Source organism: Clavelina lepadiformis, chromosome 1 (assembly GCF_947623445.1).
Source record: "Clavelina lepadiformis chromosome 1, kaClaLepa1.1, whole genome shotgun sequence".
In the NCBI taxonomy this organism is placed as follows: domain Eukaryota; kingdom Metazoa; phylum Chordata; class Ascidiacea; order Aplousobranchia; family Clavelinidae; genus Clavelina; species Clavelina lepadiformis.
In genome coordinates, this window is record NC_135240.1 from 27,881,693 (window position 1) to 27,953,781 (window position 72,089).

Here is a 72,089-nt window from a genome sequence, read left to right on the forward strand (position 1 = left end):
ATACTGTACTACCTTATAATATAGTGCGAATCAATGCAAAATCCGAATTTCGTGAATTTTCATATTTTTAAAACCCTGACGTGATAGACCAATTCTGATTTCAGACTTGGAATCAGCATCCCAAAGTTAGTCTAGGAAACATATTTTCATTTAAGAAATAATTTTGATGTTGCCCAGTGTAATGAATGATTCTTTTAATAGAAGACTGCATTCTCATGGCAAGGTAAAGTCTGTGAAGTGTCAGTTGAAAAGCTTTGACTACAACCTAGTTTGAAGTGACTAAATTTAAGAGATGGAATTTAAACGTTTCAAAAGTGATAATCCAGTTTGGGGCTACTTTCTACGATCAAGAAATGGTGAGAGGGCAAAATGTGAAACCTGTGACTCTTTGTTACAAAACTCCGGTCCCGTCTACAGGATTCCACAATTGATGCATTGTGCTTTATAAGGAGGGCGTTGCAGAAGCAGTGAACATTAAATTTGCGTGATTTTTCTCGTATTCGCTCGTACTGCGCGTGTACATAGATCTACAATAAAACTGTGTAATGATTTTACAATCCATTTTTCATGCAAACCTCGTGAAATCGATTTTCTCACTTAGCAGTTATTATCCGGTTAACCAGTTAGATAAATTCTAAATAAACGGATATATCCATTATACGGATAGTAAAAATTATTGATATCCAAACTAACCCTAATACCAATAATGCTACATGTGACGAAGAACTATGGAGAAAAGACATCTGAAAACCAAATATAGATATAGATTTTGCATTACTGTGATCGCAATTTCACATATTTGTTACAGTAAGTTCTGTAGAAAATCTATGCATTACTTCGCTTAGCGAAATGGTAAAGGTAATGGCGGACAAGGAAAACATATTCGGATATAAGGATAAGGAAACTATATACACAAGTATATTAATCAAGCGTAAATTTTCTGATTTAAAACTAACTTTCCCTGTATGTTTTGTTTTCTTGTTTGCAAATTAAGTTTTTCACCTTGAAAGTTTTCTCTCAAACCGACGATAATCTCCAAGGTTTTTGAGCGGAAAACGCAGAGGCATGCGATATATCAACGTCACAATGTCCTGAACAAATGCTGCACGACACCGGTTTTGTAGCTGACATCAAACAACAAATGCAGCCGACCTCAGTTTGTGACGCAATAAATAGACCAACTACTGTAACTTGTATACAGTATTTTCTTTTCGAGTATATATAGGCATTCCATAAAGTTACAGTATCATACTTTTCAGCCATTGAATAACAAACCTTTAAACTTTCATTCCCTAGTTTGTCTTCTGCGTGGCAAAGATAACCGAATGTGAAATACGAATATGCAAGCACCGGCTTTAATATATATATTATAAGAACCGTGTTATTCGATTATTTAAGTACCGGCCATATTTTGTTGTGGATAAGCACCAGGTTTTACGTATAAGTAATCACCGGCCTTAAATTGTGTTGTATAAGTGCCGAGTTTTACGAATACGCCGGTACCGGTCTTTAATTGTATTGTATAAGCACCGAGTTTTACTAAGATCCAAACACCGGGTTTTATGAATAACAAGCATGGCCGTTTTTAATCTCTACTGGAAATGATAATTTTATGTGATGTCTATAAAATGGATAATGTTTTATAGTAGCGAGCAAAGGCGAATTGCAAATTGGAGTAGTTCTGTATAGGCCTAAGCCGCCTAAATCTATGGAAGTTTTTCAAAAGGCCGAGGTGTTTGCACTGCCCTGTCACTGACTGCTTTTGTAAATATTTGTATTTTAGCGGTATCGATGAGTAAGCTTGCCTAGGCTAATTGCCTACCGGTACTGTATAGCATAAGGCAATGGGGTAGCCCTTCATTCGAGTAAGAGTTGCATGATTCAAAACAATTGATTGATGCATATTTTTTACAAAAGAAGGTGTTAGTGTGAAAGACACGAAATGAAATATTTTGAAACCTAATACAAACCATATATATCTAATATATACCATACCTTTCAAACATATTCGGATGTTCTACGAAAGTAATTATTATGAGTAATGACTTAGACATTGCTAAATAAAACAAGTTTGCTTGTTTGATTGCTTTATTAATTGTAAAGAATGATGATCTTCACATCAAATCTCAAAGTCGTCATCAACGTTTCTTAGGAAAGGAAAAGAATCATAATTTTTAACTTTTTCATAAATTAATTCACACAGGTTTTGACTGAGATGATCGTTGAAGCAAATTTTAGGATTTAGTGAATTAAAGCAACAAACAGCAGCTCGAAAGGGGACCGGGTAAAACCTGGACACGACGCAATCCGCGGATCGTCCATGGACGGTAGAAAATGGACGATTTTTGCGTAAGCGTCCATGGACGCTTTTACGCAAAACCGACGTTTTCCCTTAATCGTCCATGGACGGTTGTTGAAATGGACTTAAATCAGTTGTTTTGCGACAAAGCGTCCATGGGTGGTTTTCAGGATAAGTTTAAAGCACTGGTTTCGAGATTGTCCATGGACACTTGAAAACGGTCGATTTTTGCGTAAGCGTCCATAGACGATTTTAGGATGAGCTTAAATAGCGGATATGATGAAAGCGTCCATGGACGATTTGTTCATAAGCTGAGCTGACAGGAGAGAAGTGACTATCATCGTCCATCCAATAAAAACTTGTTTAAAGCAGTGGTTTCGAGATCGACCATGAACGATTTTAGGCTAAGCTTAAATAGCGGATACAAGAAATCGTCCATAGACTGTTTCGGGGTAGGCTTAAATTAGTGGATATGATAAAAGTGTCCATGGACAGTTATGGAATAGGCTTAAATAGTGGAAATGATGAAATTGTCCATGGACGATTTTAGGATAAACTTAAATAGTGCATATGATGAAAGTGTCCATGGACGGTTTTGGGTTAGGCTGAAATAGTGAATATTATGAAACTTTTGGATATTGTAAGTGTAGGCTATTTTAGATAATTGTTATGTGCTAATGGCAATTTTTTTGGTGGCACTTGGGATAAATGGATGTTTCAGCATAGAAAACATGAAAGGCAACAAGACAGTTTGAATTGTGGCCCACTTGCTTTAAAGGTATTTTTAGAAAGGATGTATCCAAATTTGTGAAGATTAAGTATATAATCACTATTATCATGACCACTATTTGGCATCACAATGTATAATTGTGTATATTCCTAAAATCAAATTGGATTTTAATGAATTGTGAAAAATAGCTTTTCTATCTATAAGTGGCATATTGCAGGAAGCTCAAAGAATCCTTAGCGAAAGTTCTTGCGAGGAACAGATTGACTTCGATAGCGAGTCCTGCAAAAAGTATCACATGGACTTTGGTAATTTACTGCTTACATTAACTGTAGCAAATCACTTTCTAGATGTTTTAGTTTTGCAGTCATAGTCCTGCAGAGGTTGCTGCTTGTCTTAACTTATACTATTCGGTCTTAATTTACCTGCCGAATTAATGATCTGACTCCGTGGTTGCGTGCGGTTAGAATTCTCTAACCTTAACGTGTGACTAGCCGAAAGCTCTTACGATTAACAGATACAGTTTATCAGAAACAATCCTTTATTGTAGGAACTGTACAGGTTCCGAATATGATACAATCACAAACTTAGCATTCACCAATTAAACAAGACTGACGAATTACATTTTACACGACTAACGTAATACGTTCGTACGATTCAATATCTCTGTCTCCGCCGCTACTCGCGTATCAGTTCGAGTTTATAAAGTGGAGCGATGTGAACGGAAATATTCAACACAATATACACGAACATTTCAGAATGTGTGAACGATAAAAGCAAAACGTTGGCAATGGGAATTACATTCAGGTAAAACTAGGAAGTTATGAAATCACCTGGTAACGCACTAAACGGCGTTTTCACATAAAGTTATTTAGAGCAAGTTTCCAAATATTACATCACGATTGCAGGTTTATCAAGTTGCAGCTGCAGCCAAATATTAAATGCTAGCTGCAGTTTTATCAATGAACAATGTTTCAATAATTAAATGGCGCATACGTTTCCACAATTGATATAATGGTATTGGATGTGGCTCCCAAGCCACTACAGTCCCAAAACACCTATAAAAGAACTAAGTTCATGACTTCTGTTTTTTTGATAGGTCGGTTTAACTTTATAGAACACCTATACCACGCTTACGCATAGGTGGGCAGTACCGCGGTACTTTAGTACCGAATGACTTTTTTCAAGAAATTTCGGTCAGTCCCAGTACTTGTTACTTTTCGCGTGATTAGTTAAAATTTTAACAAGTATGTGTTCAAAGACACATGTTAATTAGTCCTTAATACCAATTGTAGCATCTGCTGACATTTTTAAATCTAGAAATGTCAAGCAAAATTGCAAAACGAGTAACCTTTACCGCAGCAAATATTGCATTTGCTGCAGCATCTTTAACACGAAAAGTACCGAACTACTTTTTTAAAACAGTACCGAATAACGTTACCAACTTTCCACCTCTGTGCTTAAGAGATCACTTTACAAGATTCAATGTATAAGTGTTTATTATTATAAGTATAATGTTTTTTCAGATTGAATGAAGTCTTTGTTGTCGATGGGTTCATCAGAATTGTGTACCATTAATAGAGCATTTGTCGCAGGAATATATTTGCAGCACCTGCAAAAAAGAATAAAAGAACTAATACAAATTTTTGTGTTTGACGCGAAAGTGAAGATAGTCAATGAAATCGAAATTAATCGTTTCGCTGCTCACAGTAATACAATATGTACAATTTAACACATTAAGCTTGAGTGATGATGAAAACAACTCTGTTGAAGTTTTTAATCAAATAATTCAAAAAGTTTTGGAATTGCACTTTATTCAGACCCAGATTAGAAAGCTTGCTGTTCTTGGGTGAGAAATCCCCTGTGCAACAAGATGAAAGAATAGCAATCATACGCCCAATTAATTTAATTTCTCCCCCGCGTTCACTTTCAAATATTGAGTTGACACAACGCCTTTCAAATACATTAAAATTGGGTATTTGTGGGATGGACAATGATAGTCACTTCTCTCCTGTCAGCTCAGCTTATCACAAAAAGTATTCATGGACGCTCTTATCATATCCACTGTTTAAGCCTATCCGAAAACCGTCCATGGACGATTTCATCATATCCACTATTTAAGCCTATTCCATAACTGTCCATGGACGCTTTTATCATATCCACTATTTAAGCTTATCCTAAAATCGTCCATGGACGTGTAATGAAATAGTTTTTTATCGTTCCTTAGCCTGTAAGGGCGACCACTTCAATTACAATGTTTGTCCGTAGAAATGTTTATTGTCTTCGATGGTTAATGAGCCTCAAGGTCGTCGTTTCGCAGTTCTTAATCTTAGAATTAATTGTTCACCATGACAACTGTATATTCTGATTATATTGAAGCTACTTTAAACGATTACATTTTAAATAAAACACGCAATATAAGCATGCACGACATTTTTGTCACGACTTAATACGATAAGCAGGAAGTAATCGATTACGTAACGCAATGCTTTGCTATGCCGATTTCCGTAAACAAGTATTCTATGCAGCATTCGATTTGCAGGTTATCTCATCATATCATCACAGACGCTTTCATCATATCCATTATTTAAGCTTATCCCAAAACCGTCCATGGACAATTTCATTATATCCACTATTTAAGCCTATCCCATAACAGTCCATGGACAATTTCATTATATCCACTTTTTAAGCCTACCCCGAAAACAGTCTGTGATAATATTATAAATTAATGTAATATAAGATTGTGTAAGACATAAAATTCTCGTCTATCGAATCAGCGAAGCATAACACTGCGTGACGTAATCGATTGCTTCGTGCTTACTGTGTGTGCTTTAAGAGTTATCAGTCTTTTCTGGTTATTACGAACAACGCCGCAACATGGACGTCTTTATGCTGTAGTTGCTGTACCAATATTTTATCTAGATGTATTCGTTTAAAGAAGCTTCAATATAATCAGAATATACAGTTGTCAAAGTGAACAATTAATTCTAAGATTAAGAAAAGCAGAACAACGACCTTGAGGCTCATTTATCATCGAAGACAATAAACATTTCTACTAACAAACTTTGTAGTGAAGTGGTCGCCCTTACAGGTTAAGGAACGATAAACAACCATTTCATTACAAGTCCATGGACGCTTTCCTCATATCCGCTATTTAAGCTTATCCTAAAAGCGTCCATGGACGCTTACGCGAAAATCGTCCATTTTCAACCGTCCATGGATGATCCGCGGATTGCGTCGTGTCCAGCTTTTACCCAGTGCCCTGATTTAAGCCTATTTCAACAACCGTCCATGGACGATTTAACGAAAATCGTCCATTTTCAACCCGTCCATGGACGCTTCGTTGCAAAATAACTGATTTAAGCCCATTTCAACCACCGTCCATGGACGATTTAGCAAAAACGTCGGTTTTGCGTAAAAGCGTCCATGGACGCTTACGCAAAAATCGTCCATTTTCAACCGTCCATGGACGATCCGCGGATTTTGTCGTGTCCAGGTTTTACCCAGTGCCGCTCGAAAGCGTGACGCGACACTTTATCGAACAACACTTAATCGAACGACAGCTGATCGAAACGACACTTTATCGAACCGACAGTTGATCGAACGACACTTTATCGAACCGACAGTTGATCGAACGACACTTTATCGAACCGACAGTTGATCAAAGCGACAGTTGATCGAATCGACTGTTGCTTCTCCCGCACACAGTCATAGCAAAACGTGGCACACAGTTGCATTGTTTGCTGTAGAAAATTGAAATTTGGTGACTTTTCATAAAACATTTTCAGCTATCTGTCCATGTTTGTTTGATAAAGTTGGATTTTGTAATTTTTGAGATATTGTGATATTTATATAATTTTGCTCTCTCTCCGCATTGAAGCGTATTACTCATTTACGCACCAATAACTTGACTAACTATTCTCTTTCGTTCTCTTCTCACAGCGGGGGCGCGGCGTAACAAGAAGAATTTCTAGAAATGTGTCACTTTTAGAAATACCTAAATTCACTTTCTTTAGTTTTACAATTATGATGTATACAGGAAGCCAGATGATGTTTCCACTAACCTGAAAAAATCTCATCAGTCTACGACGAATAGTTTTCTAGTAATTAACGATTGCAAATGTGTGTGCGGGGTCGGCCACACCTAGTGTTTTAGTAAACTGGCGAGCCTGGTTAGGATAGGGTTAAAAGAACCACAATTTAACGAAACAACTGACGATATGCACTGTTAAAAGAACGACAATTTATCGAAACAACTGACGATATGCACTGTTAAAAGCACAACAACTGACGAAGTGCACATTTCAATCGCATTCATTTAATTACAAGTTGTGTGCAATTGCTCGAAGATAACTTTTTATGTCAATATTCGTTGAGTCAAAATTTTCGACTATGCTCTTCAGCCGTTGGTTGACAGCGTCGTAGCGCCTCTTCCGAGGTGGGCCAGCAATTCCAGCACTCAAATGCTCAATAAACATTTCGTTGGAACCTTGTTCCTGATTAATTTTTTTGACGAGTCTGCGAAGCGTCGGATGGGATATTGAGACACGCTTGCTGAACGCATTGTGCCATCCTTCAATGCTATTATTCGTTCGTGGAAGGTCATCTTGAACCCGGTGGAAGACATTCCAACACCGGATAGGAAATAGAGGTTGACGACGATTCCTGCGACGCAATCGTCCAATCCAAGTAGTTTTGAAATATTCAATGTATTCAGACAAGTGCTGCTCATCGTTGTCACTGAACGTGGCCAGGAAGTCCTCGAACCGTTGTACAACAAGAATTGAAAAAGCTGGGATAAAGACCACTTTCAAGAAGCTACTTTGTGTAAAAGTCAGGCAGCGATATGCCCCTTGCTATGAAATTTTGCCTTCAATTCCTTACTCTTTGTATCTATAACGATTAGTCTAGTCTACTCTACAGACAATCTCGTACTTAGTACGAGATACTGGTCTACCGCCTTCGCACCAGTTTTATGGCGTAACAATATACTAGTACGACGTACTTATGGAGTAACAATACCACAATTTTTTCAAACAGAGCTAACACTGCAGTTTGAAACTCAATAAGAAACGGCGGGCCGTATTCTTGTGGTAACTTATTAATATGTTTCGGGCCAGATGATTTCGCACGGCGGGCCAGCCGCCATGCGAAATCGTCAACTTTATGATACAAATATAAAATATAGATATAAAATATAAATCGTCAACTTTATGATATATACATCACAATTCATTAATGCACACCATTACAAAGACCGCACATCACAATGGCTTATTGTCTCAATGTTTGAGAAACACGCAAAAATCTTGCTTGAAGCTATTGTCAAAGTTTGTCGTTCGATCAACTGTCGGTTTGATCAACTGTCGGTTCGATAAAGTGTTGTTCGATCAACTGTCGGTTCGATTAACTGTCGTTCGATAAAGTGTCGTTCGATCATCTGTCGGTTCGATTAACTGTCGTTCGATAAAGTGTCGTTCGATAAAGTGTCTTTCGATAAAGTGTCATAGTACCGCTCGAAAGAGCTTCTCTGTCTGTCTGATCACAGTTACAACAACTGCTGATGGGGTAATTAAGCTGCCTCGGTCTTTGACTTGAATTAATGCCAGATATGGTAGACAAATTTTTTTGTGCTTTAGTTGTGGTCAACTCCAGAACTCTTTTGTTGTATAAGTGCTTCAGCACAATATGAGCAAGTGATTCTATCGGTCAGTTTTCTGACCAAGTAGCCTGAAATGTATCCAAGTATAGCATCTTGGTATTCTGAAAGCTTATATGATTCCAGGTTTAAGCACAAAGCCTTTATCTCAGCATTATCTTTAGCTTTGTCGATCATTGGACGATAATTTATTAAAGGTGCTCCAGTTTTGCTTCGCTTTAATTAAAAAATTGGACTACATGACTCTTCAAATGTTATGCAGTTTGCATATTTAGAACTTGTTATGGCATTTTGAAGAAAAAGTTTTTTGATAGTTGACTTAAACTGTATTACATTTGGATTATTATTAAATCCATTTTTGCCTCTGATACATGCAAATAGAAGCTCTAGACACGGGCGCCGAACTTGGGCAGACAGGGCGGATTTTTCTAACAAATAATAGCGATTTTACGTTCAAAAGGTTATACAGTCAAATCCGGTTAATTGCATTCTGGATAATCACATAATTCGTTTTATCGCATAAAGGGCGCTAGTCCCAAACCATAGCCTACCATTTGTAAAGATAACACTTCGGTTTATCGCATAACCCGCTTAATTGAATAAAAATGAAGGTGATTTATTCGATTGTTCAAAAGTTTTTAAAAGATAAAGTTGAAAACAACGCCTACTGGGAACGCACACGCGATGCGTAAGCTTTGTTTCGTAACAAAGCGCAGTACAAGTCACAATCATACCAACAATGCTCAATTTAAGCATTAACACGTGGCTGTCAATACGCACACATTAACATTTGCACTGTTTTAGTTTCATTTAAGCGTTGCGTTAAGATGATGCCGTAATACGTGAAGAAGTTTTACGAAACAAACAAGTTGAAAAAGACGACAATAATAAAGAAAGCTCTGCTGACACAATCGTTGTGACAACACCAAATAATAAAGAAGTTCTGCATGTACTTCATATAATTCGCCGACAGTTTGAAGGGGCGGGGACATGACCAAATTTGTTCGTTTAAAAACACAAATGCAAGAAAGCATGTTTTCATCTTTTGCGTGCTTGAATGAATAAATGATCGCAATACACAATAAACTTTAGTGTTTTGCGTGTTGGCGTCTTTACACGTGACCAGCTTCGCACATCAAGTAAGAAAATAAGTGGAATTTGCACTTTCGCATAAATTCGTTTAGTCGCATAAAAGGGCTTGGCAATTTGACTATGTAATTAACTGGATTCAACTGTATTTGCTATTGTTGGAAGTGTTTTCCCATCTCTGGTGTTACGTCTGTACAGACAAACATAATGAGTTTAATGACCAAAAATAACCTTGGAACCACGCATGCGAAGAGTTTAATGAGAATAGCGAGTGCAAAACTAGAAGAGGGTGCGGAAAATCACAGACGAGATACTTCACTGCAGGGTTGAAAATTTAAACGTTCTTGATTATGTGTCAAATAGAAGTATATTCAGTAATCGTTGCTGCTAATTTTTTTAGATCGGTTTCGTTTTTTTGATGCGAATAAAATAAAAAACGAACAATAAATAAATAATAGATAATGATTGAATAATATAATGCGTATAAGAATGTCGTTCATTTTTTGGCGTAAACTTCACAGAACTAAAAGTAGGACGTATGGTAGAACAAAGAACATAAAACTTGTAGCATGGCTATTCTCGCAAATAATGTTGATTAGAAGTGTATTTCATCTTACTTTGTGTTTTTACAACAATCCTTGACACGGGGAATTCCCAAATATCTGAACCCATTAACTTTTCGGCCCTACATTTTTTAAACTTCGGCGCCTATGGCTCTAGATATATATAATTGTTGTTATATATAAGATATCTATGTAGAGAACGCACTGGCAAGTACCGGAGTTGTTCTTTGCAACTTGAGCTTCAATCAGCAAAGCTAGAGATGAATTTATTAAACACTTTGTTATGACTTATTTTTCTAAACATTTTTCACTTTCCTATGTTAAGTTATTGTTTTGTGCTGTACTCTTTTGTTTTGTCTGCTGTATAGGTCCGTAACCATGATGGCATAGACATCAACTAAGTTGTTTTTACAGGATTGTGTTACTATAAATATTTAAAAGTCAACAGTTGTTTTACGAGATATAAACTTATCATAAAGCCACCACCATTAAATCTGAAACCACAGACAGTTCAAATGAGGAACATTCGCAACCATCAGATGTAAAGTATGAATCAGTTTATCTTCATATCGGAGTTGTCAAAGAAGAATCGATGCAGAATTCGGAGGCGTCTTGCTTTGAGACTGGTCACCAAATTACTCCAATGTTGAATAGTATTGTTCCTCAGTCGGAGAATGAAGCAATTGAATTCAAAGGCGATGTTGCTGATTCTGAAAACTTAAATCAAAAGATTGTACAAAAATACAACGATTGCAACATGTCAGCTTTGAAGTTTTCTGATAAAGAAAAGACAAACTGTAAAAACTTTAAAAGCAATATTGGAGGTTTGATGGCAACTAAGGAACAAGACAAAGGAAAACTATTTTGCTGCAAAGTTTGTGATAAATCTTTTAAAAAAAAATCAAACCTGAATTCTCATTCAAGGACTCACACTGGTAAGCAGCCATATCAATGCCGGATTTGTTGCAAATCATTTTCAGTAAATAGCAATTTGAAAACTCATATGAAAATCCACACTGGAGAGCGTCCTTACCAATGCGATATTTGCTGCAAATCATTTTCACAAAATGGCAATTTGGAAAGTCATATGAAAATCCACACTGGAGAGCGTCCTTATCAATGTCAGGTTTGCTGCAAATCATTTTCACAAAACAGCAGTTTGCAGAGTCATATGAAAGTCCACACTGGTGAGCGTCCTTATCAATGCGATGTTTGCTGCAAATCATTTTCGCAAAACAATAGTTTGCAGCGTCATATGAAAGTCCATACTGGAGAGCGCCCTTATCAATGCAAGGTTTGCTGCAAATCATTTTCACTAAACAGCAATTTGCAAAGTCATATGAAAGTCCACACTGGAGAGCGCCCTTATCAATGCAATGTTTGCTGCAAATCATTTTTACAAAATGGAAATTTGGAAAGTCATATGAAAATCCATACTGGTGAACGTCCTTATGATTGTGATGTTTGTTGCAAATCATTTTCACAAAACAACGCTTTGCAGCGTCATATGAAAGTCCACACTGGAGAGCGTCCTTATCAATGTCAGGTTTGCTGCAAATCATTTTCACAAAACAGCAGTTTGCAGAATCATATGAAAATTCACACTGGAGAGCGTCTTTACCAATGCGATGTTTGCTGCAAATCATTTTCGCAAAATAACAATTTGAAAACTCATATGAGAGTCCACACTGGAGAGCGTCCTTATCAATGTCAGATTTGTTGCAAATCATTTACACAAAGCAGCACTTTGCTGTCTCATATGAGAGTCCACACTGGAGAGCAGCTGTATCAATGTCAGGTTTGTTGCAAATCATTTTCACAAAACAGCAATTTGCATCGTCATATGAAAACCCACACTGGGCAAGGTCCTTATCATTGTCAAATTTAAGGTTTGTTCTAAATCATTTTTCACAAGACGGGCATCTCCAAAGTCATATGACGGTACACGTGGCCTAGAATGACTATATAAACAACGGTGTTTGCTTTAAATTACTTTCACATGGAGCTATTTGCAAAATCATGTGACAATTCACACCTGAGGGCAATGATAGCAGTGTTCTTGTTGTGGGAAGTCGTTTGAATTGAAGTCGTATTTATCAGGTCACTGGAAAGTTTACAACAAAGGATCACCAGAAAAATGATAACAGTTTAAAAATCTCTTTAGACATGAATCTACTTTAAAATATCATTTACATTTTATTCTTAAAGATTCTATTCTTTATTGATTCATGTTTTGAAATCGTTTTTGCTACAACATTTCAAGATTGTTTTATTTATGCAAAGGCATAGATATTTAAGACCTGAGTTAACATAAATCAGGTAAAAATATTTTTAGTTTTAGATCTGTTTACTTTGTCACTTTTAAGTTGTTGGGTATCATTTAAAAACTTGAGCTTCAATCAGCAAAGCTTGTGATGAATTTGTTAAAAACTTTGTTATAACATATTTTACCATACACTTTTCACTTTTGTCCGTAAAGTTATTGTTTTTTGCTGCTCTCTTTTGTTTTGTATGCTGTATAGGTGCATAACCATGATGGCATAGACATCAGCTTAGTTTTTTTTTACAGGATTGTGTACCGTATTTTACGGACCATAAGGCGCACTTTAAATCCTTTTTTTTCCTCATAGATTGATCGTGCGCCTTATAAGCCGGTGCGCCTAATGTATGGATCATATTGCGTATGCGCATGCGTGCGTTAGTGCGCGCATGCGCACAACGTATTTCAATGAGCTTTATACGGTAACACATGCGCCTTATAGCCCGGTGCGCCTTATGTATGAACAAAAAACTAATCAAAGCAATTTATTGACAGTACGCCTTATGGTCCGTAAAATACGGTAACTATAAATATAAAAAACCGACATTTGTTTTTTGAGTTATAAATTTTTCATAAAACCACCAGCATTAAATCTGAAACCACGGACTGTTGAAATGAGAAACAATCGCAACCATCAGATATAAAGTATGAATCAGTTTATCTTTTTATCGGAGCTGTCAAAGAAGAATCGATGCAGCATTGTAAGGTGTCTGGCTTTGATACCGGTCACTGTGGAAAAAGACAATAGAAAACATTTTTGCTGCAAAGTTTGTGATAAACTTTAAAAAAAAAATTAACTTGAATGTTTATTTGAGAAGTCACACTGGTGAGCGCCCTTATCAATGCGATGTTTGTCACATGAAAGTCAACACTGGGGAGCGCCCTTATCAATGTGATGAATTCCTTGCATCTCGATTGGATAAATGCACATCAAGTGATAAACGCAATACTAACAAGCAGTCTCCAATAAATGTTGAAAATGACCAAAACAAACATCCTGTTGCTCAGTTTGTGGTAAACCTTTCAAGGGAAAATCAAGCTTAAAAGCTCATTTAAGGAGTCACACGCGGGAGCGGCCTTATCAATGCCACGTTTGTTCCAAATCATTTTCACAATACAGCGCTTTGCAGCGTCATATGACAATTCACACTGGAGAGCGCCGTTATCAATGCAAGGTTTGTTGCAAATCTTTTTCACAAAACAGCATTTTACTGAATCATATGACAGTCCACACTGGAGAGCGCCCTTATCAATGCGATGTTTGCTGCAAATCATTTTTACAAAACAGCATTTGCAAACTCACATGAAAGTCCACACTGGAGAGCGTCCTTATCAATGCAATGTTTGCTGCAAATCATTTTCACAACATAACCATTTGCAAAAACACATGAAAGTCCACAATGGCAAGTAGCAGTTTCTCTTCAATTTGAACGTTCATTGCGTGGTTTTCCTAAGGACAAAGCTTGGACTAAATTTCCATAACATGCCGTCAAAAAACATGTTTCAGATTTTGTAATAGTGGCGCAAAATCTACACCAGATTTTTTGACCCAAAAACCCAATTTAAGCTACTTTCACTATAATTTTTAGCCTAAGTTTGCACGCGACCTAGTACGTTTGGACATTCATGCATTCCAACTGGTAGGGTAATTCCCAGACTTGAAAACAAGGACAACCATACAGCTCTCTGATTGGTCTAGCCTGGTATTTAAATGTTTTCGTCAACAAAATCATAAAAATCTTAATTTTACCCTGTTTGACCGGACGCTGCATTCGATACAGCTTCGTATGTGATGGACTCAAAGATGCGAAGCATTTATGAAGCAGAATTAAATAGCACCTCTGAAACTAATTGTAAGACGCTCTTTGAAAACAATGTTAAAGAATTTTAGAATAAGTTTAACCAGCGATTTGCCCAAGATGCTTGCCCCTTGTGTAAGGCATTGAATGTTTTCATCACCGCCACCGGCACAATGTTGGGGAAATAGAGCAGAGCCCAAGAGCAGCTTTCATACCTGTCCAAGTTTTATGATATAGATTTTGTATTAGGCCTACTGTATTTGCAATTTGTAATATTCGTTAAAGTAAGTTCTGTACAAAATCTATGCATTACTTCGCTTAGCGAAATGGTAAAAGTAATGGCGGACAAGGAAATAAGGACAAGGAAAATATATACGCAAGTATATTAATCAAGCGTAAATTTTCTGATTTAAAATTTACTTTCTCTGCATGTTTTGTGTACAAGTTAAGTTTTTTAACTTGTAAATTTTCTTTCAAACCGACGGTAATCTCCAAGGTTTTTGAGCGGAAAACGGGAAGGCATGCTATATAGGCTATCTACGTCACAATGCCGTATACGTAAACACGAAAAATAACCGTTGAGAATTACAATAGTTTTGATCACTATAGTGTCTACGTAGGTGCTCGTTGAATCTTTCCTGGTTTTACCTGTGTGTTTACGCATTTTGTTCGCTGAAAATCATCACTTGACGCAAGTCTCTCTCTTTTTTTGTTTGTAGTGAAGTGCGTTGAAAAAGACCTCAGCCTGCTAGCAATTGTAAGCCTAGTGCGCAATATAGCAACTTATGTAACACAAAAACAATCTTCACTTTATCTTAGGTTTGTCAAAAATACAAAAGCATATAAAAAGCATGCAGTGCCCTTTGCCTGCCGGTGCTTCAGCTCATGCAAAGGATAATCTCGGTACTTGCCGGTGCTTTCAGTTCGCTACCATGAAACATCGTTCACACTGCACATACATAAGTACGTATGCTTGTGCGATAAAAGCAGTTGTCAACGTTATTAACATCTAAAGACATTTCAAAATCTTGCTGCTTAACAAACTCAACATTAAACACCAACCCGATGCTTATACAATACATATTAATACCGATGTAGTGCCAAATATTGACCTCACTTTGTGAGGCAATAAATAGGCCAGGGCTACTCAACTGGCGGTCCGCGGTCCGAATGCGGACCTTTTCAGTGTTGAATCCGGACTTTATCTATCTCAGTATTTACGCAAATGAAATCGTTCATCATTAGTTTTGTTATTCCTGCTTATTCAATTAATCAGCGAGTATGTAAGTGGTAAATTAATACCCATCCAGAGAATTATTTTATTAAATACCGTATTTTAATACATTTGTATGACTGTAAGTTATTTCATGAGAGTTATAACGGACCTAAGCAAATTTTGAACTTTTGTAACTGGACCTTTGCTAAGAATAGTTGATTAACCCTGAAATAGGCCAACATCTGTGACTTGTATACGGTATTTTATTTTCGAGTATATACGCATTCCATAAAGTTACAGTATCATACTGTTTTGCCATTGAATACCAAACCTTTAAACTTTCATTCCCTAGTTTGTCTTCTGCCACGCAAAGATAACCGAATGTGAAATACGAATATGCAAGCACCGGCTTTAATATGAATATTATAAGAACCGTGTTCTTCGAATGTGTAAGTAGCGGCCATAATTTGTATTGGTTAAGCACCGTGTTTTACGTATAAGTAATCACCGGCCTTAAATTGTATTGTATAAGCACCGAATTTATGAATATACAGTACAAGCATGGCCGTTTTCAATCTCTACTGGAAATGGTAATTTTATGTGATGTCTATGAAAAGGATAATGTTTTGTAGTAGCGAGCAAAAGCTTTTAGCTAATTTGAATTGGAGAAGTTCTGTACCATAGATATCTTATATAAAATAACTGAATTGAATAATTGAATTAGGCCTATACAGAATTGCTCCAATTTACAATTGGCTAAAAGCCTTTGCCTTACTCTCTCCCAACGCTTTTGGACGCATGTGTTTTCGTAGGTTTGTTATCTTTCACTTTTCAGCGAGAGTTGGATATCTAGTTATTATATATAAGATATCCATGGCTAGAATGCTTATAAATGCAATGTTTGCTTTAAATTACTTTCACATAGAAGCTATTTGCGAAATAATGTGACAATTCACACCGGAGGGTGACGATAGCAGTGTTCTTGTTGTGGGTAGTCGTTTGGATTGAAGTCGTATTTGTCAGGTAACAGGAAAGTTTACAACAAAGGATGACCAGAGAAATGATGACATTTTAAAATCATTTACATTTTATTCTTAAAGATTCTCTTGTTTAATGATTCATGTTTTGAAATCATTTTTACTACAACATTTCAAGGTTGTTTTCTTAATGCTAAGACATAGATGTTTAATGCCTCAGTCAACATACATTTTGTAACAATATTTTTAGTTTTTGATTTGTTTACTTTGTCATGTTTAAGTGATTGAGTGTCATTTAACAACTTGAGCTTCAATCAGCAAAGCTAGAGATGAATTTGTTAAAAAAATTGTTATAACTTGTTTTTCTAAACATTTTTCACTTTTGTATGTTAAGTTATTGTTTTGTGCTGCTCTCTTTTGTTTTTGTATGTTGTATAGGTGCATAGCCATAGACATCAGCTTAATTATTTTACAGGATTGTGTAACTATAAATATTTAGAAATCAACATTTGTTTTTTGAGATATAAATTTTTCATAAGTTCAATGCCAAATGGGGATACGTCGCAACCATCAGATGTAAAGTCTGAATTAGTTTATTTACATATCGGAGCTGTCAAAGAAGAATCGATGCAGCATTGGGAGGTGTCTGACTTTGAGATTGCTCACTAAATTATTCCAATGTTGAATAGTATTGTTCCTCAGTCGGAGAATGAAGCAAATGAATTCAAAGGCGCCGTTGCTGATTCTGAAAAATTAAATGAAAAGATTGTACAAAAATACAACGATTGCAACATGTCAGTTTTGAAGTTTTCTGATAAAGAAAAGACAAACTGTAAAAACATTAAAAGCAATATTGAATGTTTGATGGCAACTAAGGAAAGAGACAAAGGAAAGCATTTTTGCTGCAAAGTTTGTGATAAATCTTTTAAACAAGAATCAAACTTGAATTCTCATTCAAGGACTCACACTGGTAAGCAGCCATATCAATGTCAGACTTGTTGCAAATCATTTTCACAACACAGCAGTTTTTTGTGTCATATGAAAGTTCATACTGGAGAGCGCCCTTACCAATGTCAGGTTTGTTGCAAATCATTTTCAGAAAACAGCCAAATGCAGCATCACATGAAAACCCACACTGGAGAGCAGCCGTATCAATGTCAGATTTGTTGCAAATCATTTTCACAGAACGGCAATTTGCAGCGCCATATGAAAGTACACACTGGAGAGCGTCCTTATCAATGCAATGTTTGCTGCAAATCATTTTCACAAAACAGTAGTTTGAAAATTCATATGAAAGTCCATACTGGAGAGCGCCCTCATCAATGCAATGTTTGCTGCAAGTCATTTTTAAAAAACAGCCTTTTGCAGCATCATATGAAAGTCCACACTGGAGAGCGTCCTTATCAACGTCAGGTTTGCTGCAAATCATTTTCACAAAACAGCAATTTGCAGCGTCATATGAAAATCCACACTGGAGAGCAGCCGTATCAATGTCAGATTTGTTGCAAATCATTTTCACGAAACAGCGATTTGCAGCGTCATGTGAAAGTCCACACTGGAGAGCGTCCACACCAATGTCAGGTTTGTTGCAAATCATTTTCACAGAACAGCAATTTGCAGCGTCATATGAAAGTCCACATTGGAAAGCGTCCTCATCAAAGTGAAGTTTGTTACAAATCAATTTCACAAGCCGGCCATATGGTGGTACACGTGGGCTAGAATGCTTATAAATGCGGTGTTTGCTTTAAATTACTTTCACATAGGAGCTATTTGCGACACTGGAGAGTGACGATAGCAGTGTTCTTGTTGTGAGAAGTCGTTCGGATTGAAGTCGTATTTGTCAGGGCACAGGAAAGTTTACAACAAAGGATGACCAGAGAAATGATGACATTTTAAAAAGCTATTTCGACATGAATCTAATTTTAAAAATCATTTACATTTTATTCTTTAAGATTCTGTTATTTAATGACTCAAGTTTTGAAATCATTTTTGCTCCAACATTTCAAAATTGTTTTCTTTATACAAAGCCATAGATTTTCAAGGCCCTAGTTGACATACATCTTGTACCAATATTTTTTTGTTTTAGATTGGTTTAGTTTGTCATGTTTAAGTTATTGAGTGTCATTTAAAAACTTGAACTTCAATCAGCAAAGCTAGAGATGAGTTTGTTAAAAACTTTGTTATAACTTGCTTTTCTAAACATTTATCACTTTCCTATGTTAAGCTAATGTTTTGTGCTGCTCTCTTTTGTTTTGTATGTTGTATAGGTGCATAACCATGACGACATAGACATCAGCTAAGTTATTTTTACAGGATTATGTAACTATAAATACTTAAAAATCAACAATTGCTGAGTCTGAAAACTTAAATCAAAAGATTGTACACAAATACAACGATCGCAACATGTCAGCTTTGAAGTTTTCTGATAAAAAAAAGACAAATTGTAAAAACATTAAAAGCAATATTGGATATTTGATGGCAACTAAGGAAAAAGACAAAGGAAAACATTTTTGCTGCACAGTTTGTGATAAATCTTTTAAAAAGAAAACAAGCTTGAATTCTCATTCAAGGACTCACACTGGTGAGCAGCCATATCAATGTCGGATTTGTTGCAAATCATTTTCAGAAAATAGCAATTTGCAGCGTCATATGAAAGTCCACACTGGAGAGCGTCCTTATCAATGTGATGTTTGCTGCAAATCATTTTCACTAAACAGCAGTTTGCAGCGTCATATGAAAATCCACACTGGGGAGCGCCCTTATCAATGCGATGTTTGCTGCAAATCATTTTCACAAAGCGGCCAATTGCAGCGTCATATGAAAGTCCACACTGGAGAGCAGCCATATCAATGTCGGATTTGTTGCAAATCATTTTCACTAAACAGCAGTTTGAAAACTCATATGAAAATCCACACTGGGGAGCGCCCTTATCAATGCGATGTTTGCTGCAAATCATTTTCACAAAGCGGGCAATTGCAGCATCATATGAATGTCCACACTGGAGAGCGCCCTTATCAATGTGATGTTTGCTGTAAATTTTTTTTGCAAAGCGGCCATTTGAATCAACATATGAAAGTCCACACTGGTGAGCAGCCATATCAATTAATGTCGGATTTGTTGCAAATCATTTTCACTAAACAGCAATTTTCAAAGTCATATGAAAGTTCATACTGGAGAGCGCCCTTACCAATGTCAGGTTTGTTGCAAATTGTTTTCAGAAAACAGCAAAATGCAGCGTCACATGAAAACCCACACTGGAGAGCGCCCTTATCAATGTCAGGTTTGTTGCAAATCATTTTCACACCACCGCAGTCTGCAGCATCATATGAAAGTCCACACTGGAGAGCGCCCTTATGAATGTCAGGTTTGCTGCAAATCATTTTCACAAAACAGTAGTTTGAAAGTTCATATGAAAATTCACACTGGAGAGCGCCATCATCAATGCGATGTTTGCTGCAAATCATTTTTACGTAACAGTAGTTTGAGAACTCACATAAAAGTTCACACTGGAGAGCGCCCTTATCAATGCGATGTTTGCTGCAAATCATTTTCATATAACAGCAATTTGCAGCGTCATATGAAAGTCCACACTGGAGAACGTCCTTATCAATGTGATGTTTGTTTCAAATCATTTTCTAACAGCAGCCATTTGCAGCGTCATATGAAAGTCCACACTAGAGAGCGTCCTTATCAATGTCTAGTTTGCCGCAAATCATTTTCAGATAACAGCAATTTGCGTCGTCATATGAGAGTCCACCATGTCATGTAGCAGTATCAATGTCTAATTTGTTGCAAATCATTTTCATATAACAGTAATCTGCAGCATCTAATGAAAATCTACACTGGAGAGCGCCCTTATCAATGCGATGTTTGTTGCAAATTTTTTTCACAAAACAGCAGTTTGAGAACTCACATGAAAGTCCACACTGGAGAGCGTCTTTATCAATGTGATGTTTGCTGCAAATCATTTTCACAGAACAGCAATTTGCATCGTCATATGAATGTCCACAATGGCATGTAGCAGTACCAACGTCAGATTTGTTGCAAATCATTTTCACATAACAGCGATCTGCAGCATCATATGAAAGTCCACATTGGAAAGCGTCTTCATCAAAGTGAAGTTTGTTTCAAATCAATTTCACAAGACGGCCATATGGCGGTACACACTGGCTAGAATGCTTATAAATGCGGTTTTTGCTTTCAATAACTTTCAAATAGGAGCTATTTGCGACATTGGAGAGTGACGATAGCAGTCACATTTGAAATGAAGTCGTATTGATCAGGACACAGGAAAGTTTACAACAAAGGATGACCAGAGAAATGATGACATTTTAAAAAGCTATTTGGACATGAATCTACTTTTAAAAATCATTTACATTTTAATCTTAAAGATTCTGTTGTTTAATGATTCATGTTTTGAAATAATTTTTGCTACAACATTTCAAGATTCTTTTCTTGATACAAAGACATACATGTTTTCAAAACCTTAGTTGACATACATGTTGAAACCATGTTTTTAGTTGTAGATTTGTTTATTTTGTCATGTTTAAGTGATTGAGTGTCATTTAAAAACTAGAGTTTAAATCAGCAAAGCTAGAGATGAATTTATTAAAAACTTTGTTATAACTTATTTTTCCAAATAATTTTCACTTGCGTATGTTAAATTACTGTTTTGTGCTGCTCTCCTTTGTTTTGTATGTTGTATAGGTCGGTAACCATGATGACATAGACATCAACTAAGTTGTTTTTACAGGATTGTGTTACTATAAATATTTAGAAATCAATAGTTGATTTTTGAGATATAACTTTTTCATAAAACCACCACCATTAAATCTGAAACCACAGACAGTTCAATTGAAACTGCTTTCACATCAGCACGGCTGTTTTGCTGCACATAGCAACGCTAGCACATGTTGTTCTCATTTTGTTGAATGCATTATTTCTAAATACTTGTATTTTTTGCAATTTCTTTGTGTCCTCTTCATTTTAAAGTTTTGCATGTTCAGTTTCTTTCCCCAGCAAATAGGTTACAAATATAAACAATGTCATATATAATTGCGGAATGTAATTCAGGTGGTATTCTTCCAACACTACATTATGTTGAGATTGTTTTTGAAACAATGACCAGTGGTGGTCAAAGTAATCACATAAGTTACTTAAGTAGAAGTTCTGTTTTCCCTGAAAAAATGTAAGTCACTATAAGTACAAGTATTGTGGTTTGAAAGCTGCTCTCAAGTATGAAGTAGAACCTTTTGAACTACTGAAATAAAAATTAGTATGAAAACTATTGAGAAGTAATTATTGATATGAAATGAGGTTATGAAAGTACAGATTACCAAGAGCTTGCTGAAACCAATACAGCTGCAGGGAAATACATTAATGTATAAAGCTAGTTAGTTGCAGATAGGCTAAAACTTTGTCCTTAGTCAGAGTATTTCATGAAAATCAAGTTGCAGACGCTTTATAAATATGTGAATACTAAACAAAATTATTTTCCAACTACAACACTAACAATTTTCTACTTATAAAACATAAGCCAAATTTCTCACTATTTTTTCGTTAACAATTTATTGGCAAGACCATTTTCAAAAAGCTATGCTGGGAGCTGATAACGTGACGTCACAACTCACATAGTTGGATCGCCTTCGAACATGGTTCAAGCACATATCGTATCAATGAAAATTTGCTGTCGGAAAACTCATTTCGACGAATGTAGTGAGCGCGTTGGTCAGACAAATATTTTTGCAGTAAAAGATGATTGACTAATTATTATAAGTGGGTTTTTAATTAAATAAGAGTTATCTGTATGTGTACTTTGTGACCTTGCTATCTACAAGAGCACTTTCATGCTCAACTATTTGGTATAATAGTACTGGTATGGTAGTGAGCAAGCAACAATATTTTAGTTCTGTGCATAGCTCGTTGATTTGTAGAATTTTAAGTTCAGTGCATAACAGTTTCATTAACACACAACTTTATAGTCGCTAAGTAACTGATCTCGCTAACGCTACTGATGTAGGGATAGTAGATCAATTCCAACGATATTGAAACATCAGCGTCAACTTTCAATTCCGATCTGGTTGCATCTTATGATAAGATGACTGATAGATCTTAATTCCACTCAGAAACTGTTCTTTCAATAGTTTTATTTATAAGTACAGCTTACAGAATTCTTGATAACTATAGACTTAGCAGAATTAGAACAACCGCATGAGTGAATATTTGAAATCATGAGTATACGGACAAAATGTACAAATATGTATATACGTACTACAACAATAAATTAATTGGCTAGCATTTCTCACGTACATCGAAAACTGGTTATAACAATTCGTTGTTAAATTTGGTACTAATTTCCTGACCATGATTGTAGAAAATACTCCGAAGCCTGAGAAACCTGTTACTGAAACTTGGTCAGATTGTTCAACTACGTCATTTATACCAATAATGCTACATGTGACTTATGATTGTGACAAAGAACTATGGAGAAAAGACATCTGAAAACCCTATATCGCACATAACTACTCCATTTCAACCAACATCAAATTCAATATGTAATTGATTGAATAACTGCAAGCCCCAAAAATAGGCCATACAGGAAACATGAATTGGAGAATTGCAAATGATGTAATAACTACTGTATGCGTGGTTGATTATAGCGTATTTAAAGCGTGTTTGTGACACATATTGTTCACAGCCAAATCTGAGGTAAATATTTTCCAATTAAATGGCTGATAGTGATTAATAAAACCCGCCTTATACAAAGCGATTTAATGAAAGATTATGTGTATTATATTTCTATATTTTCCTTTATAAAGTAGCATACACTCCATTGTTCCATGCTATTACGTTCCAACATATCCCAGTCAATGTTTTGTATTTATGTTGAACATCTACTTTTCTCGAGTATCATATTTTGGGTACTCGAAAGTTGAGGAGAACTAATATTTGTCAACTACAACTTCTAAACCATTCACATTCCCATGAATGATAATCTGAAATCAGGACCTGCGGTTTACTTTGTATATAGCAGGGGTGGGCAAACTGCGGCTCACCGGCATGTTTTTTTGTGGCTCTTCTAGTCAAATCATAAAATTCCAAAAACATTGTAAAGGCTACCAAGAGTACCGTTTATGAACGTTTCTGTCTAATTTTTTATTTATTTAGGCCAGCATTTAGTTTATGATGTAACACTAGACATAGAATCCGACATTATTTCATTATAGATTCTATACTTTATGGGAAAGATGGTCAAAGTGCTCCTTGCCGACATGTTTTTTATGAATCTTCTAGCTGAAAAGTAATATCCCAAAATGAATACTAATCATATAATAACCAAATTAACAATCATTACTGATTTTGCGGCTCGCTGGTGTTTATAGTTTTCTACAAGTGACTCTTTCTTTGAACAAGTTTGCCCACCCCCGGTATATAGCAAACATTTCCTTACTTAAACTGCTTCTTCTCATATACGAGCAATTTTCTGTTCTAGATAAAAATGTGCAACAATGATTGTCATTTCAAAAAGTTAACAACAAACGCGATTCATCAGAATGACGCATCTGAACCATCGCGGATTTCAGCCACAACTGCGGCGGATTCGAGCTACGTGTTTGGCTTAATTTTTTGCAACAAACCGCACTCGTGACGAATCCGGGACAAATACGTGGCCCATGTGAAGGCTCCGGGCACACTTGTGCCACATTAGTGGCTCAATTTTTTGCCCCACTGGCACTAAATCGTGTAAACAAACTCACAGTTTACAACCGCTGTCGATTTAGTGGACAGTGGATTCCAATTGACATACTTCATTTCAGGATTCCCCTAATTTGATACTTAAATATCTTATCATAGAAATCTAGAAAGATATAGTGGCTGAACTGTGTTAACCCAGTGAAAAGTAAAATATAAAAAAAAATAAGTTGGCATTCTATGAGGTTAACTTTTATTTTCAGATTTTTAACTACCCATAAAACTCTGAAAATTTATATTATTCATAGAAATCTAATATGATTGAGTGTATAGTCTACTCTATTGTGTATGCTTAATGGTAAAAAGTACACGGCAAGATCGTAGCAAAGCGGGTAGCCCCAAAATATATAGGTTCGCTTAGACTGGAAAACTGATTTGCAAATTATTTGAAACCGTGCATTTAGTTAGGCCTAAGTGATCGTGATTCTAAACATAGGTTTTAAAACTTGCTACAAGTAGGCCTAAAGCACAAATTTTCAAGATCACTGTTTATTTTTCATTTGCCGACAACTTTATGGTTTACTATAGAATGTCTTTTTACAGAAACAAAGAACATTTACACCGTGCATAGACGAATGTGAATTGAAGAAACAGCTATATAACAACTTATGTAACACAAAAACAACCTTCACTTTATATTAGGATTGTAAAAAAAACAAAAGCATATAAAAAGAATGCAGTGCCCTTTGCTTGCCGGTGATTCAGCTCATGCAAAGGATAACCCCGGTACTTGCCGGTGCTTTCAGCTCGCTACCATGAAACATCGTTCACACTGCACATACATAAGTACGTATGCTTGTGCTATAAAAGAAGTTGTGACGATAATGAGATATTATACTGTTTTGTTTACGGAAATTGCTTTCATGAAACGTGACATAAAAATGCTGACGAGATTCTGGTTTTGCAAACCTGCTCATTGCTTTTGTTTGTGATTGAATTTTGTATCATCTAGTGCAATCATTACTTTGCGGTGTATTGTTTTAAATTGGCGACATAATTTTTGTGCCTGGCTATATTACATAAGTCAGTTGCAGTCATTCAATCAATTCCTGTGTTAAGTTAATAGCTGCAACATGGTTGAATCAACATCTTATGCTGTTGATGTGCCAATGTACTGTTTATATGTAATCGCTTAAAGAAGCTTCAACATAATCAGTATATGTAGTTGTCATTCTTGTTTAACCTTGTTTAATACATATTAATGCCAATGTAGTGCCAAATATTGACTTCACTTTGTGACGCAGTAAATTCATTGTCTGTTCTATCATTCAAGTAGGTCAACATCTGTGACCTGTATACGGTATTTTCTTTGCGAGTATACATGCATTCGAAAAAGTTACATTATCATACTGTTCAGCCATTGAATACCACTCAAAGAACCTTTAAACTTTCATTCCCTAGTGTGTCTTCTGCGGGGCAAAGATATCCGAAGGTGAAATAGGAATATGCAAGCACCGGCTTTAATATGATCATTATAAGAAACCGTGTTCTACGAATATACCAGTACCGGCCTTTAAATGTATGGTATAAGCACCGAGTTTTACGAATATGCCAGTACCGGCCTTTAATTGTATGGTATAAGCACCGAGTTTTACAAAAGTCTAAGCGCTGGGTTTTGCGAATATACAAGCTTGGCCATTTTTAATCTTTACTGGAAATGGTAATTTTATGTGATGTCTATGCAATGGACAATGTTTAATTGTAGCGAGCTGAAGCACCGGCCTAGTACCAGGTTTTAATGAAACCCTTTGATACTTGTGACAAAATTACTGCCATGTTGAATAGAATTGTCTTTAAGTTATAGAATGAAGAAAGTGCCGCATTTGAGAACGAGGTTGTTGATTCTGAAACCTTGAATGAAAGAACTCATTCCCAGAATATAACATGTCAGCGAAAAAGTTTCTTGATGAATGCTTATCATGCGGTAAAAACTTTAAGAACACGTCCGCTTGCTGTATCCTTCTTTTAACTTCAAAATAGTTAAAAATTTTCTCAACCACATGCCACCAAATTTTTTGTTGCCAAACTCTAGACCAGGGGTGGACAAACTTTTTGTACTGAAGGCCGCATTAGAAAAAATGTTGCAGCCGGCGGGCCGCACACTCTCATTAGTCATTACAAAGTAGGAAAATTTACCCGGTGTGTAACTAAACGCATTTTCATATTAAACACAATTTTTGCATTTCACACTCAGTTACGTTTAAAGCTACGCAATCTTCATCACAAAGACCTACGGTAGCCGCTACCGTATTTGTATTTTATGATCAAACAATTGAATCAAACAATGCGTGAGAAGTGTACGGCTAGTTGCTGAAAGCATGTTGCAATACATGCGCGACTGACGTGTGTGTGTTTAGGCACTGAAAGTGAAGAGAAAACACACTCGTAAAGGGAATAATATTTTGTCATGTAACCTGTTTAATTAAAACAATAAGTGATGAGTAGGAGTTTCTGCAAGTGCCGGCGGGCCGCATGAATTGGGACCGCGGGCCGTAGTTTGCCCACCCCTGCTCTAGACATAGGCAGTAAGCATCCAGCACGCGCACGACAAGTACCTTTTGATAAAGCACTTTGATACAATGATGGTATTGGAAATTATGAATTGGATTAAGAAAATTATATGTCAGTCTGTTCATTTATTAACTTGTAAATTTTCAACACTCATTAGAGTCATTACACAACTATTTCGGATATTTACTGCAAATCTTATGAATACAGATCCCATATATGTAGATGTGGAAATGTTTTGGTTTTTGTTTACATTCGGCGCTATAGTAATGTTAGTATTAATTAATACTTCTACCAAGTAAAACTAGTTTGGTGATATGTTATTTATACCAACGATTCTTTTGTTTTTCACCATAAAAGTCTTTCCATTTTTAAACATTTGCAAAAGTCATATTGCGAAATGTAATCCATTTTTGGATGTTTGGTTCATTTTGTCTTGATTTTCGCTGATTGCAATATCTCTGGATTGATGTAATAATTTTCCCAGTTTCTTTATATTTCTGTGTTCACGTCATATGCAGTTTTCTTCTATTCACATTCATTTTCTTTGACAATAGGTCATAAGTATAAATCACACCATATTCAACTATGGAGTTTCAACCAAATTGAAGACTGGTTGACGTTGTATTGAAAGCAATCAGTGATCTGATTTTACAAGAACTTTGCTTTGACCCAAAGAAAAATAAGAATGACAAATTTTTAATGTTGATAAAAGCTACAATACAATATTTTAAGAATTATATTAATTCTTCACCAAAGAGAGCAAAGTTATCGGCGAATAACTGCTTTAATTTCATCAAAACCTAAAAATTGTTTGCACCCAACCCCAGACTCTCACAAATAGGCTACTTCTACTAGCTATTGACCAATTTTCAAACTTTACTTTGGACTTTATTTGAAGTTTTTAGTTAACGTGTTAATACTAGTTAACGTTTATTAAAACAGAATGGCTAGTCCAAAAAAAATATAAATAGTTGCATAGGACGTGACTGTAAACTACATAACACTTATATAGATGAAGTCTTAGCATTAAGCAGCCGACCTGCCCACACTACACTTACTACTGAATAACGGCGTACAGATGAAAACCAACACAAAACGCAAAAATCAATTAAGGCGGCGTGATTATGTACGAGGCAGACAAGGGAAAACAAACAGCAAAAGGAATGTCACTGCAGGTCCATTGTTAAAATTATGCTTTGATGAAATGAGTTAGTACGTTGGATAGATAAAAACCAACACACAACCAATTATGCGCGCGGCAGAAAATGAAGACAAAGGAATGTCATTGCTTATATTTACTTCCCCAGCAAATAAGTTACAAATATAAACAATGTCACATATAATCCTAGCCTAGCCATTCATGTGGTATCCGTCCAACGCTACATTAAAGATCATTTTCTGTTTTTTTTTTTGTTTTAGCTAGCAACTTTATAGCTTAGTATGGAGTGTCATCCAAGTGGTAAGCATGTCAAGATTATTTTGAGAAGAATCAGTGATATGATTTTAGAAGATTTAAAATCTATACAACAAGATGGTGTGAAGTTGGAAATTGCCAAAATACAAGAAAACATGGAAGACATGTATTTAAAGCTTCTTGCACAATCAAAGATAACTGAAACCATGAACAATGCAATGCCAATTGAAGAAACATTGCAACCATCAGCTATTCAGTCTGAGTCTGATACTAGCATTTGTATTCAGGAAGTTCATTCTGAGAAGGCATCAGTTGTAGCTCATCTTGAAGCTATTGAAGAAACATCTTTGTCACTGCAGGAGATTGAAATTTTTCCGATTGAGACAGATGCTACATTTACTCTTATGTCAAATAATGTTTTCCCTCAGTTGGAGAATGAAGGGAATGCAACATTCGATGATGAGGTTGTTGATTCTAAAAACTTGAATAAGGAAAACTCACATGAGGAATACAGCAAATTGGCTACGAAATTTCCTGATAAAAACATAACAAATCGTGAGAGCAATTTTGGAGAAGTTAAATGTTCAACAATTGTTGGAATTGACAAAATAAAGCATTTCTGTTGCACGGTTTGTGATAAGTCTTTTACACAAAAATCTAACATGAAAAGTCATTTAAAGACTCACATGAGTATAAAGTTGTATCAATGTCGAGTTTGTTGCAAATCATTTTCACGAAACAACACTTTAAAGGAACATATGAGAGTCCACACTGGAGAACGTCCTTATCAATGCAAGGTTTGTTGCAAATCATTTTCACGAAACAGCCATTTGCAGCTTCATATGAAATTGCATACTGGAGAGCGCCCTTATCAATGTGTTGTTTGTTGCAAATCATTTTCACGAAACAGCGATTTGAATCAACATATGAAAGTTCACACTGGAGAGCGCTCTTATCAATGCAAAATTTGTTGCAAATTTTTTTCACAAAATAACACTTTGAAGCAACATTTTAAAATCCACACTGGAGAGCGTCCTTATCAATGTGATGTTTGTTTGAAATCATTTTCGCAAAATAGCCATTTGCAGCGTCATATAAAAGTTCACACTGGAGAGCGCTCTTATCAATGTGATGTTTGTTTGAAATCATTTTCGCAAAATAGCCATTTGCAGCGTCATATAAAAGTTCACACTGGAGAGCGCTCTTATCAATGTGATGTTTGTTTGAAAACATTTTCGCTAAACAGCCATTTGCAGCGTCATATAAAAGTTCACACTGGAGAGCGCCCTTATCAATGCAAAATTTGTTGTAAATCTTTTTCACGTTGCAGCAGTTTGCACCGTCATATGAAAATCCACACTGGTGAGCGCTTTTACCAATGCGATGTTTGCTGCAAATCGCTTTCAGAAAACAGCAGTTTGCAGCGTCATATGAAAGTCCACACTGGAGAGCGCCCTTATCAATGCAAGATTTGCTGCAAATCGTTTTCACTAAACAGCAGTTTGCAACGTCATATGAAAGTCCACACTGGAGAACGCCATTATCAATGCAAAATTTGTTGCAAATCATTTTCACGAAACAGCACTTTGAAGCAACATATGAATGTCCATACTGGAGAGCGCCCTTTTCAATGCAAAGTTTGCTGTAAAGCATTTTCACAAAACGGCCATTTGCAATGTCACATGAAAGTCCACACTGAAGAGTGCCCTTAATGAAATTTTTCGTTTAGGTGTTAATCAGATTTATTATAAATGTAGATGTGTCAATGTTTTGGTATTTGTTTGCATTCAAAGCTGCAGCAATGTTAGCATTAATATTTCCTCCACATAAAGCAATTTCTGTGATTTGTTATTTATGCCAATGATTATTATGTTTTGCCCTATCAAAATCTTGCTTCATTTTTTAACATTTGCAAAAGTCATATTAATGTTTGTTTCATTTTGTCTTGATTTTCGCTGATTGCAATGTCTTTGGATTGATGTAATAATTTTCCCAGTTTCTTTATACTTCTGTATTCACGTCATATGCAGTTTCCTGCTATTCACATTCATTTTCTTATTAAACATATCGTAAGTATAAACCGCACTATGTTCAAGTATGATGTACCAAACAAATTGTAGACTGGTGGACATTGTATTAAAAGCAATCAGTGATCTGATTTCAAAAGAACTTTGCTTTTGACTTTTTGTGAAATATTCAGTTAACGACTTCGTTTGATCTGTTACAAACGTAGAGGTTTCAATCATGAATTTTAACTTTAATGAACCTTTTAAACATGTTTTTGGTTTTTGTTATTGTGATGTCACCATTAGCACATGTTGCACATCAGCAATGCTTCTTTGCTTCACATGCAATGCTAGCACATGTTGTTCTCATTCATGTGATATCATATTCATGTGAAATATAAACAATGTCATGTATAATCATGAAATGTCATTCATTTTGTATCCATCGAACGCTTCAGTAAATATCATTTTTGTTTTTTTGGTTTTAGCTAGTCACATCATAGTTTAGAATGGAGTGTCATCCAAGTGATAAGCATGTCAAGATTATTTTAAAAAGAATCAGTGATATAATTTTAAAAGAATTAAATTCTATGTGACAAGATATGAAGTTGGAATTTGACAAATGCAAGAAAACATGAAAGATTCAAGGCTTCAAGGATTATTCTTCTTGAAGAAATAAAGAAATGTAAAACCATGAACAGTTCAATGCCAAATGAGGAAATATTGGAACAATAACATGAAAGTCTGAAATTGACATTTGTATTAAGGAAGTTCATTTGGAAGTTGCATTTGTTTCTCCTCATATTGAAGCTATCAAAGGTAAGTTTTTATAACATACAAAAACTGTGCAAATATAACTTTTGACTTGGTATATGCAACAGTTTAATTTGGTGCAGCAGTTTGGTTTGAATTACTTCTGTTCCGTGTTTTGTTGGAATAATTCAAATATACAGTAATATCATGAAAAGTCTGACATTGACATTTCGATTGAATGAGGAAACAGAGTAAGTTTTTGATGAAGTTTTTGATTTAGGTGTTAATCGCATCTATTATAAATGTACATGGGACAATATTTTGGTATTTTATTACATTCAAAGTTATAGTAATGTTAGCATTAATCCTTATATCACATAAAGCTAGTTTGGTGATTTGTTATTTGTTATATATTTATGATTATTATGTTTTGTGCCATAAAGATCTTGTATCATTATAAAAAATTTGCAAAACTCATGTTTCGAAATATCAAAGATTTTAGGATGTTTGTATCATTTTGTTTTGGTTTTTGCTGATTGCGATGTCTTTGGATTTATGTATTAATTTTTCTAGTTTCTTCATATTTCTGTATACGTATCATATGTTCATAACATAACCCGCTCCATATTCAACTGTAGAGTGTCAACCAGGTCGTAGACTGGTGGACTTTGTATTAAAAGCAGTCAGTGATCTGATTCCACAAGAACTTTGCTTTTGTTTTTTTGTGAAGTTTTCAGTTAACGTGTTAATATGTTCTGTTATAAATGTAGATGATGCAATCAAGAGATTTAACTTTAATAAACCTTTTTAAATGTGTTTTTGTTATTTTATTACGTACAGAGTTATCGTAATGTTATTATTCACATTGCTCGCAAATAAGCAATGCTTCTTTGCTTTACATAGCAATGCTAGCACATGTTTATCTCAATTTTATGTGAGTTTTGTTGATTGCACCGTTTTTGAATGCTTCTAGTTTTTTAACAGATTCTATATATTGCCAAGCATTTCAAAGTTTTGCATGTTCATTTACTTTCCTCAGCAAACAGGTTACAAATATAAAAATGTCAAATATATTTTTGAAATGTCATTCAAATGGTATTGTCAATTGTCCTAATTAGGCGTACTTTTTTTAAATTTTCCAATTACAAGTTTGCTTGTGCATCAACTTGCAATAAGTCACACTTGGGTGATAGGTGGTACTTTAATACACTTACTGTGCTTTCACATGACGTCAAAACATGTTCTAATTGTTCAACTTTTAATTGTTCTTAAAAGTCAGATTGCAATAAACAATATAATTGTGGTATACACTAACCAGAGTGTAAATGTCAGTTTCTCTTCAATTTGAACGTTCATTGCGTGGTTTTCGTAAGGATAAAGCTTGGACTCACTTTCCATAACTTGCCGTAAAAAAACATGTTTCAGATTTTGTAATAGTGGCGCATTATCCACACCAAATGTTTTGACCCAAAAACCCAATTTTGCTACTTTCAAGGCAATTTTTAGCTTAAGTTTGCACGTGACCTAGTACGTTAGGTTATTCAAGCACTCCAACCGGCAGGGTAATTCCCAGGCTTACAAAACAAAAACAACCATACAGCTCTCAGATTGGTCTAGCCTGGTGTTTAAATGTTTTCGTCAACAGAATCATAAAAATCTTAATTTTACCCTGTTTGACGGGATGCCGCATCCAATACAGCTTCGTATGTAATATATATACTCAAAGATACGAAGCACTTGTCACGCAAAATTAAGTAGCGCCTCTGAAACTCATTGTAAGACGCTCTTCGACAATGTTAAAGAATTTTAGAATAAGTTTAACCAAAGATTTGTCCAAGATGTTTGCTCCTTGTGTAAGGCATTGAAAGTTTTCATCACCGCCACCGGCACAATATTGGCGAAATAGCTGAAAGATCGTCTGCGTAGCGTTGCTTTAGTCCAAGAACAGCTTTCATACCTGTCCAAGTTTTATGATATAGATTTTGCATTAATGTAATCGCAATTTCACATAATTGTTAAAGTAAGTTCTGTAGAAAATCTATGCATTACTTCGATTAGCGAAATGGTAAAAGTAATGGCGGACAAGGAAAACATATTCGGATACAGTATAAGGAAACTATAAGGAAACTTAATCAAGCTTAAATTTTCTGATTTAAGATTTACTTTCCCTGCATGTTTTGTTTTCTTGTTTGCAAGTTAAGTTTTTCACCTTGAAAGTTTTCTCTCAAACCGACGGTAATCTCCAAGGTTTTGGAACGGCAAACGCAGAGGCATGCGATATATCTACTTCACAATGTCTTGAACAAATGCTGCACGACACCGGTTTTGTAGCTGACATCAAACAACCGATGCAGCCGACCTCAGTTTGTGACGCAATAAGTAGACCAACATCTGTAACTTGTGTGAATATGCAAATGCCGGCGATAATTTGTTATGGATAAGCACCAGGTTTTACGAATATGCAAACACCGGCCTTAAATTGTGTTGTGTAATTGACGAGTTTTACGAATATGCCAATACCGGTATTTAATTGTATGGTATAAGCACCGAGTTTTACTAAGATCCAAACACCGGGTTTCATGAATTTACAAGCATGGCCGTTTTTAATCTCTACTGGAAATGATAATTTTAGGGGAGACCGGGGTTAGTTGGACAGCGTGGTTAGTTGAAAAATCGCAGTTTTAGTACTCCCCGAACATCTTTATAAATGTTTATTGCCCCTTAGTGATTGATAACGATGTTATCTATTCGCCATGTTAATTCTATTGGTCTCAGAGCAGAAGCATAAGAATTAAAGTTAAGAAGCAAAGTTATACTGCCAGTATATATATTAGTATATTATATCAGTGCCTGTATACTTGCCAGTATATTATAGCCAATAATTATTGGATTGATTATTAAAATAACTGTCTTAATAATAATAAAATAACTTATTAACTGCCAATAATTACTGGAATTTATAACCTTACATTTTTGAGATGTTGTGGAAATTTCTTAAAAAGAGTTGGTACAGCACCATTTTTAAGCCTGTTTCGTTGCCCTGTTCTATCAAAATCTTTCTCAAGAAAATGGTCTGAGTAAATTTTTGAGTGTTTGCTGGGAACCCAACAATCTCTACGCATTGCAACAAGCCATTCTTTCTTTCGGTCTGAGTCTGATGGAAATCTGTTGTACATATACTTGGTAGTATAAATATATGTTTTAATAAAAATATGTCATCGAATGTAGCTGAGACTGTTCGGGTGCACTTTTAGCTGAGGTAAGTTATTGGTTGAACGCCATGCCAATACACAACAGCTGCAATGTTAATGAGATGGTCAGAACTTACAGCTCATTAAACTGAACGACTGGTGCAAAGACACGATTAATTAATAATTCCTATTGCACAAAAACACCTGCCAGTACTACTACACTATTGCTCTTTGCAACTCAGTTTTCAGCAACTAACCTCAGTTTTCAGCAATTTTTAAAGTTTCATATGGGGGCCATTTTGCTGCTTGTGGTCTTGTTTTAGCAAGGTATAACAACATTAGCACCACTCTTTTCAAGGAATTTCCTGTCAATGGGCCACTGAGATATTTAATAAATTGATCACTTATCAACTTCTATGTTAGTAGTAAGAGAGTAGTTACTTTTGGCGTGCATTATTGGTTATCGTAATGTTAGTATTAACTTTGCTTGTACATAAGCAAACTCTTTGTTTCACATAGCAATGCTAGCACATGTTTATCTCAATTTGCTTTGAATTTTGTTGATTGCACCGTTTTTGAATGCTTCTAGTTTTTGAACAGGTTCTATATATTGACTACATTTTTACAGTTTTCCATGTTCATTTACTTTCCTCAGTAAACAAGTTACAAATATAAAAATGTCAAATATAATTTTTGAAATGTCATTCAAATGGTATTGTCAATTGTCCTAATTAGGCGTACTTTTTTTAAATTATCCAATTACAAGTTTGCTTGTGCATCAACTTGCAATAAGTCACACTTGGGTGATAGGTGGTACTTTAATACACTTTTAATTTAACAATTCTTCTTTAACAGTCATATCTGATGAAATGTATCGAACAAATATTGCTAGTTGTGGATTATCTTGAATATCGGTTGATTCATCAAGAGCTAAACTAAATGCAACTAAACTTTTCAAGTCATTTTGAACCGTAACTTTGATATCTGCACTGATCTGCGAAATGCGCCTTTGTGTAGTTCGGCATGAACATGGTATTTTTTCTATTAGCCGCTAAAGATTTTTGTTTTTAGGTTCCAAAACTGCCACAACATCAGCTAAATTCTTTTTCACAAATTCACAATCGTAGTAGGGCTGTTTTGCACGAGCAATATTCCAAGACATAACAAAAGAAGCTTCAGTCATTGCATCAGATTCCATGCTGAATACCTTTATAAACCTCTGCTGACTTTTCAGCGCAGATTTCAACTCAGTTAACTTGCTTTTTCTTATATCTGATTTAGGTGGATAATTTCTTGAAAATTTGTCGTGATTAGACATTGCTAAATAAAACAAGTTTGCTTGTTTGATTGCCGCCGGTAACAAATTTTGTGTTTTTGTATCACAGTTTTGGTATAATGCTGGTCATAGGTCAAAACCTTGATGGTGAAAAATTCTTTAATGATTTTCTTTATTAATTGTAAACAATGAAGATCTTCACGTCAAATCTCAAAATCGTCATCACAGTTTCTTAGGGAAGAAAAAGAATCATAATTTTTAACTTTTTCATAAATTAATTCACACAGGTTTTGACTGAGATAATCTTTGATTGAAATTTTAGGGTTTAGTGACTTACAGCCACAAACAGCAGCTCGAAAGAGCTTCTCTGCCTGTCTGACCACAGTTACAACACCTGCTGATGGGGTAATTAAGCTGCCTCGGTCTTTGACTTGAATTAATGCCAGGTATAGTAGACATTTTTTGTGCTGTGCTATTATTTTTTGACTTGTCAAAAAAAGTCAAAATTTTGTCAAATTTACAGCGTTATCTCAAAATTTTTTTACAAACTGCATTGCCGTGATGTCATAGAGGTTGCACTGTAGGTGAACTTGTCATTTTACACTGTACAGCTTGTAGCCTACTTCATACTGTTGTAAATGGCCCATTGTCTACTTATTATGAATCAGCTCTTGCTTCGGTTTTGCTTTAGATACTTCATGTATCTTTAGTTTAGACAAATGTATTGAACAGTTTTTGGCAGTGATTTGTAATTAGCTCATTTCCCTTTTTCAGAATAGGCTAGGTCTGTGTTCAGATTTTTTCTCTTCTTTACTACAATAAGTTTTAACTTTTTGTAAAATAATACGTAATTTACCTACTAGAGTTGTTAAGGCCATAGTTGACACACATCTTGTAACAATATTTTTGTTTCAGATTTGTTTACTTAGTCATGTAAATGATTGAGTATTATTTAAAAACTTGAACTTCAATCAGCAAAGCTAGGGATGAATTTGTTAAAAACTTTGCTATAACTTGTTTTTCTAAACATTTATCACTTTCCTATGTTAAGCTTATGTTTTGTGCTGCTCTCTTTTGTTTTGTATGCTGTATAGGTGCATAACCATGACGACATAGACATCAGCTAAGTTATTTTTACAGGATTGTGTAACTATAAATACTTAAAAATCAACAATTGGTGAGTCTGAAAACTTAAATCAAAAGATTGTACACAAATACAACGATTACAACATGTCAGCTTTGATGTTTTCTGATAAAGAAAAGACACATTGTAAAAACATTAAAAGCAATATTGGATGTTTGATGTAAACCAAGGAAAAAGACAAGGGAAAACATTTTTGCTGCAAAATTTGTGATAAATCTTTTAAAAACAAATCAAACTTGAATTCTCATTCAAGGACACACACTGGTGAGCAGCCATATCAATGTCGGATTTGTTGCAAATCATTTTCACAAAATAGAACTTTGCAGCGTCATATGAAAATCCACACTGGAGAGCGCCCTTATCAATGCGATGTTTGCTGCAAATCATTTTCACAAAGCGGCCAATTGCAGCGTCATATGAAAGTCCACACTGGAGAGCGCCCTTATCAATGCCAATGTTGCTGCAAATCATTTTCACAAAATAGCAATTTGAAAACTCATATGAAAATCCTCACTGGAGAGCGCCCTTATCAATGTGATGTTTGCTGCAAATCATTTTCACGAAACAGCAATTTGCAGCATCATATGAAAATCCACACTGGAGAGCGCCCTTATCAATGCGATGTTTGCTGCAAATCATTTTCACAAAACAGCAATTTGAAGCGTCATATGAAAGTCCACACTGGAGAGCGTCCTTTTCAATGTCGGATTTGTTGCAAATTGTTTTCAGAAAACTGCAATTTGCAACATCACATGAAAACCCACACTGGAGACCGGCCTTATTAATGTCAGATTTGTTGCAAATCATTTTCACAAAACGGCAATTTGCAAAGTCATATGAATATCCATATTGGAGGACGCCCTTATCAATGCAAAACTTGTTTGAAATCATTTTTACGTAACAGCCATTTGAAGCAACATATGAATGTCCATACTGGAGAACGTTCTTATCAATGCAATTTTTGCTGTAAATCATTTTCTCGAAACAGCAGTTTGCTGCGTCATGTGAAAGTCCACACTGGAGAACGTTTTTATCAATGCAATGTTTGCTACAATTCATTTTCTCGAAACAGCAATTTGCAGCGTCATATGAAAGTCCACACTGATGAGCGGCCTTAATGAAATGTTTGGTTTAGGTGTTAATGAGATCTATTGGAAATTTTTTGGTATTTGTTTACAGTCAGAGCTACAGTAATGTTAGCATTAATATTTCCTCCACATAAAGCAAGTTCTGTGATATGTTATTTATGCCAATGAATATTATGTTTTGCCCTATCAAAATCTTGCTTCATTTTTTAACATTTGCAAAAGTCATATTACGAAATGTGAACCATTTTTGGACGTTTGTTTCATTTTGTCTTGATTTTTGCTGATTGCAATGTCTTTGGATTGATGTAATAATTTTCCCAGTTTCTTTATATTTCTGTATTCACGTCATATGCAGTTTCCTGCTATTCACATTCATTTTTTTATTAAACACATCATAAGTATAAACCGCTACGTTCAAGTATGACATGCCAACCAGGTTGTAGAGTGGTTAACGTTGCATTAAAATCAATCAGTCATCTGATTTCACAAGAAATTTGTTTTTGACTTTTTGTGAAATATTCAGTTAAATGTTAACGAGTTCGTTTGATCCGTTACAAACGTAGAGGTTTTAATCATGAATTTTAACTTTAATGAACCTTTTAAACATTTTTTTGGTTTTTGTTATTGTGATGTTACCATTAGCACAGGTTGCACATAAGCAATGCTTCTTTGGTTCACATGCAATGCTAGCACATGTTGTTCTCATTCATGTGATATCATATTCATGTGAAATATAAACAATGTCATGTATAATCATGAAATGTCATTCATTTTGTATCCATCCAACGCTACATTGAAGATCATTTTTGTTTTTTTGTTTAGCTAGTCACATCATAGTTTAGTATGGAGTGTCATCCAAGTGATAAGCATGTCAAGATTATTTTAAAAAGAATCAGTGATATAATTTTAAAAGAATTAAATGCTATGTGACAAGATGTGAAGTTAGAATTTGACAAATGCAAGAAAACATGAATGATTCAAGGCTTCAAGGATTATTCTTTTTGAAGAAATAAAGAAATGTAAAACCACGAACAGTTCAATTGCAAAAGAGGAAATATTGGAACGATAACATGAAAAGTCTGACATTGACATTTCTATTAAGGAAGTTCATTCGGAGATTGCATTTGTTTATCTTTATATTGAAGCTATCAAAGAAGAGTCAATGGAGGATTGGGACATTTTTTGATTGTGGCGACACTGTCCTTGAATACATCTAATTTTTTAAGAGATTCTATATTGACTACATTTTTAGTTTTGCATGTTCATTTACTTTCCTCAGCAAACAGGTTACAAATGTAAAAATGTCAAATATATTTTTGAAATGTCATTCAAATGGTATTGTCAATTGTCCTAATTAGGCGTACTTTTTTTAAATTATCCAATTACAAGTTTGCTTGTGCATCAACTTGCAATAAGTCACACTTGGGTGATAGGTGGTACTTTAATACACTTACTGTGCTTTCACATGACGTCAAAACATGTTCTAATTGTTCAACTTCTAATCGTTCTTAAAATCAGATTGCAATAAACAATATAATTGTGGTATACACTAACCAGAGTGTAAATGTCAGTTTCTCTTCAATTTGAACGTTCATTGCGTGGTTTTCGTAAGGATAAAGCTTGGACTCACTTTCCATAACTTGCCGTAAAAAACATGTTTCAGATTTTGTAATAGTGGCGCATTATCCACACCAAATGTTTTGACCCAAAAACCGAATTTTGCTACTTTCAAGGCAATTTTTAGCTTAAGTTTGCACGCGACCTAGTACGTTAGGTTATTCAAGCACTCCAACCGGTAGGGTAATTCCCAGGCTTACAAAACAAAAACAACCATACAGCTCTCTGATTGGTCTAGTCTGGTGTTTAAATGTTTTCGTCAACAGAATCATAAAAATCTTATATTTACCCTGTTTGAAGGGATGCCGCATCCAATACAGCTTCGTATGTAATATATATACTCAAAGATACGAAGCACTTGTCACGCAAAATTAAGTAGCGCCTCTGAAACTCATTGTAAGACGCTCTTCGACAATGTTAAAGAATTTTAGAATAAGTTTGTGATAATATTGTGATTATAACCAAAACTAATATACAGATTATGTGAGATTTCAATTCTAGTACTTGTATGTCGTTTTAGCTAAGAGTAACACGAGCCACAATCACTTCCTGTACCATTGTTGTGACGTAATACTTTCGCCTTTTTCGTATGCGTTCAGTTTATCGAAAATAAGTTTGTTAGCGTATAGCAGTACGAATTAACAAGTTTGGGAATAATCAGCAATCAGCAAATTAATGCAGTTGAAAATAGCTAAGTCACAATGCTATTACATTAACTGTTAAATGAAATACTGTTGATGTGCCAATGTTCTGTCAATTTGTAATCGTACAACGAAGAATCAATATAACCAGTTTATACAATCAACAATTTGTGCAAACTATTGAACAGTACAATTTAAGACAAGCTCAGTGTCAGGTCAGACAACTCTGCTTGTCGGCTTTACAAGACAATCAGCTTTTAGCTGAACAAACGAGTCTAGGATTGATTAAGCAAACAACGGCCTTGAGACTCATTATATCGAAGACAATAAACATTCAGACAATCAAAGATTGTATTGGAGTGACTGGTACAGTCAAGTTCAACAACAATAACCAATCATTCCATTACAACGTGGCGCCCCGCGAATCGGTGGAAACTTCGCTTTTCAATCCTGGAATCTCGGAATCTTGGAACGCCTTCTCATCATCGAAGGACATCTACAACTTAGAAGACAATTGGAACGTTCTCAACGTCGCGGGACTTCAACGGACTTAAAGACATCCTCTTTCAAACAATCGGTACATGGATTTTTATTTTAATGTGTTGTGTATTTTCTTTCCTTTATGAATTCTAAGTATAACCTTCTTAATTCTCTTTCTGGTCCCTATCGTAAATTTCTTGGTCGAAGACGTAATTTACCGCCTTCGAATCTAAGCACAATTAGGCGTGATTTGTTTGATTCAGGATATCCTGAACATAGTGGTCTTAATATGGCTGATAGCTCTAACATAAATGCTGGTAATTTGGATTTTGATACTGAAATTGAAATGGATAATTTTTCACGTAGGCGAGCGATGGCTGGTACTAGTGAAGGTTCTGTGCGGTTTGCAAATGATAATACCACTGCTAGTGATGACAATCCTTTTTCTATTAAGTTTAGTAACCCTAATTCTTCCAAACATAAATCTGATAGAATTTTTTTCTCCTCCCAATTTACCCCCGTTCTCAGCGCACAATGCGAAACTGTGGTTTGGCATTGCGGAGAGTATTTTTAGACAACATCATATAACATCAGAAATTGAACGGTTTGATTTATGCATAGCTAATTTGGGACCACGTCACTTAGAGAGTGTTGAATATGTCATTTTCAATCGTCCTGAGGATAGACCTTACACATTTCTTAAAAATTCACTGTTATCTGAACATGAGGTCAGCGAACACGTCCGCTTAGACCAATTATTGCACCATACAACCTTAGGTGACCAAAAACCTTCTGAAATGCTTCGGGACATGAGGAAATTTATGGGCACTCAGAACAGATCTATTCCCCAGATTGAATCACTTTTACGTAATTTGTTTCTTGACAAAATGCCTTCTGATATACGTAAAATCTTGGTTGGCTATTTAGAGGATGACTTGGACAATTTGGCTTTACGAGCGGACGAAATCATGTCCCAGTCGCGTAGACCAGAATTCAATGATCACTCCAACTTTGCTCACAACGATCGACAGGCTGTCGTCAATAGACTTTTGGAAAGTCAAATTTGCTCCCTGACTGATAAATTTAATAAGCTAGCTTCTGATGACACTGCATATGGTAATAGAAACCCGAGGTCTGGATATCAATCTGCAAATTTTTCACGTCCAGAAAGCCGTGAGACTTTTAATCGGCAATTTTCAGGTCCCACAAACCGTTTTAGTCGGTCTGATTTTAGACCAAGGATACCAGAACAACGTCGACCCGCGTTCAACCATGGCTTTGACGACCGCAGACCCCGTCGCTTTGAAAGAGCCATACCAAATCGTACACAGGGCAATTATTCCAGAAGGGAAAATCATTTTGACAGTCGCCCAAGATTTTGCTATTTTCATCAGAAATTTGGTCGTGACGCCTACAAATGTGTTCCACCTTGTGCGTGGACAGGGCCACGTCCAAAAAACGCCTAGAACCAACAGTTCGTTCTAGGTTGCGAACTGTTGGTGGACTTTTATCATCACACCTATTTTTTATTACTGATAAATTGACTGGGATTAAATTCTTGGTAGACACAGGGTCCCCAGTCAGTATGATAAAAGTACATAGTGATTACTTTTTGCATGGTTTTAAGCAGAAATTTTATAATGCTATTAATGGCTCACGTATTGTAATCAAGGGCAATGAGCCTTTGAAGGTTTCATTAAACCTCAATAGGACATTTTTGTGGCATTTTGAAATGAGTAGTGATATAGCTTATTCTATCATTGGTTCTGACTTCTTGATACATTTTGGTCTGAATATTGATCTCACTGCTAAGCGTTTGACACTGCCACGTGCCAAAAATGACGTCACAGATTTTACCACACCCAAACGGCCTTTTTCTGCAAGCTGCTGTCAGGAAACTAAGCCTTCTTCTATTTCGCAGGCTGCAGAAGCTGACATGACGTCAGATGGATTGCTTGCAGATTTGACTAAAACTTATCCCAATGTTTTTGATGTTTCAGCTTATTCCGAGCGACCAATAAACAATGCTGTTCATCACATTATAACCACAGGTGAACCCATACGTTGCAGGCCTTATCGAATGTCTCCTGAGAAAGAAAAGATACTCAAACAAGAGCTCAACAAATTACTTGAACTTGGTGTCATCGAAAGAAGCAACTCGCCGTTTTCGTCGCCGGTAATGTTAATACAGAAAAAAGATGCTGGTCAATATCGGATTGTTAACAACTATAAAATTTTGAACCAACAAACGCAATTTGACACTTACAACTTGCCACTGATCAGTAATTTTCCAAATGCAATGGCAGGTTCTAAATTTTTCTCTGTTTTGGACTTGTTGAAAGGTTTTCACCAAATTAGAATTGCAGATCAAGACATTCCAAAAACAGCTTTTACCACCTCAAGTGGCACTTACCAATATGTCAGACTTCCCATGGGATTGTGCAACAGTTCACAAACTTTTCAACGTTGCATAGATAATGTTTTACGAGGACTGTCAGATTACACTTTTAATTATATTGATGATGTCATTGTATTTAGTTCCACACCTGAAGAACACAAGAAGCATCTTGAAACTGTTTTGCAACGCTTTCAGGAACACAACATCATTGTTAACAAGAGAAAATGTGTGTTTAATGCTACAGAAGTGAAATTTCTTGGCTTTACTGTAAATAAAGATGGGGCCAGTCCAATCAAATCCAAAGTTGATGCTGTTGAAAAATACCCACTACCTGTGACAATCAAGGAGCTTCGTCGCTTTTTAGGTATGGTGAATTTTTATAGACGGTTCTTGCCCAATGCTGCAGGAATCCAAGATCCGCTTAACAAGCTTTTAGGCACTGGTTCGGGCAGAAGACGCGTCATATGGACTCCGATAGCCAGGCAAGCATTTCAGGAAACAAAGCAGGCGCTATGCGAAGCCACACAATTGGCATTTCCGGTGCACGACGCGGAAGTCAGACTTTCTGTTGATGCTTCAGACGTAAGCTGTGCTGGAGTGTTAGAACAAGTAATAGATGGCTGTCCGCAGCCACTTGCATTTTTTTCAAAATCTTTTACCAAAGCACAACGTAAATATAGTGTGTATGATCGCGAATTACTTGGTTTATACCTTAGCATCAAATATTTTCGATATTTTTTGGATGGTCGACAATTCCGTCTGTTCACTGACCATAAAGCATTGGTCACGGGCATTCATTCTAAATTAGACAATGCCACAGCACAGCAGTTCAGATATTTGTCGTATATTGCACAGTTTTGTCCAGTAATTGAACATATTTCAGGTGAATCCAATATAGTTTCTGATGCCCTTTCACGAATAACAGTGGCTGGTATAAATTATGACTTGCCTTCCATAGATTATTTGCAGATGGCCAGTCATCAACATACAGATCGCACGTTGGATGCAATACTCCATGGAGAAAGCTCGCTGCAATTGAAACGGGTGACGTTACCGGATCATGGCGTTAGCATTTTATGCGATATGTCAACCAAGCAAGCACGACCAGTTGTGCCAGCTTCCTTCAGAAAACAAATCTTTGACACGATTCATTCGTTAAGTCACGCAGGAATAAAGGTAACTCAAAAACTCATAGCAGAACGTTTTGTTTGGCCTAAAATGATGGTTGAAATTAGAGACATGTGCAAAACTTGCATTCCTTGTCAACAAACAAAGGTGCGTAGACATACTGTTGCACCATTGAAAACATTTAAGAAACCAGACGAGAGATTTTTGCATGTCCACGTTGACATTGTTGGACCACTTACTGTATCTAATGGTTATTCTTATCTGTTGACAGTGATTGATAGATACACAAGATATCCAGTTGCAATTCCACTAAAAGATATTACTGCAAAGACATGTGCCGACGCCTTTATATTGAATTGGGTAGCAAACTTTGGCGTCCCAAAGATCATAACTTCTGACAGAGGTCGACAGTTTACCTCTCAGCTATGGCACGAAATGGCAAAGTTCATGGGCACTAAGTTGATACACACAACATCGCATCATCCGCAAAGCGATGGAATGCTAGAACGAGCTCACAGGACCCTCAAGACAGCCTTGAAAGCTTACTCATGCAACCACAATTGGTATTCTCATCTAGGTTGGGTCATGCTAGGCATTCGTGCAAGCGTAAAGGAGGATATTGAATGCGCCCCAAGTCAATTAGTTTTTGGTACTTCAATAAGGTTGCCCGGGGAATTTTTTGAAACACCGAGCTTGGACATAATCCCACAGTCAAAATATGTAGAACAGCTGACTCAATTCATGGCCACTTTAAGATATGTTTCACCACATGAACCATACCCAATCAAAACATTTGTTGATCCAGAACTCAAAACTTGTTCACATGTCTTTATAAGGCATGACGGTGTTCGCACAGGTATGCAGCGACCCTATAGTGGACCATATACTGTTATTGACCGTCAAGAAAAATTTTTCACAATTGATTTGAATAGTAGAATCGATAATATCAGCATAAATCGCTTGAAAGCTGGACATATACCTGTACCAAATTCTGCTGAAAGTTTTCTGACAAACACAAGCAGTCAAAATAATTCATGTAACGATGATGAAAACTTAATTTTGCAATCTGACTTACCATTTTCTGTTGCAGAAGAGGAAATTGACTCACATCCTGTGTCACAAAACATAAACACTGACGAAGAACCTGTTCCTCAGTATACCACGAGAACTGGACGTGTCATCACAAAGCCTGCACGTTTCCGATAGGATGCGTTCTCCAAACATCTCATTGTGTATTGTAAGCATTTTCGTTTTTTCTTGCATAAGCGGAACACGGCTGCATTTAAGGCTGTGTCATGATAATATTCATACTGGAGAATATCTGATTCCCAAACCTCATAAGTGTGTGAGACAGAATGCAACACTAATTCAGAAATGTGGAGTGTCGATCTATGATCCTGTTCCAAAGAGGAAAACCATACCCATATTCAAATGTTCAGTTATTTCTACGACTCTTAAGACTACTTATTTCTTTTTTGGGGCCAAAACGTGTGATGAGAAATCACTCATTAATCCTGCACCAAGCGTGGAAGCTTGTGCAGATTGGGTCAGAACTAAACATGCCTCGGGCTATGGTCCGTTACTAAGCTCTAATGATTTTACATGGAGTACTCATAATTCTAATTCCGTCAAGTATGTCTGGCCCCACGGTTATACACATACAGCTTATAACGCCATTCTGATTAAATCTACTGCACTTTATGATCATGCCACAGACCAGTTATCAAGTGCAATTGGAGCCATGACGAACTGCAAGCTTATCCAGGGAAGCTGCACACTGTCGACGAATACCTTTGTGTGGCAGGTTTCGAAGATAAAAGCCAAGTGTCCTTACAAACGTATAGGTCAAAAGCACGAAGAACTTTTAATGCATTATAACAAGAACCACAAGCTCATTCGTCTGGAGATAAAATCTCTAGGCATCAGCATTCATCAACGAAGTCGCTGTCCAGGTCCCGTACAAAAATGTTATGGGTCAGACGCCATTTGTACACCAGGGGGTTTGATTTTAAGACCCTACAGCTGCAATGGTTTTGATGGCATAAAATTGGGCAAAATAGCAGATGAAAATGATATACCTTTTCCTTCCTTTTCTTTTCATACAGCTGAAACATATTTTTTGAATGAAGTCAATGACATAACAAGCGATTCATTTCATTTTTTGACGTCTGATATACACTTTCTTGAATGTCAAATACAAGAGTATCTGACAAATATGTATTTTTTAGTGGGACGATTGTTTCCAAGTGAAGTCCTAACACAACTTTTGGGTCGTCCTGCCACTGGCGTGGCATTGGGCGATTTACTGATTGAAGTAGCATGCCAAAATATCACTGCTACGCTACTGCATAATTTGAAACATGGGGAGTTTTTTGCCTCTCGACCTCTCGTAGAATTTAGTGACAATAATGGGACGAAATATATTGGCCAGGTTGGCACGAATGATGTTGTTTATAAGGGAGTTCAGTATGTAGAGAAATATACTCCTGGCAAAATCATGACTTTTCTTATTAATGATGCTTATTATGTGTTTGATAATTATACACTCTCTATGCGCCATGAGAACGTCCAGCAACTTTTACCTGCTCTAATTACTGTACAAGCACCCTACTCTGAAATAGATTTTTCTAACTTTGTTCATTTGTTTCCTAACAGTGGTAACGACTTTGACGACTTATCAGGTATTTTGCAAGCTGTCAGTCGCGCACGTTTGATGCATGATCAATTATACCATTTTATTGGAAGTAGAACGAATCCAGAAAATACAGCAGATATGTTATATGTACAGAAAAATATTGATAACACCTTAACTACTGTGTTTTTACAGATGATTTCTAGCATAACATCACCGATACTTAGTGGCTTTTGTTTTATTCTGTTGATTTTGAGCTATATTTGGAGCATAGTTTTCACTTTCTGGTTTTTCAAGTTAACCTTGCCTATGTTGGTTTCCGTTATTCGTCAGAAAATATATGCTTATCGTAATCATTCTGTCATAGTTCATGCTAGCCGATCTGACTTAAACAATGATAATCAAAATGTCTCTGAAGATAGTGACTCAGCAGAAAGTGACGCTCGTTAACAATTAACCTCTGACCTTTCATAAATATCATAATTGGTTTGAATTGTTGCACTAACTTTGCACAATGACTTAAAAGCATACATGTGAACGCCTTATTACTGATATATAACCAATATGAACTGTATTATACTTGTGTTTTAACATTTGTTGTGATTTGCTTTGTGTTAACCGCACTATATGGATTTTGTTATTATTACTTTGTGTTAATTATGGCTTATCGGGACTTTATTTCTATTTTGTTTCGAAATTGCTTTAAAATTTCATTTTAAAACAATTTCTAGGGGGGGGGTTATGTGATAATATTGTGATTATAACCAAAACTAATATACAGATTATGTGAGATTTCAATTCTAGTACTTGTATGTCGTTTTAGCTAAGAGTAACACGAGCCACAATCACTTCCTGTACCATTGTTGTGACGTAATACTTTCGCCTTTTTCGTATGCGTTCAGTTTATCGAAAATAAGTTTGTTAGCGTATAGCAGTACGAATTAACAAGTTTGGGAATAATCAGCAATCAGCAAATTAATGCAGTTGAAAATAGCTAAGTCACAATGCTATTACATTAACTGTTAAATGAAATACTGTTGATGTGCCAATGTTCTGTCAATTTGTAATCGTACAACGAAGAATCAATATAACCAGTTTATACAATCAACAATTTGTGCAAACTATTGAACAGTACAATTTAAGACAAGCTCAGTGTCAGGTCAGACAACTCTGCTTGTCGGCTTTACAAGACAATCAGCTTTTAGCTGAACAAACGAGTCTAGGATTGATTAAGCAAACAACGGCCTTGAGACTCATTATATCGAAGACAATAAACATTCAGACAATCAAAGATTGTATTGGAGTGACTGGTACAGTCAAGTTCAACAACAATAACCAATCATTCCATTACAAGTTTAACCAAAGATTTGCCCAAGATGTTTGCTCCTTGTGTAAGGCATTGAAAGTTTTCATCACCGCCACCGGCACAATATTGGCGAAATAGCTGAAAGATCGTCTGCGTAGCGTTGCTTTAGTCCAAGAACAGCTTTCATACCTGTCCAAGTTTTATGATATAGATTTTGCATTAATGTAATCGCAATTTCACATAATTGTTAAAGTAAGTTCTGTAGAAAATCTATGCATTACTTCGCTTAGCGAAATGGTAAAAGTAATGGCGGACAAGGAAAACATATTCGGATACAGTATAAGGAAACTATATATTCGGATACAGTATAAGGAAACTTAATCAAGCGTAAATTTTCTGATTTAAAATTTACTTTCCCTGCATGTTTTGTTTTCTTGTTTGCAAGTTAAGTTTTTCACCTTGAAAGTTTTCTCTCAAACCGACGGTAATCTCCAAGGTTTTTGAGCGGAAAACGCAGAGGCATGCGATATATCTACTTCACAATGTCTTGAACAAATGCTGCACGACACCGGTTTTGTAGCTGACATCAAACAACAGATGCAGCCGACCTCAGTTTGTGACGCAATAAATAGACCAACATCTGTAACTTGTGTACGGTATTTTCTTTTCGAGTATATAGGCATTCCATAAAGTTACAGTATCATACTTTTCAGCCATTGAATACCAAACTTTTAAACTTTCATTCCCTAGTTTGTCTTTTGCGGAGCAAAGATAACCGAATGTGAAATACGAATATACAAGCACTGGGTTTAATATATATTATATAAGAACCGTGTTCTTCGATTATATGTAAGTACCGGCCATAATTTGTATTGGATAAGCACCAGGTTTTACGTATAAGTAATCACCGGCCTTAAATTGTGTTGTGTAAGTGCCGAGTTTTACAAGTGCCGAGTTTTTGCCAGTACCGGTCTTTAATTGTATGGTATAAGCACCGAGTTTTACTAAGATCCAAACAACAGGTTTTATGAATATACAAGCATGGCCGTTTTTAATCTCTACTGGAACTGATAATTTTAGGGGAGACCGGGGTTAGTTGGACAGCGGGGTTAGTTGAAAAATCGCAGTTTTAGTACTCCCCGAACATCTTTGTAAATCTTTACTGCCCCTTAGTGATTGAAAACGATGTTATCTATTCGCTATGTTAATTTTATTGGTCTCAGAGCAGAAGCATAAGAGTGGTACACGTTTTTCTGTTTTTTACACTTCGAACTAAAATTCTAGCTTGTTGGTAAATATCGTGTAACATAGTGCTCTAGAGAGACAATTGAAAGTTCATTAGTCTATATTGACAGTAGATGCCATGGTACCAGAAAAGGCAGAGGCAATTAAATTACTTGGTTTAGTGGCTACATAAAAAGTAGAGATAAGTTTTCTCTCCCATGTGCATACGGGGTTAGTTGGAAATTTTTGAATGGGGTTAGTTGGAATATGTAAAATCATATGAGTGAAAATTTCTTTTATTAATGCTTGATGGAATTCATATTTTTTACTTATACAACCTCGTACAGTTAAGTTGGAACTTGTTATTTGATGCAGAACGATAAATAGGCCTGCCTATCTACAGTATTTAATTGAAAGTATGCGCGAGTATTAACGCAAAACTCAACGTGGATCTACGCGGATCAACGAAACGCTGTCAGCAGAAATTTGTCTTCCCTAATGACTTGTCGAGCTACAATCCACAATAAATTGATTGACATTCAAAGAACAGCCACTTTTAAATAGCCTACTGTATATAACAAATTGATATATTTTCCAACTAACCCCGTGTATAGTTTTCCAACAAACCCCGGCTTCGGGGTTAGTTAAAAAATGTGACTGATGTCTGAAAATATTAAGTTTGTGCGTAAACCTGTAACAATTTCTGGTCAGTCTTTTGTAGTAAGTTGTTGATCAGCATAGTCATTATGCCAGACTAGATAAATGTTTCGAGGATCATTCTGAGTTGTGGTGGCTTAAATTTTCCTAAAATTTGATCCAACTAACCCTGGTCTCCCCTATGTGATGTGACATACCGTATTTCACGGACCATAAGAATATATGGCGAAGGTTAACGCTGGTGCGTTGTTCGGTTGCTGACTTCTGACTCAGAAGGCTGCTGCTTCAGTTGTATGCTAGCTTCGCTCATATATTGAAAAGAAAAAGATACAACCTTCTTAGTTCAAGGCTTTAATCGAACTCACGTCTTGTGCGTAAGCAGTGCAGAAAGGAATGGGGTGGAAAAAATTGAACGCGCAACGAAACAATTACCACGTGCGGGGAGTATTCTGAGTGCGCCATATAATGAGCATTTTTGTTTAATGAGCTTTTTACGGTAACCCATACTCCTTAAAATACGTTGCGCTCTATAGCCCTGTGCACCTTATGTATGAACAAAAAACTAATCAAAGCAATTTATTGACAGTGCGCCTTATGGTCCATAAAATATGGTAATAACTATAATTTCCAAAAATGCTGCGGGCAGGATGATTTTGCTTGGCGGTCCAGATCCGGTCCGCGGGCCGTACGTTGCCGACCCCTTGGTTAAAGTGAGAGAAAGGGCTTTTAGCCAATATTGTAAATTGGAGTAGTTCTGTATAGGCCTAATTCTATGAAAGTTTTTCGAAAGGCCGAGGTGTTTGCACTGCGCTATCTCAGACTGCTTTTGTAAATATTTGTATTTTAGCGTTATCGATGAATAATCTTGCCGAGACTAATTGCCTACCGGTACCGTATAACATAGCCTAATGTGAAAGACACGAAATGAAATAATATAAACCATATATATCTAATATATTTAATACCTTTCAAACATTTTTCGGATGTTCTCAGAAAGTAATCATCATGAGTAATGACTTAGACATTGCTAAATAAAACAAGTTTGCTTGTTTGATTGCTGCCGGTAACCAATTTTGTGTTTTTGTAGCACAGTTTTGGTATAATGCTGGCCAAAGGTCAAAACCTTGATGGTGAAAAATTCTTTAATAATTTTCTTTATTAATTGGAAACAATAATGATCTTCACGTCAAATCTCAAAATCGTCATCATGGTTTCTTAGGGAAGGAAAAGAATCATAATTTTTAACTTTTTCATAAATTGATTCACACAGGTTTTGACTGAGATAATCCTTGATGCAAATTTTAGGGTTTAGTGAATTAAATCCACAAATAGCAGCTCAAAAGAGCTTCTCTGCCTTTCTGACCACAGTTACAACACCTGCTGATGGGGTAATTAAGCCGCCTCAGTCTTTGACTTGAATTAATGCCAGGTATGGTAGACATTTTTTGTGCTGTAGTTGTGGTCATCTCCAGAACTCTTCTCTTGTATAAGTGCTTCAGCACAATATGAGCAAGTAATTCTATCTATTCTATGATTTCCGATTTAAGCACAAAGCTTTTATTTCAGCATCATCTTCAGCTTTGTCGATCATTGAACGATGATTTATTAACACGTTCACTGCGATGTGACCCACCGGTGGGTCGTACGAACAAAATTACTGTTTTTTTAAAGTTCACTGCGATGCGACTTATTATTGTGTCATGCGTAAAAATTTGCTACTAAGTTGTGACCCAGCGGTGGTTCTTACGAAAAAAATTACTTTTATTATTTTTTTGCCTTTTTTCCTGTTTCACAATACTTGTTCAACACAAATGGTGAAGTATTTTGTAATTTTATTATATTGAAAAAGAACATACAGCTTGCTTTTCGACCAATACAGTGCTATTTGGGGAAGGTTGTGTATTCCCATATAAAAAAAATCCTATGAACGTCTTGATTTCAGATGAGGAGGCTGGTTTTCCAGGAATTTAATCGTGAATGGCGTGTTACAGTTTGTCCTGCAATGACCTGACAAGCGTAACGGTTCGTTTCTCTCACCATTAGACCAATGATGTCATCTGATATAAATAGACTGAATACGTCTATTGGCCAAACTTTACCTTCGTGTGAAGGTTCAGCCTGAATGCAAAGAGTTTCTTGACCAGTGAATCCAAAATTCCTCTGCCTAACACTGGTAGCAGTCCAGCTATTTTGTAGCGTGGCTAAACCAGAAGTACCATCTACCATGCCTGTGGTGGTCACAACAACTGCTGCCGATGTATCTTCCTCTTCATCCTGTTCTACACTTGTACTGCTGCTATCACTTGGTTCATACACTGAATCATCTGACTCCTCTTCATCTGAACTAAAATCCTCATCTGAAGATTCCTCAAAATTAGCAACACTTCTACCGTAAAACGATGCAGGACCCATTTTGCAACAATTGAGACAGAAATTACTTACAATATATTACCTATGATCTATCACACAAGGAAATAGTTAAGTTTTACTCTATAAGTTGCTTAAAATTATGTGACCCACCAGTGGGTCAAATCGCACTGACTACAGTTAACAGGAGAATTTAACACAAATGATCACCAGAGAAGTTCTGACATTTTAAAAAGCTATTTGGACATGAATCTATGTTTAAAAATCATTTACATTTTATTCTTAAGGATTCTGTTGTTTAATGATTCATGTTTTGAATCATTTTTGCTACAACATTTCAAGAGTATTTCCTTGATTCAAAGGCATACATGTTTAAGGACATAGTTGACATACATCTTGTAACAATATTTTTAGTTTTAGACTTTTTCATACTTAAATGATTGAGTGTCATTTAAAAACTTGAGCTTCAATCAGCAAAGCTAGAGATGAATTTGTTAAAAACTTTTTTATAACTTGCGTTTCTGAACAGTTTTAACTTTTGTATGTTAAGTTAATGTTTTGTGCTGCTCTCTTTTGTTTTGTCTGCTGTATAGGTCCGTAACCATGACGACATAGACATCAGCTAAGTTATTTTTACAGGATTGTGTAACTATAAATATTTAAAAATCAACAATTGCTGAGTCTGAAAACTTAAATCAAAAGATTGAACACAAATACAACGATTGCAACATGTCAGCTTTGAAGTTTTCTGATAAAGAGAAGACAAATTGTAAAAACATTAAAAGCAATATTGGATGTTGGATGGAAACCAAGGAAAAAGACAAAGGAAAACATTTTTCCTGCAAAATTTGTGATAAATCTTTTAAAAACAAATCAAACTTGAATTCTCATTCAAGGACTCACACTGGTGAGAAACCATATCAATGCCATGTTTGTTTGAAATCATTTTCGCAAAACAGCTATTTGCAAAGTCATATGAAAATTCATACTGGAGAACGTCCTTATCAATGCAAAACTTGTTTGAAATCATTTTCACGTAACAGCCATTTGAAGCAACATATGAATGTCCATACTGGAGAACGTTTTTATCAATGCAATTTTTGCTGTAAATCATTTTCACTAAACAGCAATTTGCAGCGTCATATGAAAATCCACACTGGAGAGCAGCCATATCAATGTCGGATTTGTAGCAAATCATTTTCACGTAACAGCAGTTTGAAAACTCATATGAAAATCCACACTGGAGAGCGCCCTTATCAATGTGATGTTTGCTGTAAATTTTTTTTGCAAAGCGGCCATTTGCAGCAACATATGAAAGTCCACACTGGAGAGCGTGCTTATCAATGCGATTTTTGCTGCAAATCATTTTCACAAAACGCCAATTTGCAGTGTCATATGAAAGTGCACATTGGTGAACGTCCTTATCAATGCGATTTTTGCTGCAAATCATTTTCACAAAACGGCAATTTGCAGCGTCATATGAAATTCCACACTGGAGAGCATGCTTATCAATGCGATTTTTGCTGCAAATCATTTTCACAAAACGGCAATTTGCAGTGTCATATGAAAGTCCACATTGGAGAGTTTCCTTATCAATGCAAAATTTGTTTGAAATCATTTTCACAAAACAGCACTTTGAAGCAACATATGAATGTCCATACTGGAGAGCGTCCTTATCAATGCGATGTTTGTTTGAAATCATTTTCACAAAATCAAAATTTGAAGCAACATATGAATGTCCATACTGGAGAGCGTCCTTATCAATGCGATGTTTGTTTGAAATCATTTTCACAAAACCAAACTTTGCAGCGTCATATGAAAGTCCACGCTGTTGAGTGCCCTTAATGCAATATTTGGTTTAGGGTTTAATGAGATCTATTGGAACTGTCGGGCAATGTTTTGATATTTATTTACAGTCAGAGCTGCAGCAATGTTAGCATGAATATTTCCTCCATATAAACTATAAAGCAGGTTCTGTGATTTGTTATTTATGCCAAGATTGTTTTGTTTTGCGCTATCAAAATCTTGCTTCATTTGCAAAAGTCATATTACGAAATGTGAACCATTTTGAATGTTTGTTTCATTTTGTCGTGATTTTCGCTGATTGCAATGTCTTTGAATTGATGTAATATATTTCCCAGTTTCTTTATATTTCTGTATTCACGTCATATGCAGTTTCCTGCTATTCACATTCATTTTCTTATTCAACATATCGTAAGTATAAACCACTATGTTCAAGTATGACGTACCAACCAAATCGTAGACTGGTGGACATTGTATTGAAAGCAATCAGTAACATTTCAAGATTGTTTTCAATTTTATTGGTGCATAAATGCCGTAAATTGAACAAGAATCAATAAGCTATTTGCACCCAACCCCACACACCCGCAACTACTTCTACTATGGACCGACTTTCAAATTTTAATTTGGACTTTATGTGAAACATTCGATTACCGCGTTAATTGGATCTAGATCTAGAGTTTAAATCAGCAAAGCTAGAGATGAATTTGTTAAAAACTTCATTATAACTTATTTTTCAAATCATTTTTGCGAAATCACATATTGCATAGTCATATGGAAGTCTATATTGGACAGCGCCTTTATTAATGTAATGTTTCTTTTAAATAGATATGTTACACACTGGAGAGGGCAATTAATCAAATTTTTAGTTTAGGTGTGAATCAGATCTACTATAAGTGTAGATGTGGTAATGTTTTGGTATTTGTTAACATTAAGATTAATACTTACACCACATAAAGCTAGTTTGTTGATTTGCCATTTATGCCAATGATTGTTATGTTTTTCGCCATAAAGGTCTTGTTTCATTTTTAAACATTTGCAAAGGTCATGTTACGAACTATGAACCAATTTAATATGTTTTTCTCATTTTGTTTTAATTTTTGCATATTTCAATGTCTTTGAATTGATGTATTAAATTTTCCAGTTTATTTATGTTTCTGTATTCACATCATACGCAGTTTCCATTTCACATTCATTTTCTTAGCAATTAGGTCATAAGCATAAATTGCACCACATTCAACTATGGAGTGTCAACCCGAGCAATGAGTGATCTGATATCACAACGACTTTGCTTTGCCCCAAAGAAAAATAAGAATAAAAAATTTTCAATGTTGATATAAGCGACCATACGATATTTTATGCATTATATAAATTCTTCTTCAAAGGGAGCAAAGTTGTAGGTATATAGTTGCAGTCAATTCAACAAGATACAAAAGTAATTTGCACACATCCCAAAGCTTTTGCAACTACTTTTAAAACTGATTGACTGTCAAACTTTACTTTGGAATTTATGTGATGTTTTTGGTTTACGCCTTAACTCTGTTTTAAATGTAGATGATACGATCATAAAACTTTTCGTCGTCAACCGTTTAAGAGATATTTTTGGTGTTTGTTTACAAACAGAGTTATTGTAATGTTAGTATTGAAACTACTTTCATATCAGCATGGCTGTTTTGCTGCACATAGCAACGCTAGCACATGTTGTTCTCATTTTGTTGAATGCATCATTTCTAAATACTTGTATTTTTTGCAATTTCTATGTTTCCTCTTCATTTTACAGTTTTGCATGTTCATTTTCTTTCCCCAGCAAATAGGTTACAAATATAATCAATTTCATATATCATTGCGAAATGTCATTCATGTGGTATCCATCCAACACTACATTATGTTGAGATTGTTTTTAAAACAATGACCAGTGGTGGTCAAAGTAATCACATAAGTTACTTAAGTAGAAGTACTGTTATCCCTGAAAAAATGTAAGTCACTATAATTGCAAGTATTGTGGTTTGAAAGCTGCTCTCAAGTATGAAGTATAACCTTTTGAACTACTGAAATAACAAGTAGTTTGAGAAGTAATTATTGATATGAAATGAGGTTATGAAAGTAACATGAGTAACCGATTACTAAGAGCTTGCTGAAACCAATACAGCTGCATGGAAATACATTAATGTATAAAGCTAGTTAGTTTGCAGATAGGCTAAGACTTTGTCCTTTGTCAGAGTATTTTCATGAAAATCAAGTTGTAGACACTTCATAGATATGTGAATGCTAATGAAATTTATTTTCAAACTACAACACTGATAATTTCCTACTTATAAAATATAAGCCACATTTCTCACTATTTTTTCGGCAAAACCAATAAATAGGAGTTATCTGTATGTGTACTGTGTTAGTGTTACCTTGCTACCTACAAGAGCACTTTCATGCTCAACTATTTGGTATAATAACACTGGTACGGTAGTGCAAAAGAATGATGTCGTAAGTTCACTTGAAGAAGACATTTGTAAACAGTTTTTCCATTAACAAATACATAATTTATTTTGTATTGATTTTAGGATATGAATTTGTCATCACAGATAACCGAACTTTTATAAATTGTGATGTAAATACATCCTCTATTTCTGTCACAATTAGACGAGAAATCAGTATTTTTCGCATTTATTTATGGCAATAATTGATGCGTAACCACTGCATAATCGTAAAAAATTATCCTCGGCTATACACAATGACAACAACTTTTTCATTTAAGGCCGATTGATTGATAAAGCGCATTACACCTCAAGACGGAAGTCTGTTTCTTTAATGCTCTCCTTCATTGTATATATGTACCGTTGCATGCTATGATTAGAGTGTTGGAAAATTAGAACGAGTATGAATGCTCGAGATGGAAATAGATCGTAACTGTTCTGAGATCGATCTCCTCAAGTGTTTGTGTAATGTAAAGAGATGTGCTTTCACATGACGTCAAAACATGTTCTAATTGTTCTTAAAAGTCAGATTGCAATAAACAATATAATTGTGGTAAACACTAACCAGAGTGTAAATGTCAGTTTATCTTCAATTTGAGCCTCATGTCATGGTTTTCATAAGGGCAAAGCTTGGACTCACTTTCCATAACTTGCCGTCAAAAACATGTTTCAGATTTTGTAATAGTGGCGCATTATCCACACCAAATGTTTTTACCCAAAAACCCAATTTTGCTACTTTCAAGGCAATTTTTAGCTTAAGTTTGCACACGACCTAGTACGTTAGGTTATTCATGCACTCCAACCGGTAGGGTAATTCCCAGGCTTACAAAACAAAAACAACCATACAGCTCTCTGATTGGTCTAGCCTGGTATTTAAATGTTTTCGTCAACAGGATCATAGAAATCTAAATTTTACCCTGTTTGACGGGATGCCGCATCCAATACAGCTGCGTATGTAATATATATACTCAAAGATACGAAGCACTTGTCATGCCGAATTACGTAGCGCCTCTGAAACTCACTGTAAGACGCTCTTCAACAACAATGTTAAAGAATTTTAGAATAATTTTAACCAAAGATTTGCCCAAGATGTTTGCTCCTTGTGTAAGGCATTGAATGTTTTCATCACCGGCACAATGTTGGCGAAATAGCTGAGAGATCGTCTGCGTAGTGTTGCTTTAGTCCAAGAGCAGCTTTCATACCTGTCCAAGTTTAATGATATAGATTTTGCATTAATGTAATCGCAATTTGACATATTCGTTACAGTAAGTTCTGTAAAAAATCTATGGATTACTTCGCTTAGCGAAATGGTAAAGGTAATGGCGGACAAGGAAAACATATTCGGATACAGTATAAGGAAACTATATATTCGGTTACAGTATATAAGGAAACTATAAAGAGTGGAATTCGCCTATAGTGACACCTGAAGGGACCGCCGAAAAAGTGTCACTATAAGCGAAGTGTCACTATAGACGAAGTCAACTTTCAGGACTTCATATCTTTCCTTCAACGAATACGCTCTTCTCTTTAGTGGCATTGTACAAACTTATAAATTTGTGCTGGATCGACAAACTATACAATGACAATCAACCTGGCTTATGCGGAGAGAACTGAGCCTGGAACTAGCCTAGCAGCCACAGTAGCCAACGCTTTTATTAGGCTACTTCACAATTTTGAAGCCTGCTCATAAACCTTTTCTATCCTCATGCTTGAGCATGGATAAAGTATAAGTTATAATCAGGGTTGCCATACCGTCCTTATTTCTAAGATTTGTCCTTATTTTAAAGGTCCGTGTCTTAGAAAATATGTTTGTCCTTATTTCTAAGAAATGTCCTTATTTTCACTTTCGTCCTTATTTTTAGGGCGGAGGTGGGCACTTTTGTCCTTATTTTGGGCATTTTGTCACCTTTACGATATCATTTTGTACCAAAGAGATACCAAAATTATGAACATGCAGATAGTGTCTTGTTTCTTTTAGGAACATTGGTTGCTTTCTCTTGTTGTACACTGTTTAAGGTGGTATTCCTCGTTCATTTTCTAGTCGTCCTTATTTTTGAGTTGAGACTGATGGCAACCCTGGTTATAATATTGCATCGCAAACTAACGAGTGTCCTTATACGGAAATTTTTGAGCCCAAGGGACAGAAATATGGTGTCACTGTAAGCAAAGTGTTCTTATACACGAAGTCACTATAGACGAAGTCATTTCTATGCAAAACATATGGTTTGCAAACGGGACTTTGCAACAGGTGTCACTATAGGCGAAGTGTCACTATAGCCAAAGTCACTATAGGCGAATTCTACAGTATTCGGAAACAGTATAAGGAAACTTTTAGGAAACTTAATCAAGCGTAAATTTTCTGATCTAAAATTTACTTTCCCTGCATGTTTTGTTTTCTTGTTTGCAAGTTAAGTTTTTCACCTTGAAAGTTTTCTCTCAAATCGACGGTAATCTCCAAGGTTTTTGAGCGGAAAACGCAGAGGCATGCGATATATCTACGTCACAATGTCTTGAACAAATGCTGCACGACACCGGTTTTGTAGCTGACATCAAACAACAGATGCAGCCGACCTCAGTTTGTGACGCAATAAATAGACCAACATCTGTAACTTGTGTACGGTATTTTCTTTTCGAGCATATAGGCATTCCATAAAGTTACAGTATCATACTTTTCAGCCATTGAATACAAAACCTTTAAACTTTCATTCCCTTCTACGGGTCAAAGATAAACGAATGTGAAATACAGATATACAAGCACCGGCTTTAATATATATATTATAAGAACCGTGTTCTTCGAATATGTAAGTACCGGCCATAATTTGTATTGGATAAGCACCAGGTTTTACGTATAAGTAATCACCGGCCTTAAATTGTGTTGTGTAAGTGCCGAGTTTTACGAATATGCCAATACCGGTCTTTAATTGTATGGTATAAGCAACGAGTTTTACTAAGATCCAAACACCGGGTTTTATGAATTTACAAGCATGGCCGTTTTAATCTCTATTGGAAATGATGATTTTAGGGGAGACCGGGGTTAGTTGGACAGCGGGGTTAGTTGAAAAATCGCAGTTTTAGTACTCCCCGAACATCTTTGTAAATCTTTACTGCCCCTTTTTGATTGATAACGATGTTATCTATTCGCTATGTTAATTTTATTGGTCTCAGAGCAGAAGCATAAGAGTGGTACACGTTTTTCTGTTTTTTACACTTTGAACTAAAATTCTAGCTTGTTGGTAAATATATTGTAACATAGTGCTCTAGAGCAGTGGTTCTCAACCGGTGGTCCGCGGACCCCTGGGAGTCCGCGAAACGTTTTCAGTTGGTCCGTGAGAACTTCGAAATTTGCAACATAAAGTACGAGTTTTTACAAATTTTTTGCTGTTTATCATTGCTTTTTGAAATAGGCTTGAACATTTGCTTAATTGCCTATTGTGATGGGACAATACAAAAGCTTATTGAGATTTATCATCCGCAGGGAAGGCCTATTGTGATGCACTAGATTGCGGATTATACGAGAAGACAGCTGGATACAGTGATTTTAAGTAAAAATATCCGCATAGTTTGATGTTATTTTGAATGAATAGCGCAGTTGTGCACCAAGACTATTAAGTAAAACTAAGCAAAGAAACATTTAAGTGCAGTCTCAGAACCCTTAGTTTGCTTAAACTTCAGGGGTCCGCCACTGCTTTGACAGCAGCAAAAGGGGTCCGCCAAGATCAGAAGGTTGAGAACCACTGCTCTAGAGAGACAATTGAAAGTTCATTAGTCTATATTGACCGTAGGTGCCATGGTACCAGAAAAGGCAGAGGCAATTAAATTACTTGGTTTAGTGGCTACATAAAAAGTACCGGTAAGTTTTCTCTCCCATGTGCATACGGGGTTAGTTGGAAAATTTTGAATGGGGTTAGTTGGATTATGTAAAATCATATAAGTAAAAATTTCTTTTATTAATGCTTGATGGAATTCATATTTTTTACTTATACAACCTCGTACAGTTAAGTTGGAACTTGTTATTTGATACAAATCGATAAATAGGCCTGCCTATCAACAGTTTTTAATTGAAAGTATGCGCGAGTATTAACACAAAACTCAACGTGGATCTACACGGATGAACGAAACGCTGTCAGCAGAAATTTGTCTTCCCTAATGACTTGTCGAGCTACAATCCACAATAAATTGATTGACATTCAAAGAACAGACACTTTTAAATAGCCTACTGTATATAACAAATTGATATATTTTCCAAATAACCCCGTGTATAGCTTTCCAACAAACCCCGGCTTCGGGGTTAGTTAAAAAATGTGACTGATGTCTGAAAAAACAAAGTTTGTGTGTAAACCTTGATTAAACGTAAACCTTGTGCGTAAAGCAATTGATTGATTGATACATACTTTTTTACAAAAGCAGGTGTTAGGCCTAGTGTGAAAGACACGAAAAGATATTTTATGAAACCTAATATAAACCATATCTAATATATACCATACATTTCAAACATATTCGGATGTTCTACGAAAGCAATCATTATGAATAATGACTTAGACCAGGGGTGGGCAAATGTATTCAATGGAAGAGCCATTTGCAGAAAATACAAGTACCAGAGAGCCTCAAAATTATTTCAATACAAAAACGGAAATTATAAAATTTGTGTCGGAGTAAGACAGCGGGGTTTCCGGATTAATAGGCTAAAATGCATAGGAAGAAATCCGTTCCCGGCAGTTTTGTGTCGGATAGCGAGGATTTCGATTCATCGGGTTCCGGATTAATGAGGTCTCACTGTAATAATAATGGTAATAACAAATTCACAAGCACAATATTTTTTAAAATCAGTCTTTTGTTTGATTTGCTAATCTCTAAAAAATTGGACGATATGTTGTTAAAGCTGTGCGAATTACTTCTTCCAGGTGTTCATTTGTTAAGGTTACACGCTGCTTTGATTTAATAAACTTCATTACAGAGAATAAAGATTCACAGCAATACGTTGTGCTAAATACAGAAATAAGTCTTGAACTAATTTTTTTAAGTTCTGGGTATTTACTCTCTGGAACCTGTCGCCAGAACTCAACCGTAGAGTGGCATTGGCTGAAACTTCTTAGAACCATATCTTCTTGCATTTCGATCAGCTCCATTTCAATAGCAGATGTGTTTGTGACAGGCGGTTGGTGAACTGGACGGCCATCACTGACGACATTAACACTGAATGGATTTACAAGGAATGCCAAGCATGGTATTAGCTCCTGCAAATCTTCAAATCTGGCTTGGAAGTCCTGTAGTATAGTAGTTCTTGCAATTTATTTTTGTATTCCTCCGTTTTGTGATCTGAAATTGACTCTTCAGTAAAAGCATTCATTCTCATTTTGAAGTTAGGAAAGTGACAGAATGATTTTGTCATTATGTCTCTTTGAAAAACTTGGATTTTTTTCTGGAAACTCAAAACCGTTTGCGCTAGGTCTGATATCAGCTTTTTAGAACCCTGAAGGGCCAAATTGAGATTTTGCAGATACTTCATTACATCTGTGAGAAACATTAAGTCTTGCATCCGGGATCACGTCAATTGACCGTGAATAAATTCACCGGCGACAATTGGTCGTGGTCAACTGACCGGCCGGCGACACAAATCAACCGCTACACATTTTTATTTTTTACGCAAATTAGCATTGTTGTTTAATAAAATTATATGATTTAAGGTCAGTTGGTTCTAGGTAAATTGATGTCACGGTCAGTTGTCCCCTGGTGAGTTTGTTCGCGGTTGATTTTCCACTGTTAATTGTCGTGGAACCCTTGCATCCATGAATTATTCTTGAGTTGGGGGGACTTTTTTTCTGACATTTAATCACACATTTACTGTATTGAGACATAACAAAAGAAGCTTCAGTCATTGCATCAGATTCCATGCTGAATACCTTTATAAACCTCTGCTGACTTTTCAGCGCAGATTTCAACTCAGTTAACTTGCTTTTTCTTATATCTGATTTAGGTGGATAATTGCTTGAAAAGTTCTCGTGATTAAACATTGCTAAATAAAACAAGTTTGCTTGTTTGATTGCTGCCGGTAACCAATTTTGTGTTTTTGTATCACAGTTTTGGTATAATGCTGGTCATAGGTCAAAACCTTGATGGTGAAAAATTCTTTAATGATTTTCTTTATTAATTGTAAACAATGAAGATCTTCACATCAAATCTCAAAATCGTCATCATGGTTTCTTAGGGAAGGAAAAAAAATCATAATTTTTAACTTTTTCATAAATTAATTCACACAGGTTTTGACTGAGATGATCCTTGATACAAATTTTAGGATTTAGTGAATTAAATCCACAAACAGCAGCTCGAAAGAGCTTCTCTACCTGTCTGACCACAGTTACAACACCTGCTGATGGGGTAATTAAACCGCCTCGGTCTTTGACTTGATATAATGCCAGGTATGGAAGACATTTTTTGTGCTGTAGTTGTGGTCATCTTTGGAACTCCTCTGTTGTGTAAATGCTTCAGCACAATATGAGCAAGTTATTCTATCGTTTAGTTTTCTGACCAAGTATCCTGAATGTATCCAAGTATAGCATCTTGGTATAATGAAATATATATCCACTTTATTGAAGAAATTGGACTACATGGCTTTTCAAATGTTATGCAGTTTGTATATTTACAACTTGTTATGGCATTTTTAAGCAAAAGTTTATTGATAATTGACTTAAACTGCATTACATTTGGATTATATATTATTAAATCCATTTTTGCCTCTGATGCATGCAAATAGAAGCTCTAGATTCTAGAATCTAGATATATATAATTGTTGTTATATATAAGATGTCTCTGTGTAGAGAAAGCACCGGCAAGTACCGGAGTTATCCTTTGCATAACCTGAACCTTAAGCACTGGCAAGTACCGAGTTTCAATGAAACCGTCTGATACTTATAACAAAATTACTCTCTAGTTCAATAGTACTGTCTTTTAGTTATAGAATGAAGAAATTGTCGTGATTCAGAGCTTCATTTAGTAAAAACTTTAAGAACACGTTCGCTTGCAATGAATTTTCAACACTCATCACTAGTGCGATTATATTTTAGACAAATGTATTGAACAGTTTTTGTTGTGTCTTATTTGTAGTTTTTTTTGGCAGTGATTTGTAATTAGCTCATTTCCCTTTTCAGAATAGGCTAGGTCTGTGTTCAGATTTTTGCTCTTCTTTACTACAATAAATTTTAACTTTTTGTACAATAATGCGTAATTCACCTACTAGAGTTCTTAAGGCCATAGTTGACATACATCTTGTAACAATATTTTTGTTTCAGATTTGTTTACTTTGTCATGTAAGTCAGGGGTGTGCAACTTTTGTTCAAGAGGGCCAGACCCCAACAACTGGTTGAAACCGCGGGCCACACCTTTAATTAACATACACGTAGTTAAAAGCACAAAATCAATAACAGTTTCTTTCGTTACTGGTCTTGTGACTTTATTAGGGGTTATCTCCTTGCAGAAATATAAGTTAAGACGCAGTAATTTCTAAAGAAAACTGTAATTTAAATTTATTGTCACACCCGCTTTAAACGAATTCAGTGAGAAATTTGCAACTGGCTCATTTTCCCGACGACTTTTTCCAAATTTGCTTCAAAGGAAGTGCTAGCAATTCGAAGTCCATTTTCCAAGTGTTCGTCTGTCAAAACCGATCGATAGGGGATTTCATGAAGCCCATTTTGGAAAAAAATTGTTCGCACAAATACGTCGAGCCAAAAAGTGCCATTTTTGAAGCTATGAATATTTTCAAATGTGGAAAGTCATCTTGGGTGAGATGTTTTCGGTAAAATCGCCAAGATTCATTTCCAAATACTTTTCTTTTAAATCACTCTGTTGTTGGAGATCAATCAGTTCGAGTTGGATTTCAGCTGGTGCTCTGTCAACATCTGTGTTGAACGGAGAAGAGAATATCTCAAACAAATGTTCATGAGATTTGAAGTCCTTGAAACGAGCTGAAAATTCATGCAACAATTTTTCAAGTTGCTCTACAAATTCAGTCTTCTACTCCAAATTCATTCCACAGTCTCTCAAAGTTGGAAAGTGAAACACATTTCCTGTCTGCATGTGACTTATCCAAAGTCGTAATTTGTTCATAAAGCCTTTTATGTGGCCATACATCTCATTCGCATACTGGCTTTTTCGCTGCAGTTTTGTGTTGAGTTCATTCAGGTGCACAGTTATATCAACCAAGAAAGCTAGCTCGCACAACCAATTTTCGTCTTCCATTTCAGCTATTGGGCGCCCCTTAAATTTCAAAAAATTAGCGACTTCTTCCCGCAATTCGTAAAATCGTCGTAACATGCCACCTTTGCTCAACCAACACACCTCGGAAAAGTACACTAGATCTTGATGTGTCGTGTTGAGATCAACTAGAACAGGGATTCTTAAACTTTTTGGCACACGCCCCCCCTTGACGGTACCTAAAAAATCCGCGCCCCACCTCATTGCAAAATAAAAAAAAGCATTAAACAAAACAAAATTTATTTTCAATTAACTTTCATTAATGTGACGGATGTAGTTGTTTTTGGGAAACCAAGCGTTTAATTCGAGGCTTTGAAGAAGATAATGCACATCTTTAATGAAGAATGTAGAAAATAATGCACAATTGTCATCTCTCGCACCCCCCTTATGAATCATACACGCCCCCCAAGGGGGGTGCATCCCCCAGTTTAAGAACCACTGATCTAGAAACTTTTGAAACTGGCGATGGGGGAGCCCTCGTGCTCGAATGAAATTTACGGCTTTGATAACCGGGTCCAAGACGTGTTTGAATTTCAAGCATTTTGCGCATAGGTTTTGTTGGTGAATGATACAATGAAAAATCACAATATCATCATTGATATTTCTCTCCTTCAAGGCAGACTTAAAGAGGCCTACGAATCCAATACCAGTTCCCGACATTGATCGAGCACTATCAGTAGCGAGTCCGCATAAGTTGGACAAGTCCAGCCCAAACTTGTCAAAAGCACCAAGTACTTCAGTCAGAATATCAGCACCAGTTGTCGTACCCTTCATTGACTGCAGTGACAGAAGCTCTTTCGTTTAACTCTTTGTCCACTCCCTTCACAAATATGGCCAACTGTGCCGTGTCCTTCTGGTCCGTACTTTCATCCATCGCAAAACTCCATGAAACAAAGCTCTTCGCCTTATCCCTGAGAGTGTCGCTAATATCACTAGCAAGATCATCGATACGCTTCGTTATCGTCCACCATGACATACTTATTTTCTCGAACTCACACTTCATTTTAGGGCACATTTCTTGTGCAATATCCATAATGCACTGCTTCACTAAATTGCCGTCAGAATACGGTTTCATGCTTTTAGCTATTCTTAGTGCAATTAAGTAACTGCACCGGACTGCTTTTTCGCTATCACTATGCATTTTTCGAATCATCGAACGTTGAATTTTTAATTTTTCCTGCAGTTGCTTTACTTTCAGCTCTCTGTTATGTACAGCTAGCTTTCCATAAACATCTTTAGAATGCATTGTCTTGTAGTGTCGTTTAACGTTGCCTTCTTTTGTAGCATTAACAGTTTGCTTGCAAATAAGACATAAAGGCCTTTTATCTGTATTTTCAATGAAGAAGTACTCAAAAGTCCATCTTGTCTGAAACATTCGATTCTCATCCTCCAACTTTCTCTTTTTTGTCTGCTGCAAATTTGCTACAAAATTAGCCATTGCAGAGTGATTAGTAAATCTGATATATATTACAATTATTTGCAGAGTGAAAAGTTTGTACCTGAAAACCAGTTTACAGTAAGTCAGTCATTTCAAGGTGCTAGTTAAGACGGTTACATACTTTAGCTACTCAATCTCTCAGACTATTTACTAATTGCTTAACCTTCAATTGCCCTTTCTTACTTATTTAACAGCGTCTACATTTTCCTTGAAATGCTAACTGCTCAGCAATTGACATCTTTGTGAATTGTGTTCTTGCTTTGCACAAGCTAGCCGTTAGGCCCTAATCGTCTGTCTGTGACGCAACAATACCCTAACGGTTAGGGTATTGTTGCGTCACAGACATTCAGCCAAGGTTTGATTCAGCACTGCATAGGGATTGGAATTGATTGCACATAGCAGACTAAAATAAATTAAAACTCGTTTCGCGGGCCGCACATTTTTCCTTTGCGGGCCGCATTTGGCCCGCGGGTTGCACACCCCTGATGTAAGTGATTGAGTGTCATTTAAAAACTTGAACTTCAATCAGCAAAGCTAGAGATGAATTTGTTAAAAACTTTGTTGTACCTTGTTTTTCTGGACAGTTTTCACTTTTGTATGTTAAGTTATTGTTTATGCTGCTCTCCTTTTGTTTTGTATGCTGTATAGGTGCATAACCATGATGACATAGACTGTAGACATCAGCTAAGTTATTTTACAGGATTGTGTAACTATAAATGTTTAAAAATCAACAATTGCTGAGTTTGAAAACTTAAATCAAAAGATTGTACACAAATACAACGATTGCAACATGTCAGCTTTGAAGTTTTCTGATAAAGAAAAGAAAAATTGTAAAAACATTAAAAGCAATATTGGATGTTTGATGGCAACTAAGGAAAAAGACAAAGGAAAACATTTTTGCTGCAAAGTTTGTGATAAATCTTTTAAAAACAAAACAAACTTGAATTCTCATTCAAGGACTCACACTGGTGAGCAGCCATATCAATGCCGGATTTGTTGCAAATCATTTTCGCAAAATAGCAATTTGAAAACTCATATGAAAGTTCACACTGGAGAGCGTCCTTATCAATGCAATGTTTGCTGCAAATCATTTTTACTTAGGAGCAGTTTGCAGTATCATGTGCGTATTCACACTGGAGAGCGCCCTTATCAATGCGATGTTTGCTGCAAATCATTTTCACACAACAGCGATTTGCAGCGTCATATGAAAGTCCACACTGGAGAGCGTCCTTATGAATGTGACGTTTGCTGCAAATCATTTTCACTAAACTGCAATTTGCAGCATCATATGAAAATTCACACTGGAGAGCGCCCTTATCAATGCGATGTTTGCTGCAAATCATTTTCACAAAACAGCAATTTGCAGTGTCATATGAAAGTCCACACTGGGGAGCGCCCTTATCAATGCGATGTTTGCTGTAAATCATTTTCACAAAACAGCACTTTGAAGCGTCATATGAAAGTCCATACTGGGGAGCGACCTTATCAATGTGATGTTTGTTGCAAATCATTTTCACGAATTAGCAGTTTGACAACTCACATGAAAGTTCACACTAGATAGCGATAGCGACACAGAAATTTGCCGCATCATATGAAAGTCCACATTGGAGAACATCCTTATCAATGTCAGATTTGTTGCAAATCAGTTACACAAAGTAATAGTTTGAGAACTCACATGAAAGTCCACACTGGAGAGCGTGCTTATCAATGTCAGGTTTGTTGCAAATCTTTTTCAAATCAAAGCAATTTGCAGCGTCATATGAAAGTCCACATTGGAGAACGTCCTTATCAATGCGAAGTTTGTTTTAAATTATTTTCACAAGCCGGCCATCTCCGAAGTCATATGACGGTACACCCTGGCTAGAATGCTTATAAATGCGGTTTTTGCTTTAAATTACTTTCACATCGGAGCTATTTGCGACACTTGAGATAACGATAGCAGTGTTCTTGTTGTGGGAAGACGTTTAGATTGATGTCGGATTTATCAGGTCACAGGAAAGTTTACAACTCGGGATCACCAGAGAAATGATGACATTTTAAAAAGCTATTTGGACATGAATTTACTTCTAAAATCAATTACATTTTATTCTTAAACATTCTGTTGTTTAATGATTCATGTTTTGAAATCATTTTTGCTACAACATTTTGAGATTGTTTTCTTAATGCAAAGACAGATATTTAATGCTTCAGTTGCATACATTTTGTAACAATATTTTTAGTTTTAGATTTGTTTACTTTTTCATATAAGTATCTGAGTGTCATTTAAAAACTTGAGCTTCAATCAGCAAAGCTAGAGATGAATTTGTTAAAAACTTTGTTATAAGTTGTTTTTCTGGACAGTTTTCACTTTTGTCTGTTAAGTTACTGTATTGTGTGGCTCTCTTTTGTTTTGTATGCTGTATAGGTGCATAACCATGGTGAAATAGACATCAGATAAGTTATTTTACACGTTTGTTTAACTATAATATAATAATTAACTATAGTTTCATACGTATTGTTTAACTTTGTTTTTCAAATAAAAATTGTCAAATGGAATGTTTTTAGGTTTTTTCCCATTCATGATCTTTCTATAATTCATATATCATCTGCGTTTATGGCCTGAACCAGCGAACTCTAAACTTTAAGTTTGTGTCAATATTGAGAATGCAATAACTTTATAACACTTGTTACAATGTTTTTTTGTCAAATGCTCAATTGATTATTATGATGTTTGCAAAGGAAGCTCTTTACATGGTTTGTTATCCAAGTGATTTACTGTTAAGTTTTGCTGATGCTAAATTCTTTGTTCAGTGTTCTTTTGCATGAGATGCAACTCTGAAATTCTGCAAACTATCACACTAAGCATGACTGTTATGGTCTTTGTTGTCATCTTATGCTGTGTTATTCAAACACAGTGTGCAATGTGTCCAAATATGTTTTATTTCAAGCTTGACATTACAGCTTACTTTTTGTTTTTTTACAATAGGAGTTTAAAAGTATTATTAATTAGTATACAGTGTCATCCAAGTGGTTTGCCAGTAGCCATTATATTAAAAGAATTTAGCGACCTGATTTTGCAAGAATTGAAATCAATGCGACAAGATCTGAATTTGGGATTTGCCAAAATGCAAGAAAAGATGAAAGATATGTATTCAAAGCTTCTTGCAGAAGTAAAAAAAATGAAACCACAAACAATGTAATCCCAGTTGTAAAACCATCGCAACCACCGAATGTAGAAACTGAAATTCGGATCATGGCAAAAGCTGCTTACAATTTCCACATTCCCGCATATATTGTTATGCCAAGCAATGCCCCGGAGTGCAAGAAAAAATGCAGTGAAGAGTTATGGCGGTTTCGTTGTGCAATGCGCATCAACTGAGAAAGCTCGAGAGCAAGGAGCAGAAAAAGATTGTCGTGAAAAGGGGGATGTTTTATCCACGCAAATCAGACAGCCGAAGTAATCAGTGGACAAGGTACAATCGGGTTTGAAATGTTGAAACAAAATCCTGATCTCGACGCAATTGTAGTTCCAGTTGGAGGAGGAGGACTGATAAGTGGCATCACCATCGCTGCTAAACACATCAAACCTTCAATCAAGATCTATGCAGCTGAACCAGAAAAAGCAAACGATTGTTACATATCAAAATGTAACAGCCACATCACACTAGTGGACCATCCTGTGGTTTCGATGGTGTTAAAGTGACAATTGGTGAAAATGCCTGGCCGATTAATTATAAGAGATCTGCTGGATGGTGTCATCACTGTATCAGAAGAGCAAATCATAGAGGCAACAAGGCTGGTTTGGGAAAGAGCTAAGCTTGTAATTGAACCAACATCAGGTGTGGGCATCGCGGCCATCGTCAGTGAGAAGTTCTCAAAAGCGAAAGGCATGCATGATGACGTCAAGAATATTGGGGTTGTTCTCTGTGGTGGAAATGCTGATGTTGGAACTATAGCTAAAATTTTAACTGGTGTCTAAAGATGCCATGAAGAATCTTTAGTGCTAAAACTATGCATCATCATCTCAACCCACACTCTGCTTTGGTTGAAAAAATCATTCCTTGCAGTCATAGGCATGGTATACTACATAATTACAAGGCACATATAAATAATCTTTATTAAAGTTTATCCATCGCAACTCAATTCTGTTGCCAGATTTGTTTCACTCAAGGGACCAATTTTATTTGTGTCAGCCTTAAATTATGTATTGTATTTTATCTATTATACATGAAAATGTTAAACCATGAAGTTGATAATGCCTTAAATATTGTTTTTAAAGTAACGACGCACCACTGAGATACGTATAATTTTAAAGACATTTTTATTGATTTGATTGGAAATTAAAATCTTCTAGATTGTTCAAGTTGTCACTGTAAATTTCAAGGTGTTTTTCAATAATTGTGCAATTAAATCTTGTCTAGACTTTTTTCAGATGAAATTCTTTTGTAAGTTGTGGTTTTTCTTGAATTAGTCTGTTCCTAGTGGCAGCAATTTTGATGCAATGATATGGTTTATCCCTACCCAATGATGCACAAAGGTGATACTTGCTTCTGTTTTTGTTTCTGAAAACAACCAATAATATTAGAATAAACATATATTATACAAGTAAGAGATCTTATGCAGATAAAACACATTTAGTTCATCAGTGACGAGTTGGTTGATTTGCTTTTGTTATCGGTCGCCATCTACCACTTCCGCTGGCTTCATATGAACTAATCACTTCGACTTTCACATTTGAATGTGTGGAGTTAAGTCTTGACCCTGCCCCCATATTAGATTGAACTTTGTCATATTTGTTCTTCAATTGCTTGTGGTACTGGATAATGTCTTTCTCGTAGAAGTCTGTGAGTGCATGAACGTCTCCGATGTTCATGTCGTGAAAAAGTTGATCCAGGCAATCATAGAAACCAGTGCGACCTGTCAATGCTTCGTTGTCAATCAAACTTCTTAGTGTGGTACACATGTTACTCAGGTAATGCTTAACGACATCACGCAAAACGCTGAGAGTTGATTTTGATGCAACTTCGAAACCGTGACAGAAAAGTATCCTAGTAAGTCCCCACTCAATAGCGTCATCAACATCGGAATAACTAAGGCAGCTGGAAGTGTTGTTAAAATTTTGTTTCTTAGCTGGATCATTCATTGTGTTTCGGAATTCTGAAACTTTGTTAATAGTCATCGTTGCTGAATTCATATCGACCCATTCCTCGAGTAACTTTTCTTTATTTTTAATTCCATGAACAAGTTCAAGGCTGTGCTCCACGTAAGGGCATCCTGGAACACTCACTTTGTCTGCCTCATTCTCATTGATACTTATTTCCTCCAGATTTTTTTCCTTAGAAAGATCAAAACATTTTGGATTTCTCATCTCCAGCATGGACCTCGTCATTTGACTACTTCCTTCCACAGGCAGCATATCGCCCCAGTCCATTTTAAAGTAATTCCAACTGGTGATGGTCAAGCTATTCAAACAACGCACATTACAGATCATGTACCTGACAGTAAAACACTCACCATATGCTAATTCATACAAGCCTACCAACATTAAATTCCAGCAATTACTTAATCATTTTATAGACTACAAACCATAGTAGAAAGTTTAGCAACAGCCAGCTAAAAATGCCAGCCGGTTTAGGTTTGCAATGGTTTTACAAAAATTGTGTGATTTTTGAATAATTTTTTAAACTTTTTTCCTTATAACCCAATAAGCAGTATTTAGTGTGCCCATGCCAAACTCTGCAGTCGGGGCTTTGGAGACATGTTATATAACAGAGGTGGGCAAACTATTTGAACCCGAGAGCCGCTTTGGTTGTTAAATTTTTACTGACGAGCCAAGTCATAAGAACTTATGACGTCATAAATAATTTATGTCGTTTAATTGTTCCATATCTGCATTCCTCAATCGAAAAATATCATTAAA

At 35.9% G+C, this 72,089-nt stretch overlaps 6 protein-coding genes and 1 long non-coding RNA gene across 7 annotated transcripts; 6 read left to right on the top strand and 1 right to left on the bottom strand.

Moving 5' to 3' along the window:
* The first annotated feature begins 2,797 nt into the window (after positions 1–2,797).
* On the top strand, positions 2,798–4,961 carry LOC143448245 (uncharacterized). Its single transcript, XR_013114438.1, has 3 exons — positions 2,798–3,077; positions 3,247–3,334; positions 4,553–4,961. It is a non-coding gene; the product is annotated as an uncharacterized LOC143448245 (long non-coding RNA).
* A 5,614-nt stretch (positions 4,962–10,575) lies between these two features.
* Positions 10,576–13,256, top strand: LOC143448218 (uncharacterized). Its single transcript, XM_076947841.1, has one exon. The coding sequence runs from the start codon at positions 10,930–10,932 to the stop codon at positions 12,223–12,225; it is 1,296 nt and encodes a 431-aa protein (XP_076803956.1). The 5' UTR covers positions 10,576–10,929; the 3' UTR covers positions 12,226–13,256.
* An 815-nt stretch (positions 13,257–14,071) lies between these two features.
* Positions 14,072–18,377, top strand: LOC143448224 (uncharacterized). Its single transcript, XM_076947854.1, has 2 exons — positions 14,072–17,619; positions 17,749–18,377. Exons 1-2 carry the CDS (start codon positions 17,328–17,330, stop codon positions 18,366–18,368), a joined length of 912 nt encoding a protein of 303 aa, XP_076803969.1. The 5' UTR covers positions 14,072–17,327; the 3' UTR covers positions 18,369–18,377.
* A 607-nt stretch (positions 18,378–18,984) lies between these two features.
* Positions 18,985–20,147, top strand: LOC143448233 (uncharacterized). Its single transcript, XM_076947866.1, has one exon. It carries the CDS (start codon positions 19,053–19,055, stop codon positions 20,004–20,006), a length of 954 nt encoding a protein of 317 aa, XP_076803981.1. The 5' UTR covers positions 18,985–19,052; the 3' UTR covers positions 20,007–20,147.
* Positions 20,148–27,290: 7,143 nt separating this feature from the next.
* On the top strand, positions 27,291–32,404 carry LOC143448208 (uncharacterized). Its single transcript, XM_076947829.1, has one exon. The coding sequence runs from the start codon at positions 28,353–28,355 to the stop codon at positions 30,036–30,038; it is 1,686 nt and encodes a 561-aa protein (XP_076803944.1). The 5' UTR covers positions 27,291–28,352; the 3' UTR covers positions 30,039–32,404.
* Positions 32,405–60,899: 28,495 nt separating this feature from the next.
* Positions 60,900–69,155, top strand: LOC143461875 (uncharacterized). The gene has a single exon (XM_076959791.1). The coding sequence runs from the start codon at positions 66,981–66,983 to the stop codon at positions 67,749–67,751; it is 771 nt and encodes a 256-aa protein (XP_076815906.1). The 5' UTR covers positions 60,900–66,980; the 3' UTR covers positions 67,752–69,155.
* LOC143449793 (general transcription factor II-I repeat domain-containing protein 2-like) lies at positions 65,501–66,190 on the bottom strand. Its single transcript, XM_076950125.1, has one exon. The coding sequence runs from the start codon at positions 66,188–66,190 to the stop codon at positions 65,501–65,503; it is 690 nt and encodes a 229-aa protein (XP_076806240.1).
* Positions 69,156–72,089: the final 2,934 nt, after the last annotated feature.

Bases quoted from the DNA above. Each gene is read 5' to 3' on its own strand.
- LOC143448233 (XM_076947866.1), top strand. From the start codon at position 19,053: ATGTCAGCTTTGAAGTTTTCTGATAAAAAAAAGACAAATTGTAAAAAC.
- LOC143448224 (XM_076947854.1), top strand. From the start codon at position 17,328: ATGTTGAATAGTATTGTTCCTCAGTCGGAGAATGAAGCAAATGAATTC. The intron at 17,620-17,748 runs GTAAGCAGCCAT...AATCATTTTCAG, and splicing joins TCATTCAAGGACTCACACTG to AAAACAGCCAAATGCAGCAT.
- LOC143448218 (XM_076947841.1), top strand. From the start codon at position 10,930: ATGCAGAATTCGGAGGCGTCTTGCTTTGAGACTGGTCACCAAATTACT.
- LOC143461875 (XM_076959791.1), top strand. From the start codon at position 66,981: ATGTCAGCTTTGAAGTTTTCTGATAAAGAAAAGAAAAATTGTAAAAAC.
- LOC143449793 (XM_076950125.1), bottom strand. From the start codon at position 66,190: ATGGCTAATTTTGTAGCAAATTTGCAGCAGACAAAAAAGAGAAAGTTG.
- LOC143448208 (XM_076947829.1), top strand. From the start codon at position 28,353: ATGGAGTGTCATCCAAGTGGTAAGCATGTCAAGATTATTTTGAGAAGA.